Below are 72089 nucleotides of genomic sequence, written 5' to 3'. Positions count from 1 at the left end.
CAATAAGGTAACGTGTTGTAAGAACAGCCAAAGCCTGAGGAACAGCCAAATACATCGAATGGTCAAAATGGGAATCAGCTCCTTTTACTCCTATAAGGACAGTTTTCTAATACATGTGTACAATTCAGTGAATTTTTTATGAAAAATTGACCACTCAAGATTCTGGTTCTTAACCCCATTTTCATATGTTAAAATGGATAGATTTTCATTTTTTAAAGGTTTTAGACCTTAATTCTTTCTGGTCTTGGGTTTAATTGAGGGGTTATGAGCAGACTGCTTCATTTTTTTTTAAAGTGCCCTTCAGAATAAGATCTTCATAGAGTCAAATGTAAGATATTTCAAAATGATTTGGCATTTAAATCGAGTCAGGTGGTTTAGACTAATAGAATTCAAACAAAAGAATTTATCCTATAACTTTTTTTCTTAAGAAACTATAGTAAGACTCGTGAAATATCAAAATAACCTAATTTTCAACAATTTTCAACACAAATAAAAAGAACTCAGCTACAATTTAAATTCCAATAACCCTATCAAGATAAAAAATTGAGCTCCTGGGGTTTCGGAGATAACTTTTTCAAACAAACTCAAAAAGTGCATCTTACTTGCATAAAACTAAAAGTTACAATATACTGAGTGAAAATCTCAAAGGTTTTTTGACATCAGAAAGCTTATTAGGCCATTTTCCATTAAAGAAACCTTTTTGGACCTACCCCGGTGGAGGTCCTATAAATTAACCTCTGTTCGTCCGTTCGTTCGTTCGTTACCAACTTTTCTCGAAATTTTGGGGTAAATTTGGGCCAAAAAACGGGTTTTTTGGACTTTGTGAATAATTGGATCATTAATTTTTTCTGATTTTTTGCATGAAAGTAGGGTACCATCATATGTAAAAGATGGCTCAAGAAGATTTTCGCAAAAAAATTTTGTTGGCTCAAAAAACGCATGTTTATCTATAAGAATCACTATTAATAAGCATACGTTCGGAAACTCGGAAACGTTCGAAAATGTTATAAAAAGAGAGAAAGACTGAATGACAAAATAATGGGATAAAAAGTAAAATACATTTCTGCTAATTGGTGAACGATAAACCATATATTCAACGTGAAAAATCGGATATCGAAATTATTCAGTCAAGCTTGATGATATTCGACTTTCGAATATCTGCTTAATATTTCAAGAGCATGAAATTTTGGTTAATGGTCACGTCACGTAGATATCAATTATATATGTTTTAAATGCACAACCAGGTAGGTCCATAAAAGTATCACTTGTTTTTGTTTTTTTTAACTCCTCTCATAATTTAAATTGGCTGACTTAATAATGTAGTAAGGCTTTTAATAATAAACAGAATAAATCTTGAAAAAATATGCTTTCTTTCTAACTATGAAACAGAGTCTGCTAAATGACGTGCCCTACGTGCCCACGTGCCCTCATTTTTTGACGTGCCTTCGTGCCCTACGTGCCTTACGTGCCTTCGTGCTCGCGTGCCTTACGTGCCCAACGTGCCTACGTGCTCGCGTGCCCTCCGAAATTTTACGTGCCCGACGTGCCTACGTGCTTACGTGCTTGCGTGCCCAAAGTTTTGACGTGCCCTCAAGTTTTGACGTGCCCTCAAATTTTGACGTGCCCTCAAATTTTGACGTGCCCTCAATTTTTGACGTGCCCTCGACGACGTCTCAAATTTTGAACGTGCCCTCAAATGTTGACGCCCCTCGAATTTTGACGTTCCCTCGACGGGGCCCTAAAATTTCGGTGTGCCCTCAAATTTCGACGTGCCCTCAAATTTCGACGTGCCCTCAAATTTTAACGTATTGTCAAAATTAACAACAGTATTTTCACTATGATAAATTATACACTACACCCTTTAAAGTTGGAAGAAAAAAATATGAAGAAGATGTTTTGATGTCTACTTATAAAAGAATTAGCAAGAAACACTGAAGGAGATGGTTAAGCATTACTTCGAATCAACCAAAACTAAATAAAGAACTTTTCTGATTGGTTGAAAAAAAGAGAAAATATGTGAGACGCATGCTATTTACTTTTTATCAGCTGGCTCTCGTTTTATTTCAAGTTAGGGGATATAGTGTTAATTATAAGAACTTTCTGAAATAGGAAGGAATTTTTTAAGATTTTATAGAGGTATGGCCGGGTATGGCATTAGAAATCCCTTTAAATCTTAAGCATCACATTGAAATACAACTTGAAATTTTGCACAAAGACAGTCTCATAGTTTTTTGTTTCCCTATATAAAAACTTTTTTAATTCGATGCCAAATTTTTTGGAAATTTGTATTAAAAAAATGGTGTATGTTGTCTCCACTTTAAGGAGAACATTTTAAGTAAAACATCATAAAGTCAGTGACGCTGAAAATCTTAAATCCGCTGACCAAAAAGAAAAGTTTGTGTTTCTTTAAACACCACATTTTCTTATACAAATTGTCTGTGTCTGCACTTTTAATTAAAAAGAAAATAGTAAATCAACGATATTCGTATGTGTAAATAAGCGACATTCGAAAACGATGGCTTTCGCGAATATATTCAAGGACAATGAATCTTATTAAAAGCTGTGAAGCGTGTGGTGTACTCAATATGATGATGAGTAAATACGGTGATTTTTGATTTTTACTCTTTTGTGTCGACTTTTTGCGATTTTTGTGTGCAAAACGAGGAACAGTTTAACTTCACAGAAGAATTCATAGGAGAGGGACGAAATGTCTTCTGATAATGAATCATCAAGGTAGGGCACGTCAAAATTCGAGGGCACGTCGGAATTCGAGGGCACGTCAAAATTCGAGGGCACGTCAAAAATTGAGGGCACGTCAAAATTTGAGGGCACGTCAAAATTTGAGGGCACGTTAAAACTTGAAGGCACGTCAAAATTCGAGGGCACGTCAAAACTTGAGGGCACGTCAAAATTCGAGGGCACGTCAAAACTTTGGGCACGCAAGCACGTAAGCACGTAGGCACGTCGGGCACGTAAAATTTTGGAGGGCACGCGAGCACGTAGGCACGTTGAGCACGTAAGGCACGCGAGCACGAAGGCACGTAAGGCACGTAGGGCACGAAGGCACGTCAAAAAAATGAGGGCACGTGGGCACGTAGGGCACGTCATTTAGCAGACTCTATGAAACAATAAGAAGTTGACCCTATGTCACTGAGATCTTAATGTTTTCCAAAAGCAATGGCTAGGAATGAAAGGTGTGGAAGTTCGGATCTAAATAGTTATCTCCGAAACATAAAGAAATTTAGAGAGATATACTACTAAATTGAAAATATGCCTAACACCTATACTATGCAAATAAATAACAAGTAAAAACGACTAAAATAGATAATCTAATTTAACTTTTTTTTCTTTTTTCAGATTGTTTAGGGTTAACCAGTCTCGGAGATAACTACAAAGTTCAAACAATTGAGGAACATTCACTCCAAATGGCATTGCCAGGCATCTGACACGACATTGGCCATTGACCTTCTCCATTACTTTTCCAACAAAAATTTCTTCTTCGTAAATAACTTTAACCCAGTCACTGATCTTGACATCGTCAATTGATATTTCTCTTAGGCCCTGAGTTGTTTTCTTGATAGTTGAGTCTGAAAAAGAAAGACACTTAAAATTGTAGAAGGAGTGGCTAATTAAATGTTTAAATTAGTATCAATTAAGTAGGAAATAATAGATTGTTTGAGTTAAGTTTGAAGAATGTTTCGAGTTCAACTCTCGGTCAGGCAGTACTTAATTTTAAGTTATTCTTCTGAAAGTGGAGACAACTTAATTTCCTTTATTAATCCAATATAATACATTTTATTACAACAATAATTGGCAATTAATCTAGCCTGATGTCAGCAACTCTTCATCTCAAACAAAAAGCTTCAACAAATGTTGTGTCTAACAACATGAATAAAATTTGCTGATACTTACCATCTTTCACTTCTTCTATAACTTTCAGTTTCTTTTTTTCTGAGACACCAGGTTTTGTAAGGTTTGGTCGTTTCTAAAAGGTGAAAGAAACTATTTATAGAATTTTTTACATTTGTAAAATTATTTTAAACTGATTATATATTATATACTATTTAACTAAAGATACTGAAAGATTGAAAAAAACACAATTATTTTGGTTATTTACGCTGCTTTGTTTCTCAGATTTATCATTAACATTTGGACAAGATTTACCAGTCTTCTTTGAAACATTATGCATCGGTGATTTCAGCAGAGCTGTTTTATTTTATAAATTGAGAACATTAAGGAAAAAGCCGAAACAACTTAACATATAATTCAAAGGAACATTGATTTCTTGCATAAAATATATCTTTTTATTGAGACAAATTGAGAAAGGATACTTTTTGGCTTTACGACAAAAGGGCGATTTTCCCAATTACCAGTCTCTAATAGGTTAGGACACAATTCCACTTTTCCTGATCTGCAGAACTTGCAGTAACACGATAACTTCCGAACAGCTATCATTTCGGATGTTGGCGAGCATGTGAAGGAGTGTAGCTTGTTGCGAGATCCTTTCACAGGGTAATAATCATTTTCCCGATGCGGACGTTCGATATCATTGAGAACGTGGAAAGTTCTCATCGCTTGGACAACTCCTAACTTTTTAAATTCTGATTTCTTGATTATTGATAATTGCTTGTCCCCAAATTTCTTTAAATCGAATGCATTTTCAATGACACCATGGGAGCCAAGAACATATGAATCAGCAGAAGATTTAATAACACCAGTCTCACCATCACTTTCCCCTTTCCTATGCTCCGATCCAAAGGTATCTTTCGTGATGATGAGGTTCAATTCTTTGGCATCTTCTATTTGCTGGATAAGAGCATACACCGACTTATATTGAGAACTAGCACCATCCGACCACTCTATAAGATGACTGAATGTGATATTTCTGTTCTTTCTCAAGTGATTGACCAAGTGCTTTCTGTAAGTTGACACGGCAAAGTGATCATGAGTTAAATCATCACTGGAAATAACAATGGTTTCTCGTGTCAAATTGCCAGCACTATCCCAGTAATAAGCAGGAATCGGGTGGAGGGTAATTTGATTCTTGCCAAACTCAGAACTTTTGATTGCGTCTTGATACAAGGTTGTATAGTTCTGAGCAAAATCATAAATTGCAACAACTTGAGATTTGTCGATGTTTTGCTTGCATTGGCTGAATTGCTGATCTTGCCAAAATGCAGAATACAGATGTTGGCGCATTGTGATTCCTACACAAGGTTTATCAAATACATTTACAAGATGATTAATGCCGTCTTCATATGAGCCAGTTTTATTGATTAGCATCCTTCTTCGCCTCTCTTCTTTCACAAATTTCTTTTGCTTCCTTACATTTACTACTATGGTTGTTTGTTCCCATACTTGCCACTTCATAAGACCATAACCTCCCTTTGCATCAATAAATTTCAAAAAATCTTTAAGTATTATTTCTTTGGAGTCTCTACAAAGTTTGCAGTGAGATTCGACACATTCCTTTTTATGGAATTTCATCCCAAAAGGCTTTTGACATAAAATGATATCAGCAAGATCATATACATTTCTTATTCGCATATCAGCTTTCATGCTCGGTGAAATATCCGGTATTGTGGACAGTTGGCGATTTATGGACTCCAAAATTATATTGATATTTGTGCAATAAACACACAAGCAAGTGAAGTGATACTTTTTGAAGGGAATAATGTGCTTTGGTCTCAAAGATAAAAAGCTTTTGACGCTTATTATATTGCCATGATCAACTCTGAACTTTTTGAATGCCTGCAAACTTGGCAATATCACCAGCCTTTTCCCCTGAAATCGTTTTTCTGGTCTTTCCTTTGAAACTTTGCTGCTGTGGTAGAATTGGAGAACAATTGATTTTGTTGATTGTTTTATGCAAGGTCTTCCTCGACTCTTTACTACATACTTTGAAAAAGAACGTCGGTCTTTATTAAGAAGCTTTGCAGCTTTAGATCCAAGGCGTTTTTTACGGATCTTTCTGGCAATTGTTTTGTCTATTTTCTTCCTTATGGTCACGCTCAACATTGAGCTATCACTGGTTTCGCTGTACAAGTCACTGACACCTTTACAGTGCGCTCTTTACGTTTATTCAAGTTCCTTTTTGCAAGTTCCAAATCCTTTGATGGTGTAGCAGCCTCAATCAAGTTATCAATGTTTTTGGCATATGAGCATGGACTCAAAATGTTGCAATTGCTTCTCCTCCTTAGTGTTCTGGTATTTCCTTTGTTTGTAGATTTTTTTCTTTCGCTCTCTGTCCTTTTCCTTCATAACTTGCATTTTTTGTTGACTTCTGCTTTGCCGATACATTTTGTGATAAGCTGCTCTGGATTTTTTGTTTGAACTGTTTGAACTGGTTTCAGGGGTTGACGAAGTTACAGGTGCTGGCTCATTTCCAGGGTTTATTCCTTCCAAGGTTGGTCTTGTGGTACTTTCATGATTTTGTCCTAGATCAACTGCGGTCATGTCTTTGGCTTTCTGTTTTTTTATTTCTCAATATCTCTTTTGAGCTAAAGCTTGGCGTTGATTTTTCTCTTTTAATACTAGTTTAGCATGGCGACTTTCTCCTCCTGTGGCTTGATGACACAAATTAGCATATTCCAGTCTTTTCCGCTCTGCGTCTTTCTTTTTCAAATTCTCACACCGATCCGGGTCAGATTCCATTACAGACTTTCGCCAAGTTGTACTGCGGCTGCGTTTTCTTCATTTTCTTTGGTTGCTACCTTGACCTTAAGCCAACCTTTTTTTGGTTTCCCCATGTTTTTCTTATTAGTTTTAGTTCTGAAAACAAAGTAAAGCAAAGTTTGGTACAAGTATTTGCTGCAGGCTCAAATTGATGTTAGATCCCTGTTAGATTAAAATAATTCCTAGTTATCTTCAAAACATATTATCAAGTATAATTAAACATAGTGAAGCACTAAAAAAGTACATAAAAAAAAAAATTTAAAAGCGAATTGACATATAATAGGGTCCCTTGAAATTTTTATAGAAAATTAGCACAAAATGGTCATTACATTCAGAAATTCATATATGAATAGCAGTACAACTTAGAAATAGTAGTAGGATAAAATAGAAATATTTGAGAAATTTTGCTACCAATAAGCCTAAAACAACACTTTCATGCATTTAGAACTACAAGAAAAGATTGTTATTATGGCTATTACACTTCTGAAAAGCGTTTAAGCAAGTTAAAAGTTAAAAGGCTTTAAATAAGTGCTTTTTTACTCTGAAAAGAAAAAAAGAAAGAAAAATGGTTATCTCCGAAACAGAAAATTGACAATTATTTCATCTCAAAACAACTGAAGATACTTAAACAAAGTATTAATAGTGCATGTTTGTGTATATTGATTACGTCAATCTAAAAAATGAAAAATATACCCCTTAAGAACCTCTTATCAGCCTATAATTGTGATTGACTGCAAATTTTGGTTGTGGAGATAACTATTGTTTCGGAATAACTCAATATTTTTAAAATTCTTAACAGCAGTTTTCTAAAGCAAAATCACTTCAGACTGAATAACTTCTATTGCTTATAGACCACCATATAAAGTTCTTCCAAACTATATACTTGAGGGCATCTAAGAAACATCATGCTCCTACAAAATGGAAAAAGAAAAAGTTTCGGAGATAACTTTTTTTGTTGCGGAAAGTATACCTTCTGTGAAGTGATTTTAAAAATATCTCAGAAAAGGTTTGATAACCCAGTTTTCTGTTTGTTTTCTGAAAGGCATATAACAGGACTACATTAAAAATGTAAAGTTAGTCAGTTTCATCTTGCTTGTTATAACTCAGAGCTGTTCCAATTTTACAAGAAATTGTTGCGGAAAAGTTATTGGATAAAAATCATTCAATGACCAACATTTAATTATTTTATGTTCATTTCTATTGAATGTTTTGATCTAAACGAGACAAATAGAAATATTAACAAAAGATGAAATACTAATCAATAGTCAATATCCTCCATCCCCCGCCAGTTTAATTCGTTTTAACGGAGTTAAATTTACTCCCACAGTCCTGATTCTGGCACATAGCGACGTGGTGCCTTACTGATACGACGTGGTCTGGGGGGAGAGGAGGCGCCTGCTGGACTCTTCGGGGGATCAGATTGTTGAGTAGCTGTAGAAGTCGGAGGCTGGGCAATGTTGGTTGGCGACTGGTTACTGGAGGGATGAGGGTGAGATGAACGTGTGTCGGTAGCTGCTTCTTGACGAATGGTAACATCAGCTCGCGGATCGTTCGGGGCGTTGGGTAATGGTGACGGAAACAATGCCGGACCCCCAGTCACTGTCGTTGTTGGTGTATTGCGTTGTTGCACGATTGGCTTCGTAGAAAGACAAGGAAGGGTATGACCAGTGAACACATCGCGGGTGATGTCGACAGAAGCAGGCTCGAACCGTCTGAGGAAGCGTCTGTTACGTCTTGTAAGGCGACCAGTACCATCGACTCTCAGAGTGTAGCTGTCGTGACCATGGATTTCGACAACCGTACCTGAACGATCCCATCGCTTTGGGTTGTTTCCGTACTGGTTTTGAATGTAGCATCGGTCATGAAGATGAAGACTTGGTAGGGAGCGAGAGTGGAGGTTTCGTTCTTCTGCTGCATGGTGGAACCTTTGACGCAGTGCTTCTTCCTTCTGCTGCCATGCCTCGCGCCAAATTGGACGAATGTGTTTGTTGCTAAACTTTTCGAGCCGATTAACGAATGCGAAGGCGTTTCGGATAGGCCGACCAAACACAATCTCTGCAGGTGATAGTTGGCAGTCAGGATCTGGTGTATTGCGTAGCTGCATCATTGCCCTCAAAAAGCGATCAGTGTCGAGGGTTCCTGCTGGTCCAGTGTTGGCGCGGAGTAGTCGCTTTGCTGATTTGACAGCAACCTCGGCACGACCATTTGACTGTGGATAGTGGGCAGACGAGATTCTGTGCTTCACTCCCCATCGGTTGAGGAAATCTTGAGTTGCGTTTGAGGTAAATTCGGGGCCACCATCGCTGGATATCTCCTCAGGAACACCGAAGTGGGCGAAGTAGTTTCGAAGGCAGGTGATTAAGCCATCGGATCCAGCCTGTGGCGAGCCTTTGGGTGCCTGGAACACATCGGACCAGCCAGATAGACGATCACCAACTACTAAATAATGTTGTCCGACGCAATCAAAGAAGTCAGCATACGTCAGCTCGAACGGTGTTGTAGGTGGTGGGCTAGGTTGTGTAGGCAATGACGGTTGGGATGGAGCGTTGCGGATGCATTCCTGGCATGATTGTCGCCGTTGTTCGATATCGAAGGTCATGCCAGGCCAGAAGACGGTTGATCGTACACGGAGACCCATTGTTGACACTCCTTGGTGAGCTGCATGTAAGGCGTCTAGAACAGCGGGACGTAGGGACGCGGGGATGACAACACGGTCGTTATAGATCAATACCCCATCGGTTACGTGCAGGTTGTCACGATATTGCCAAAATGGTGAAGTGGCAGGATTCGTTTTGAAGGTGTTCGGGAACCCAGCCAGGACAGCTTCACAGACAGTTGACAGGTCGGAGTCACGCACTGTCTCGGAGGATAGACGATCCCAGGTGATTGACGTAAGTTTCTCAGTTTGATTGTGGAAGGCAGCTACCACGACGAATTCGGGCATCAGGGGATCTTGAACATCATCGTCATCGTTGTGTGATGGGTGGCGGGATGTGGCATCTGGAGCAAGATTCATTTTTCCGGGCACGTGGATGACGCCAAAGTACCAAGGGAGGCTTCTCTGTTTCAAACGAAAGAGTCTCGTATTGTGGATCTCATCTAACGTTCGATCACCGTAAACTTTGACGAGGGGCTTGTGATCTGTTGCAACTGTTAATTTATCACAGCCTAATGTAAAGTACTTTGTCTGTTCGAGCCCCCATGTAATTGCAAGGGCTTCTCCTTCAATTGGTGCATAGTGTTCTTCGGATGGTTTAAGGAAACGGGACCCCGCTAACGTAATTCGCCAACCATCTTGGCAACAGGTTGGTGCTAGATTAGAGCAGTCACAATGTTTCTGTTGGAGAAAATAACCAATCCCATGCTTCGACCAGTCAGTTCTAAGGCATGTGGTACGGTTGAGGTCGAAAATCTCTACTCCAGACTTGATTGCTTCAACGATTGCGTTTTTGGATGCTCGGAAGGCATGGTCAAGCTCTGGTGTCCATTTGAATGGATGTTTTGGTGACAAGAAGGGGCGGAAGGGCTCCATGTGTTCGCGAAGCTGTGCATAGTTCCCAACTTGATTGATAAGGCCGAACCAGCTTCTAATGTCTGTTGTACTCGAAGGTGTTGGGAAGTTCTGTATGGCGTTGTAGTACTTGGGAAGGGGTTCAATTCTGTCGTCTGTTATGCGGAAGCCTGCAAAGTCAACTGATCTATTGTTCGCCACCAATGCTCTTCAAGGTCGTTGTCGTAGATAAGGGTGTCGTCGGTAATTCTTTCTTTACGTTGGATATCAGCTAAGACGGCTTCGAATCGGCGATTGTATCCGTCTCCAGAAGACAGAAATCCTTGGGGTGCTCTCTTGTATCGCCAGCGTCCAAAGGGCGTGATAAAGGTTGTTAGGCGTCGATCTGATTCACGGAGTGGCACGCTGTGAAAACCATTCCACGCGTCGGTAACGGTTTTCCAGGTGTTGCGGGGAATTCTTCTGGCGAGGTGGAAGGGTGATTCTGAATTGTGGGTCTCTCTTTTGCACCATTTGTTGAGTGGGGACAAGTCAACGGTTCGTCTTGGTGTGCCATCAGGTTTCCGGGTAATGACCATATGATGACACCATTCCACAGGCTCTCCGATCGGGACTCTCTCTATTACGCCGAGGGACTCATCTCGCAGTAGGTCTTTGTGTACCTGCTCTTGCCAGTGTAGCGGAACTGGGATTGCCTTGTGACGTGCAACAGGGATGGCATCATCTCTCATGTGTATTTCGACTGGTGGTCCATCCATGGAAGGCAATGTTTGATGGGGACACGTGTTGAAAGAGGTGCTACCATAAGTCTCGAGCAGCCATTTACGCATTTTGTCGTTGTTGTCTGGCGTACACGGAAACGGAAGGACTTTCGGACGTGTAGGGACTGCTGTGCGTTTTGGGCATTGACATAGACTTCCATCAACGTTTGACACTCCACATATACTTGCGTCTTGGATTGTTGAAAGTGGTACCTGCTCAGCTTTCGAGTTAGCAGAGTACTGTCCAATTCGAGGGAAGTCGCGGTTAACGATTCCGAGATCAACCATCGTATCATATGATAGGTATAGCGTTGTGACATCACGGCTCACATACACAACTGAATGAGATAGTACTTTTCTCCCGTTAAGGGATTGTCCTGTAAAAGTGGCACGGAATGCGCCTTCTATATGAATAGGAGACTTGTTTGCTGCGTTAAGGGAAAGCGAAACGGGTGATAGGTCAGATAACTTGTAGCCTGCTTTAAGAAAGTTATTCAAAGCCCACAGGTTGGATTGGGCGCCTGTATCTGCAACAGCAGTGACCTCCGTTGATTTTGATGGAGATGTCCTCATAGCAATGGTAAGGTACACATTTGGGATGGTCGGATGTCTTTGCCTTTTTCCAGCCACTTTTCGTGAATGGTTGGTGGCTCATGGTTGTGGGTTTCTTGTTGGTGGCAACGGTCACATCAGTTGGGTGCTCGATACTTGAGATTTGGCCGAGAGTGTCATCAGGATTGAACGATATGGCATTGGATGTGCTTGTCTGCTTCGGCGGAGTGGATGATCGATCTTTCTTCCAGCATCCCTCACATTTGGCATAGGGGCGCTTGTTCCAACCACGGGCTTTCTTAGTATAGAGGTGGAAGGATGTACCACAATCCGGACAGTTGGCCATCAGCGACTGTTCAAATGTACTTGGTGATTGTCCAGCATTTTTAGGAGGTCGTCTGGGATCACGTCGGGATTTGCGATATTCCGAAAGGACTGATATGGAAGGTGCAGGATTAGCGTTCCTAGCAGTCTCCCTCGTCTCAACGAATGCAATTACGTCTGTGACTGGTTTTGTTTGAATATTCTCGGTACTCAGGGCTCCACGTCGGATATCCATATCGGAAATCCCATTCAAAAGCACATCTCGGATGACGTCATCAGTGTAATAGACATCTCCGTTAATTGCAGTATTACAGTTTGAACAGTTTGTATGGTAGGCAGTTTTGAATTCGCACGTTTCTGCCTTACCTTGTACTCTAGCGGCATAGGTACGAAACGATTCGTCTGGATCCTGCCTCATAGCAGCCAGCTCGGATCGGAGGACACCAAGTGCGACCGGGATCACAGCGATTGATTTCAATGTGGCAAGTGCGTCGACCAAAGTTTTGGTGGTAAAGTTGGGATGTGCGCGGAGTACGATGTTGCCGAGCTTTTCGTCAGCACATTCAAGAAGCTGGCTAGGGGTAGCCTGATCGGTGATAGCGGTACCAATTCGAAACGTATCCCAACGCCTTATGAAAGCGTTCCAATCTTCGCATGTTGAGTTGTGCTGTATTTTGGGTCGTACCAACTTTGGGGCAGTTGACCTCTGGATTGCAGGTGCTGGGTTGACATTGGTGTGAGTATGCGAATGCACATTAAGGATTGCTGCCGCACCAATTACGTCTACATCTGCAGTTTGGAATCCACAACCAGGTATCGGGCAGTCGAGGATTGTCATCTTGGCTGAATCAGCGATGAAAATACTCCAAGTCAGAAGTGATGATGATCAAAACATGGATAAAAATCATTCAATGACCAACATTTAATTATTTTATGTTCATTTCTATTGAATGTTTTGATCTAAACGAGACAAATAGAAATATTAACAAAAGATGAAATACTAATCAATAGTCAATATCCTCCAGTTATCTCCGAGACAGTACAAACTTTCAAACCACATAACTGCTGAAATATTTGACCGTCGGTCCTAAAATTTTGTAGAGAGAAACTTCATCATGTTATTAATCACGAGACAAAACAATAAAACAAGAGAAAAAAAGGTTCTTTCAAAATCTGATGTTACAAAATGACATTTTTTACAAAATTTCACTTACCATCACCATTTTCATAAAAAATAGCTTTAAAATTAGTTTTTTTTACTCACTGGCTGACTTTCCACATACCGTAGAATTTGTCCAATTATAAATAACTGATGACTTGCTGGACATGATTGCTCAACAAACAAATATATATACACGACAGTTCTTGGATGGAAACGCTGACAAACTAACGGCCAAGTTGTGGTAACCTGAGATCAGATTGTGGTTGTTTTCTGCCCACCACGCTGAAGCTCTAAAGGGACGGGTGAAAACCTACAATCTGACGAATATGTTATCTCAAAATCGTAAGGACCGCGTTTGTCTAAAAGGACTGGGGATGACAACAAAGTTGCGTGATTGTGTTTACAAATAGGGCGCCGTATCAGTTTTTGACTTTCTGGCGCACAACAAGATTCTTGTTGTAAAATTTTCCGCGGGAGGACTATTTTCCTCAGATGTATAATTTTCAAGTGCCTTCAGAGGTTTACCGTGCATGTAACAAAATTATGAACAGCTGTTATCAGGTTAAGTTGTGGAAGCCAGTAACACGTGACAAACTTTTAACTCATTTAGTCATAAACGACATACATGGGAATCGATAATCGTCCAACTCTCAAAGATTCTGGGAGCAGTGACCCGTTGTTTCACAATCCATTTATAAACGCAGCCATGAGTAGAACAAGGTATGAACCAAATTTCTTCATATTAATGACAATAGTAGATGGAATCCAAGAAATAAAAATCGTGATAAACTGAAATCAAACAAACTTTTAAATTTTGACAAAAATAACTATAAACACTTTAACCAAAATTTCCACACTAAAACAGGACTTTAAATGAATGGAATGTGTGAAAAGGAACATAAAAATAGAGTGAATTTGATAGAAAATTCATTTTGTGCATTTGGCAGGAAAAACTTTGCCTCTTCCTTAATAAATTTACACCTCATATTTCCTTTTCGCAAAATGTACGTATCCACTAAGAAAGCCACCTTTTTTACACAGCCTTTAGCACAAATTTTGTATATGAATGTCAAAATCACCTCCTGATTCTAATAATTGCGACCAATTTAAGAAAAGTGAGGAGACAATTTGAGTACTTGGACCAAAGATTCTGTTATATTTATAAAGTTTTTTATAAATGCAACAATAAAGTATTATCTACATAAATAGTAATAATACAATTAATAAAAAGAACTAATCTAACTAAACCAAAGATGAGCACAAGGCCCATTTCAACATAGTGAAAAAAAGATTTAGTGTTTCGCCTCCAGTTTTCCATTTTAATTTCACTGCAAAAGGACAAGTAGTCTTGCTAATTCAAAATGATCTACTTTGACATTCAAAATGGACTTCTGCTTAGATTTTCTTTCTGTCACATGTGTTTTGGAAGAATTGTATTAGAGGAGTCCCTTATTAAAATCAACATCTTCTACAAAACATAAATAAATATGAAGTTTACTTATTTGATTGAAAAACATAAACTTTGAATATTGCTTTAATGAGTTTTAAAAAAGATATACCCTTAGCCGCCCTAACTCAACAGTTTGACTGAACATTGGAATAGAAAAATATAAGCTATCCAGTCTTCACAAACACTATAGTAAAAGTGTTTAAAAGGGACTAGCTACTAAGAAAATGTATGACTTACTACATTTAAAGGACTTTCCAAATTAAGGCAGATGATTGCATCAGAAGAATACAGTTTTTAATATACAAATCATACTTTACTTTACTTAAAATAATCCAATATTTGAACAAATTAAAAAATGAGTCACAAAATCTCAACAAACTCTAGTAACAGTTTTTTAGCTGAAATTAGACATTTTCAGGATTAGATACTTCAAGTTCTTTTAGTTCTGATCTAAGCGAATGTTTTTTAGTATTTTTATTTGCTAATTTTTACTTTTCCAGCACATCTTTAGCATAAGAAAATGTTCTTATTCGTAAGTACAGGCCAAGGAGATCCTTACAAATATCAGAATCAAAATCAGAATCATACAATAAATTTCCCAAATAGATCTTGATTGTGCGGTCTTTCATCAACAACTGCACCATTGCTTTATAGTCAATTTTCCGTGTGTTTTTTTCGGGTTACCTTTGAAAAAGTGAACTCTGCTTGTTTAAATACGTTTACAACATCATCACAACCAAACCAAAGTCCCCTCTGTCCATGGCCATCATAAATGTGTCTCAGTGGCATTGATTTTGAGATTTCGTAAAAAGTTTATGCATTGTTGCAACTTTTTCTCAATTGAATGAAGGTTTTGTGCACAACGTTGCCTGGAAGGTATTGTAGTGCTGCAAGTTCTTTTTCTGTTAAAACTGGTTTAAATTCATTAAGATTGTCCCCATGTTTACTTGGATCTCCTCTATGAACAAGGTGATTATTACATTTCAAAGCAAGTGCGTGAATTAAAAGGTTTTGAGCCTGTTTGTTTGGAATCAGCTGAGGAGATGTTTTTGAGGTAGACAAGCGTATAAAATCTTTCAAAAATTGTTTCTGCTACTTTTAAAATATATTTTCTAAAATCAGCAAAGCTCTATTTTTTAAGTGTTTCTTTGAATTAATTTTCTCGTTTTGCTGAATTTCTGCTTGTACCACTTCTGGATGTTTACACATGATATGACTTCTTAGTCCTCCTTTTGTTTTTGTCTTTTTTGTGCAGCCATCTGCATAACAATGCCATTGTTGATTTGTTGTTGTAGGACTTTCTGAGAGCTGAAAATGAAAAAAATTCCATTAACATAACAGAATCATTTGCAATTAATATCAAACTACTGAAAAATTAGCTTTGTTGTGATTTTAGGTGCTAAGGGTCGATCGTAATGGAGGCTAATTAACACAGGGAGTTTTGATAACAAATCATTGGTCAAAGTAGTCGGTTGTTTTGAGAAAATGTAACCCTTAATCCAAAGAAAAAATCAACCCACTTTCTAAACTTTTCACTTCAGCCTCTATTCTTTTATCGTTATCAAAGAATCCATTTTCTAAAAGTTCCAAAACAGCTTCCATAACAAGATTTTGAGATTTCTCCTGCTTTTGGCCGCCATTTTGGTTTGTTTATGCACAGTGAGAGGATTGGCTCATCGAATCCGGCTTCGAAACTATTGTTTTTTACTTGTGACTATGTTTACGTGTACGTTTTTTAAGAGGTAGGTGGGAGTGTAGTCGTTTTTGAGTGGAGCAATAGGGCTATCGTTATCCCATTAACGGTAAAAAGAAATGGAAACAACGCCTGTAGATTATCCAAGGAAAATGAAGCTATGATAGCTAGGATTATTTTATGATAATTTCAGATCATTGTCTTTCTGGGGGGGGGGGCGTACGGGGTTTGTGATTTCCAAAATACCGAATAATTTTGCCAAAATTTCCGAAATTCCGTAAAAAAATACTTGCGATTCCGTAAAAAAATACTTGCAATTCCGATACCGATTTGTTTGGGTACTTTTCTTCGTTTTGACTAATTTTTCATCAATTTTGATTTTTCATGTATGAATTCCGAAAAAAGGGGATAAAAACTTTATAATACCGAAATTTCGAAGCAAAAACTCATGGATTGCCGTTACCGAAACAATTTCAGAATTCCGAAGGAATACCGAATACCGGAGGAATTTTGCCTGAATTCCGAAATTCCGAAGAAAAAATGGTCGAATTCTGCAATTCTGAAAAACTGTACGCCCCTCCTTTCTAGCGCTTTGGATTGAAAGTATTCGCAATCACTTTTGGTGGTCACTCAAAACGGCTTTCAAACGAAGACCTTGCTGAACGTTTCCTTTCTATTCTTCACCATGTCGTTGACAGGTACAGATGGATTGGAACTACCTTCAAAAAGTAAGTCCATGAAAAAATCGAAAAACGTACAAAATGGTTGAAGGAAGGTAGATAGCCAAGGGGGGGACGTACGGGCTTTGCTATTTCCGAAATACCGAATAATTTTGCTAAAATTTCCGAAATTCCGTAAAAAGATACTTGCAATTCTGATACCGATTCTTTGGGTATTTTGCCTCGTTACGACTAATGTTTCATCAAATTTGATTTTTCATGTATGAATTCCGCGAAAGGGGGATAAAAACTTCACAATACTGAAATTCCGAAGCAAGAATTCATGGGTTTCCGATACCAAAACAATTTTAGCATTCCGAAATACCAAAGAGATTTTGCCTGATTTTCGCAATTCCGAAATACTGTACGACCCCCCCCCCACAGCCAAGCCTACATTGAGCTACAAAAAATATTGACAAAGCCATCTGTGAAGAAGGATTTGCTTCAAATTGGTCGTGCCGTCCACACCCGGGGGGGGGGCAGCTGGGCAAAAGGACCGACGGGTATGTGCGTGGCACTCACTAAGGGTGTCTTTTTCAAGGCACCTCAAATGCACTGTACGGGTCGGAAAAACTAGAGATGCACTGTAAGGGTAGAAATTTCAGAAAATTCTTGAAAAATCTAGATATTTTGATTTTGACCAAAATGCTAGAATTTTGACCATTTTTTGCACGAAAGGATTGAAAATTTGGGGGAAAATGCACTCTAAGGGTATGATTTTCACTGATTTTTGCTGCACTGTAAGGGTGCAATTTTAAAAGCCAATTTTTGGCCCGCACATACCGTCAGTCCGCAAACCCAGTGCCCCCCCCGGGCGTCCACACAATTAGACTAAATGTACCATACCCTTGTTAAGTCAATAACTAAGGCGGCTTAGGCAATGGCCAAAATATATCACATTTCCGTGTATTTATATATCATCTTTGCAAAAAATAAATAAAAGTTTCTATTTAAAATCCTATCTTTTTTTAAAGGTTCGCCACTATGTCATCGCTAAATATACGCCAAAGCTGTATCACTTTGAGTACGACCAGATGGAAACGAGAAACGTGTTGGCATGTCTTGAAAATAATGCCAATCCTAACCAAGCGCACGCACAAAGTAACAGTGATGAAGGCTGCGGATGGTAAACTGAAGGTGAAAAGTCATTTCCGTGTCCCCTACCGCAAACCAAAGAAAGCTTTAAAAGCAAGAAAGTATTACAATCCCAAAAAGTATGACTTAAAGCAGAATATGTTTGGGCAGTGCCGAGAAAAAGGCTTAGTTGGTGACAAAAACAAAGAGAAGAGACGAATGGCACCATCAGAGCGTGATAGGGCTGATCATATAAAAAAGTCTGTAAAACTGAGTAGAATGGATGTCTAGGATCTATGTTTCTTTATATATCTATGGTTAGATATTACTATTATTACGATTAGCTCACACCAAAACATAACAAAAAGAAATAATACATCATAGAATAACTGAGAAATTTCAAGCTACTAGATGATAAAACCACTGAATGCTTACCGGGACCACAGCCAAAAGACATCAAAATTTTACACCACACCCAAAATACACAAACCAGATAACCCAGGCAGACCTGTCATCAGCGCCATCAATTGTCACACAGCACGCATCTCCCAATATGTCCATTATCCCTTACAAGACCAGAAATCACTACCTTCATATATCAAGACACAACAGACTTTATCAACAAAACCAAAGATTTACATATGCCAATACACGCGTAACCATGGATGTGTCGGCATTGTATACCAACGTCCCGAATGTCAAAGGCGTAGCCTCCATTCGTAAATCATTAACTAACGTAAAATCGTCCTTTAAACACATGACAGTAATTTTAACATTCTTACGCCGCCCATCCTCACCCTTAACAACTACATATTCAAAAATACATTATCTCCAAATCAAATGATGTGCAATGGGTACTAAATGTGCCCCATCGTATGCGAACATTTTTATGGGGAGAGTTCGAAGAACGAGAAATCTTCCACGCATAACTAACAACATCATAAAATATTTTCTAATCGTTGAACCGAAAATAACTTTATTTATTTACTACACCTTCAGATAAACACAGGGAAAGACAGAAAATTTTTGAGAAATTTTGATATTTTTTGAGACAGGTTTTGACCACTTTTATTTAGCTTAGTAATTCATCGTTTCAAGCGTGTAGACTAAAAGCATGCGAGAAGCCTAAATGGAAACTACGTTTAAAGTAAGCAAAATTAAAAGCCACCGAAAAAAAAAATGCATTCTATAAACCTAAGTTCCTCGAAGTATATAATAAATTCTCTAAATCTTCCGATATGTATCTGTTTTTGACCCCGACTGATTTCCATCTGCCGTGTTTCATTATCAACCGATCCGGAACACCAAGATTTGCAGCTGCAGACGCTCCGCCCGAGCGCAAACTATGAACCCCATATTGCTTTTGGTCCAAACCTATGTCTTTTATCACCTTCTTGATATCGTCACGTACCGAACTGTAAGAAATTGGCTGATCTTTTATTCCATAGACGATTGTTTCGTTTGGATTTAGTTACTCTCTCTAAAAATAAAATTCTCAGAATAATTTTTTATGTTTGCCAATTCGAGGAGGTACCTTTCCAAACCTTTTACCGGACACAGGTTTTGAATTAAGTCTCGCAATGTAAACCCAGTGGCCCTGTCTGTATATGTCAGTTTTACTGCTTTGGATAAAAATTGTAGCATGATCATGAAGGAATTTTATATCTGATCTTCTAAGCTTTTGGCATTCATCGAACCGTAGAAAGGCTGAAAAGGATAGCAAGCATATCGCTAAAGTCCTTGAATTTTTGAGGCTAGAACCAACGTCTAATTTTTCAAAAAATTTTTCTCAAATCTTCGACGACTAAATTTTCTTCTTCTCTTGGTGTATACGCCAATAAACCGTTTAAAGGCTTCCAATAGGTGCTTTACAATTGTAGAATTCCCGATCAAATACCCCGAAATAGCATGAAAATGTTTTATGGCGCAATAAGACGCTTCCAAGACTGGATAAGATTTCCCCGATTGAAATTGGGACATCAGAAATAAGATTAAATGTTGCTCTTGAGTAGGTAAAGGGTTCACTTCCTGGAAACTACGACTCCATTCTTCCCATTTTAGGAAATAAAACTGATACTTAGCCACGGTGTTATTGCTTCTGGAATTCAAAAGGATTCCTGGTAATTGCTCAGAGAGACTCTTTAGTGCTGGATCCTGGACATCAAAAGAGTTTCCTAATACGGTTTCTGAATCTGAGCTAAAAAGTAAAATTTTTAGTTAATTTTCTGCATTGAGAAAAAAAAAATTTTTTTATTTTAACCGAACACACGTTGATTGTCACACTTGTAGTTTTAAAGCTAGAATTGGGATTTCTAATTTTTCATTTCCCATCAGAGAACCTTGGAATCGTCCTTTTCTGATTAATGCGACTTGATTTGCAAAATATCTACAATCCTTGACAAAAGGCTTAAAAGAGCTATTATCCCTGATCAGAAAGGTCCAAAATGCTGCCGATGGCCAGAACGGTATTATTAAAGTCCCTGTTGTTCCAGGTTTGGCTGCTAGGAGATGTTTAATACACTTTGTTATTAAATAAATGGGTGGCACCATTAGAGCATTTTCCCCAGACCAATCAAAACTGAACGCGTCTACTTTGAATGAAAATGGACAAAAGTATTTTGAGCAAAAACGTGCACATTTAGTGTTAGAATTATCAGCAAAAAGATCTACAGAAAAAGGTCCCCAGAGTCTATTTAAAAAGGAAAAGAATTCTTCTGAAATTTCCCAGTCATCATAGTCAATACTCTTACTTACTGTGTCCGCATCTCCATTTAATTTTCTAGCGATCCACGTAATTTTTAGAAAAATTCCTTTTGCCTTACACAAGTTATAAATTGTATTTGCTAAAAATTGTAGTTTTTCCTTATTACTTCCAACTTTAACAATTCTTGCAGCGGCAATGTTGTCTGTGTGCCAGAGAACATTGTTCCCTTGTAGTTTTGAATTGAAAGCATGCATCGTAAAAGCTATTGCTAATAATTCCCTGAATGTTGAACTCTCGCCTTGTTCATGAGGCCATAAATTTCTGAAACTATATTCATTATCCGAGATTGCTCCTATTCCTTTGTCACTTGCGTCAGAAAAAACTTTCATAAACGGAATTTCATTTTTATAAATCTCCCTCGAGTTTAACTCTTTGATGTTTTGCTGCCAAAACTTAATTTCTTCAATAGCATCTGGAAATTGTTCTAGTTTGAAATAAAAATCCCAAGAGATTCTACTTTCTATTAGTTTGTAAAGATTTCGAGTTTTTAAACGAACTATATTTCCTAACACAAACTTTGTTGACATGATCTTTCCTGTAAGCCGAGCAAGAGAACGTGCAGTTACATGACGAAATGAAAAAATCTTTTTGATGCATTCTAAAATGGATTCGATTCTAGGTGAGGAAATTTTAAATTGTTTTTGATGTGTGTCAATTACTATACCTAACCATTGTATAATAGACTTAGGGTGCCATTCCGATTTTTCTTTGTTGCAGATAAAACCAGACTGATAAATTGTGTTCTTGACTGATTCCGAGTCTTTGCAAGCTTGATAATAGTCATAGTTAATAGCGAGGCCATCATCAATAAAACAGGCAATTTTTAAGGCACTAGACCGCCAGTGTTTTATCAAAACCCTTACAACTTTTGTAAGGTATTTCTGAGATTCATCGTGAATTTCTATATGGTGATAACCACTTTTGAAATCGAACTTGAAAAAATAAGCTTGTTCATTGCTTTCAATAAATTGCTCGAAAATTTTCCAATCATCAAATTTTATGTTTTCTTTCCACACAAATTTATTAAGAAAACTCAAGTCTAGCACCAACCGCCTTTTCCCTATTGAACCTCTTGCTACTGATAGCGGGCTTGTGATGTAAGGAGGCTCTTTTACTTCTAAAATAAAATTCTGTTGCAAAAGCTTTTTGATAGACTCTTCCACAAATTGGGATTCTTTTAAGGCAGACACATTGTTTTTTGAACTCTGTTGGGCCTGGAATATATCTCAAAGGAATTTTATATCCAAATTTTATAACATTCAAAATAAATTCGTTCGCCCCCAACTCTTTTTCCCAGAATTTTACATGCCTTCTTAAATTTCCCTTAATCTCATTCGTGGACGCTTTTTCGAGGGTTTGAGAACTAACCGTTGATTCAGATTTAAGAAAATTAAATTTTTCATACCAATTCGTTTTTGCAGGACAAGTGTTTTTCCAATGGTCCAGCCCACCACAAATATAACATCCCGGATGACGAATTTGAGTGCCCATGATACTTGGTCGAACGAACGTTGGAGATGAAGCCACTGGAAGCTGATTGATAGCCATTGGCAACGCTGCTCTTTGTAACGTCTGCGGCATAACGGGTAGCGTTTGAACCCTTGGTGGTTGAAAGGAGATACCGTGATTTGCAAAGTTTAAGAAATTGTGATTCAACCCACTTGCTTGGAGAGGGAAGTTTCTTTGTGCTCCAAATCTGGTATTGGGGAACTGATGCTGTTTCTTCGACTCCTTCGTTTGCTTGCTGATCGCTCTACCTTCAGCCAATCTCATCTTTTTGCCATCATCTGAGTCGCTGGCCCATTCATCGGTGAGGTACTCCGAAACTGTATCCCATCCTGCTGGCGAACGATCTGCTAGAATGGTCACTTTTCTTCGTTTTTCCAGCAAGTTGGACATGTCATCTAAGACGGATGCAAGCCTTTTCTTGGACCCTATTTCAACCAAGTCCTTGGCTTCTTCACTGAGGCTTTGTATATCGTTTAACATATCATGTTGTATTTTATTAGCTTTTGATTTAAAATTATAATGTTTCTTATTGTTTTGTCGATTATTTCTGGTTTTGGATACCGTGCTTAACTTAACCTCTATTGCTTGCTTGTCCTGTTTCCTCTTCTCTTCAAGGGAGTCCAGCTTTTGGCCCAGTTGTAGGAGTAAGTTATTTGTAATGTCCTGATTTGACTGACTGTGACTCATTGTGTTTACAAACGCAGGGTTTACAAAAGTTGGGTTTACGACATTTGGGTTTGCCTGCTGACTTTCACTGATAGAAAAAACTGTACTTTCCTTGTTCTGCTGGGTAGAAGCTATTCTTGGAACTGCAATGATTGGCATATTCTGACTTATGTCCAATTCGATCTCATCTGAGGTCTTCTTCTTGTTGCTCTTCCTTGGTCTGAGTCTTGGTGTTTCAGTTGTGATCGTTGATGCACTAGATTGCTTGAGCTTTTTCTCTCCAAATAATAAGCTTGAAAATGTTTCCATTTTTCCCACATACAATATACAAGAGAGTTAGAACGACGTGTGATTAGTTTGAAAATGTCTACCATTTTTATTGCACGCGAGAACAAGAATTTCAAATTGTTAATTTACAGAACGATAGCAAAGGCTATTATCTTTCGGATGCCGTAAATAAATTCACGAATTTATTAGCCTGGATATCCAGACCGTCTATTTTTTAAAGATTATTTTTCTGGTTTACGGTCTGGTCCAACTAACATGCCTACAGGGATATTTCTCCCTGCATTAGTTAGGGACCATTTAAAAAGTACGTACGCTCGAAAATGGCAAATTTTCGACTCCCCCTCCCCCTTTTACGCTTTCGTACGCTTTATGTGTACCCCCCTTCAGCGTACGTACGCTTTTTAGTACACCCCCTAACCAAAGTCGAAATTTGAAACTCTTGTAACAGTAGAATATGTAGGTATCCAATCGTATTTATAACATAGTCTCAAGAAATTAAAAGAATCTATAAGATGAACAAAAATACCAAATGAGAAATGAAAAATAACAATCGCAAAAACAATTTTTTGATGTGAAAATATTGCGTTTTTCTCTCAAAAAAGACAGTTCAGGAAAAATTACGAGCGTACGTACTCCTCAAGGACCCCCCTCCCCCCTCGTACGCTATCTTACGCTTTTGGGAGTACCCCCTCCCCCCTCTCGAGCGTACGTATACTTTTTGAATGGTCCCTTATGTGAGTGCACCTAGCTAATTGGTTAAAAAGCACCCACTCACTAAGCAAAATATTCGTGGGATTTTCTTATATTTTTCTATGGACGCGCATAATTTATGGGAAAAGCTGACATTGTGAAAAAAGATAATCAATGAAAATGGAAACACAGGTTCATTTCTAAACAAAATGGCTGCTGGAAAGGAGACTTTATAAAATTTATAAAATATTTTATTGGCCAAAGACTGACGTTACAGGCAAAACTGTGACTGAAAAATTGTGTAAAAAATTGACAATTTTTGAAACTCGTATTCAACCGGCGCATGTAGGCCCGGTTTGTAGGAGACCATTTAATAAAATTTCAAGCATCTAAGCAATGAGAAGTACTGCGGTGATTTTGAAAAAAATTTCCTGTCTTCACTTTGATCCATGTCAACGGGGTCATACATTTGCTGTTTTGCACGCTCGTTTTGAACACGTTACTTTTCGCTTTTGCTGGGCCTTCAAGGGGCTTCTTGTTCTTTTTAGTATGGGAAGAAGACCTTAAGATAGTGTATATACGGTAGCACATGGCCAGTCACTAATGTGATACTTTATTTCCCATTTCAGATGACATTAGAGACTTACGATCTGCTCAAAATGGACATCCTGTTCAATTAAAGTTTTCAAATCGTACAGATTCATACGCTACCCTTGAACTTGTCGATCAAAGCGGCGACATGAAGCACTTGAAAGATATCGCTCCAAAGAAAGCCTGGTCATTCAACACATTCGAAGGACAGTACTTTGTTGCTTACGAGAGGGGAGAAAAAGACAACAAGTTTACTTTGAATTATGGACAATTCTGGAAAGCCACCAAACCTCACATTCCCAATTTCGTGGAAAAAGTCGTTATCACTGATAGTAAGTCAATGTCCCTCTTGTGAAATCTGCTTCTAAAACTGAATTCTCATAAGGTGTTTGTCTCAGCATAGTTGCCAGCTTATGAGAATGGAAATGCGGGACGACAAGCGAGCGGAGCGAGTGAAAAAAATTGAGCTGGGGGTTTGGTTACCTGCTCCAGATGTGGATTTCGCTATCTACACGATTTGCTCTAAAGATACAATGCGAAATATAACATCTGTGGACATTGGTCACACAAATGTTAACAACAAGGTGCTCGTTGTAAAAACGGCGCCCCATTTGAGCCATTTCTCACCCGCCAAATCTATCAAAAAAAATCTACCCCATAATCCTTTGCAGCAAAATCTAAACAAACCTTGAAGCGGCGTTTAGTTTGCAGGATATTGTTTTGAACTCGGTCTTGCATGAATCCGTCCAACAAAGACGTCAGACTGTTTGTTTTCACCCATCCCTTTAGAGCTTCAGCGTGGTGGGCAGAAAACAATTGCAATCTGTTCTCAGGTTAGGGGTTTAGGGGTTTCAGTCGCCATTTTAGAAATAAGCGATTGAAGAAAAAAACACTGTTATGGAGCAATACCGTCTTTAGCTGCAAATCATGCGCATTAGCCTCAATAAATAGCGAATGGAAAAAACGAGGAAGTGAGTTTGTGCTTGTGGAAACATATTTTTAGTAGCATTTCTCTATTTTTTCCAAGAGTTCTACGAATTTCCGAGTTTTCTCGAAAATGGGGAACATCTAAGGTATGCGGGTGGAACTCGGGACAAAGAGCTTAAACGCGGGACTGTCCCGCTCAATGCGAGACCGTTGGCAACTATGTCTCAGTGGTCAGATAATAATTTGAATAAATTTGTTTATTCTTAATTACATGTTCCTTTTCAATAAAGCAGCTATTCAGAGACATTTATTCTATCATTCTCTTTTCTTTATAGATGTGAATGACAACTCTTCTTCAAGCAGCTCCGACTAATTATCAGGGCATCTAACTGTCTTTGTATTTGTCACTCACATTTTGTGTTTAAACATGCACCCTTCATTTTTCTATCTAGAGATGTTTTGAAGAATACTTCGTAATAATATGTTAAACTATTTTTTAATTTTTTGGTTTGAGGAGATTCAGACTAAATGTTTAGTAAAAATCGTATGAAAATTAAAACTGGATCTCTCATTCTTTCTGGGGTTATTTTCGGTTTTTGATAGGTTTATAAATGGTTTTCAAATTCATTCTTACCAAATGTCATTTAAGTCTCTTTTGTATATAAAGATTTAATTTGAGATTTTTGTATTGATGAAATTAATTAACTGTCTTTTGTAAATTAGGAATGGTATCAATATTTGTAGACATTAAATATACGGAAAATTATTAACTGGAATTGAAACGAGATCATTGGTTTTCCTAGGCTCCTTTTCCCAACACATGTCTGAAAAACTTCTTATTTTTCCCAAGTAGCAAATCAAGCAAATGCATTTATCATACTTAACAATATAAAATATTTTACTGATTAGAAGTATGTAATAACTTGTTGTCTATTTTCTCGTATATTTTAGAAAGAAAATGAAAGGAATTCTTAGAAATTGAAATTTAAAAACGTCTAACAGAAAACAAAATGAAAAATAAAGGAAAAACAGAAGAAATGAAGGCACTAAAATCACGACACGGTACAGCCTCGATGATTCTTAAATGGACCTTGACTATCTTATTTTCAACTGTTGTAAGGTGGCTGTTGATTTATTTTGATTTTGGTGAAGTCTTCAAACGAAGGGTGGAGATATCAAGCCCCATAACATCTTGGTTCAGAGGTAATCAACTTTTCATTTCAAATTTCTAAGGGCCGAAATCTTTGAAGTCTTTGAAATCTTTGAAATCTTTGAAACTGCAACCCTAATGAACTACAATAACAAGTTTGAGTTAGGAGAAGAGTTCATTAAAATAATTTCTCGATTTTTTTTAAAAACCCCCCGGGGGGTACTAGGGTTGGCGAATGAGGGGTATGTGCGGACGAGACCTCCGAAAACCGACCCTTAGAGAGACTGATTTTTAATGAAAAGGTGACCCTTAGAGAAAATTTTTGAATTTTTTTTTTCGATTTTTGAAAAAAGTCATACCCTTAGAGAGACTTTATTACAATTTTTTTCTGGAAATCAAAAAATTTCCTAAAAATCCTGAATTTTCTTACCCTGAGAGAGACTAATTTAAAACTTTCTGATTTTTCCGACCCTTAGAGAGACTTTGAAAGGTGAAAAAACCGACCCTTACCGTCCGCACATACCCATCATCCATTTTTGCCTAAGTGCCCCTCCCCCCGGGTAAAAACCCATTTAAATTGCCTTGGAAATTAAACATTTTTTAAAAATTCCTACAGTACTCAATGAAAAATGGAAGCTTTTTAATATGATCTGCCAAAACTTCTTACGCAATTGAACAAATAAATTAAATTGTTTTGTAATTATGCTAAATTCCATAGAGAAGTTTTGAGTATTTTAATTTATATTCCACATTATGTAAGTTTTGGCACAGTAATAATAATTTGGCAGACGTCGAACATGACTATGCCCTTCTCTGCATCGGACCTTCATTGTATGATTCTGACGTCATCCGAGATGCACTGCAAAGATCTACACAAATGCCAAAATTTATATTCTAACCGATGTGAAGGTTTAGTTAAAATCACTTTAGCGGCGATTTTTGTCGATTATGTAATGGTCTGGAAGGGTGCGGGTGTTTGAAGCCAATTTTTCGTTGTATATACCCTTGGTCAGCAAACCTAGAACTGAGAGAAACAATGCAACGATTTTTCAAGCTATAACCTTCAGATTTTACACATGGGCAAATTTAATATGAAAATATTTTAATGGCGATGGGGATGAAATTCTATAGAAGTGGTATTTTTTTTCGTTTTAGTTGAAGAATGTATCACGTTGTCACAGTTGGGACTTTCACCGTACTCTGGAGATGTGTGTCATCAGGTTTGTTGCCAACTTTTTCCAGTGCACTTCACTTCGTTCGAAGTACTATCAGTTTAATTTAATGTAAATCTAGTCATTCAATAATATGTTTTTTCATTTATAGCCACCACTGATCGTAGAGATGTTCAAGTTACTTCCATCAAAGTGGACTGTCCCCTTCTTTGTGGTGAGAACATTTAAAAAATAAATTTTTGTGTTTTGAAAAGCACTCTTCATTTTCAAAGAAAAAGTCAATAAGAAAGTTCACGATAAAGATTGAAGGACGTCTTTTGAGAAGGTGACAGATGAATCGACCAATGCGTGGATGTGTCTTCCCTTTTTGTTCGAAAATCTCATAACCGATATTATTTGTATCAAATGCCTTCATAGATGGCTGATTTAGCAACTGGAATCATGTTGTCCAAGTTGTGTCAATGTTATACTGCTTCTCAGGTACGCTCTTATTTATTATTTATTCGCCCGTATTATTATGCAATACCATCCTTCCTGGAATTCTTTCCTATTTAAATCGATTAAATTTCCTGGTACACAAAATGGCTATTCATTAATAAGTTTTAATTTAATTCATGGCCTTTTTCAGCTTTCAGCACAAGATTCCGAGAAGAAGGAGTATGCCGCAGACACAAAGAGTATTTGGATCAAAGAGAATTCTATTGTTCACTTTATTGTTTTAAATTTGTAAGTCTCCGTCTGTCATTGGTCAAGTTTCAGCTGATTTAAATATTTCAATTATACTTGTAATGAAGAAAGGTGTTGTTGAACTACGTTATATTTGGGTTGAATTATAACTAACTTAGGCATGGTGCGGCGGCGGCGATATCGGACGAAAATTTAGAAAACGAAAGTACTTGATACGGTGGACGAACTCATAAAAATCAATTTACAAATTACACGCTCGTATAACCACGGAAGATCTTCGCAGGTTTTCTTTGGATTACGTCATTATATCTTTGTGTCTTTAGCTTCACAGTTTTGATTTTTCTTTATTTTCTTATAAGCATATACTTTATAAGAATCAAATCAATAACTCTTGATAGACGGTGATATACCTTTCGGTAATTAGTTCTTACAAAGTAAACAAGGGATGGGGCACAATATGAGCATATATATTTTCTTATAAGCATATACTTTATAAGAATCAAATCAATAACTCTTGATAGACGGTGATATACCTTTCGGTAATTAGTTCTTACGAAGTGAACAAGGGATGGGGCACAATATGAGCATATTCGTTTTTCTTATAAGCATATACTTTATAAGAATCAAATCACTAAGTCTTGATAGACGGTGATATACCTTCCGGTAATAAGTTCTTACAAAGTAAACAAGGGACGGCGCACAATATGAGCATATTTATTTTTTACAAGCATTTACTCTATGAGAGTTTTTAAAAATTAAACAACAATTGTTCTTAAATTGGTATTATTTTTTTAGCGATTTTAAGCCTCGTTGTTCTTGTTGTAAAATTGTTTCATTAAGGCTCGATGTAAAGTAGATTTCAGATTAGCTTCATCTACTTCTTGTTTTTCCCATGTAGTTCAAATTCTAGGTGAAATTTTCGACTTCAAGTCGTCTTGTTTATTTTGCAGACTTGTAAGGTCGTTAGCTGAAAGATTTGTTAATAATATTGCTTCCACCTTTCCTTTCCAGATATCTGCTAAATCCATTCACCATTTTGACTTGCGTGGCCCAATCTACAAATGTTATTAACAATTTTGTCATTTCACTCTTATTGTTTTCCATGTCTAAAGGTATTCATTCATCCTCCAATTTTGTAGAAAATAATCTCTTTTACTGAATCTATGTATATCCTGTCTGTGAGCCTCACACATTGAATTTCTGGACCTACCTAGAGGTCCTCCTATAAATTAACCGCTGTCCGTTCGTCCGTCCGTCCGTTCGTCTGTTACCAGCTTTTCTCGAGATTGGCTCATTAGTTTTTCTGATTTTTGGCACAAAGATGCAAAATGGCAATGCCCAAAATGTGACGGAGTCCGATTTTCGGGCCGAAAATGTCCGAAAAACTGTTTTTTGGCATTTTCTCGAGATTTTATCATTAATTCTTTCTGATTGTTTGCTCAAAGATGCGTATTAGCAATGCCGAAAACATTGCCGAGTCCGATTTTTGAGAAAATTTTTTTTTCCGGCCGAAAATGCTGGAAATCGCCGTTTTTCTGGATTTTCATTGGACTTTTTCCTTATAATTGGTTGTTTTTTCATTCAAAAACATTATTAATAGCAATGTCCACCATCAAGTATGCTTCAATTTTCAATTATATTGATTTTTGAAGCCGGAACTATTTAAAAATCGCCGGAACGACCTATTTTCGCCGGAAAGACAGTATTTCTTGAATTTCTTCAGCTGTACTTCATATTTTTTTATGAAATTTTGCACGCTGAAGCAAAATAACAATACCTAAAATGTGACGGAGCCCGATTTTTTTTCCGGCCGAAAATGCCGGAAATATGCCGGAAAAACCGGTTTTTTGACATTTTCTCGAATTTTCATCCAACATCTAGCTTGCTACATTTAGTGTACAATCAAAACTTTTTCATTCGATTTAATAGGTTGCAAAACATCAAATGCTATACTTCCGTAATACTACGCCTTTTCAAAGAATAAAAATTCGGCTGATGGTGAACATTATTCCCATCATTTCTTTATTATTTCAAAACTTTATTTTGCTTTAAGTCACCGAAACAAGTCGTGCGTATCACAAAGTTATTGCTTCAAAAATAATGAATATCGATATCTAAAAACAGAATTTTCACTTTTCAGGATATTGGTCAATGGCGAGCATTTGTGTTGCTTTTGTTTCATACATCTCACTTTATCCAATCATGCTCATTGTTCCTGTCATTCTCTCCGTGAAAAAGGTGAGAGGGAAAAAAGGATTTTTTATTCTGGTGAACAGTTAAAGCATGATGATAAACTTTTGAGACTTTGTTTTCATTCAGTCAAATTCAGTCATCAAAGCACACCAACAGATAACATCTTATTTCTTATCAACCTTTCTCGGTTAATGATTGATAGTCAACCTTTGAAAAAAAACATTGTCTCAGATGGCTTTTTCTCAAGTGAAATATTTGATGCTCCTCTATTATGTCAAAATAAAAGTCCATTACTCTAGCTTGATATTATACCTTATTCGACGTAAGTCACGATCAATTTCTTTTTTGTTTCAGGGAGCTAATGGTAATATGTTGAAGATATTTGCGTGTCTGACTTGGTTTTTCCTGACATTGTTTGCTTTATTGTATGGTTCGTATGTAGTAAATCATTCATGGGACTATATCGATGCTGTATATGGCTTTATGTGAGTTTTTCAATGTTCTAATGCTGCGTTCTAAAGGTGCAGCAGTTATCATAACTGACTGTATTGTACTAGCCTTGCTCGATCTATTTCAACCTGTATAAACCATCACGTAGATGGTTCAACTCTTAGACTGCTCTCAGCCATCATCAATAAAGAGAAGCCGGTCATTATCAGAGTTCTAAAGCTAGAAGGTATCATTTCCTAGCCATATTCTAATTTAAGATATCTTGAATTATGAAGTACAACATTTTTTTTTTGTTTGGACAGATTGCAAGCACCTGATTTGACGCCAAACATGGGCTTGTTTTGGTACTTCTTCTTAGAAATGTTCGATCACTTTCGATTGTTCTTTCTTGTGGTGTATCAAATCAATGTCTTCATCTATGCCATCCCTCTTGCTATCGTATTCAGGTGGGTCTTCTTTTCCTTTTCCTGCCTTTCAATTATGAAAGTGTCATATAGTGTCCCTTTTTTCGAATTTTTTTTTTGACCCTTGTAGAAACTATTTTGACTTTTTGTTGTTTTTGTAGTAACACTTGGAGTGACATTTATTTAGGGACATACCATGCCTCCCTGGGTATTTTTACAGCTAGCAATGATGAGTAACAGTCTTCATTTTTTCATTCCAGAAATCGACCCATGATTTTATCATACGCTTTGCTGTCTTTGATGGTTCTATTTCAATCCTATTCAAACATGGGAAATTTATCGCTGCCCTTCGCGTTGATCCCTCTGTGGAGTCATCTTTATCCATGTAAGCTTTCTTATCAACCTTTCAGTTTTTTTAACAATACCTCAATTGCTTTTCGTGGAGTATACACACAATAGATTTGCGGCACTCGATCCTTATGCTAATAATGATCAGATATTTTTTCACCAGACTAGTTCCCAATCAACTAGAATGGATGTTGATAATGATTTTTCAACTTTGTAAAGAATTCCTTCTGAAAATTTTAATGACAGTCAAAGTATAATATACATGCTCGCTCTCTCCTTTTCAGACATGCGTAACTTTCTGTTGATAGCCGGTATGTTTTTCTTCACTTCACTGTTGGCCCCTTCCATGTGGTATTTGTGGATTTATGCTGGCATGGGAAACGCTAACTTCTTTTATGCAGTGACACTCGCCTACAACACTGCTCAGGTATTAAATGATAATACCTGATAAGTTTTTCCGGTTTGCTATGTTAGGGTAGAAGAGGCGCCTGGATATGCTTTAAAATGAATTCTGATTTTACCGTTAAGTTCTTAAAGAAAGTAACTGGATCCGAGAGAGCCAATTCTGTTGAGCTAAGACAGAGATCAACGATCGAGCGTTTTTTTAAAGATATAGTGCGTACAGCACTATTTTGGTGAAATATTACATACTCTGGAATAATGGAAGGCCGGCACCACCAAGCTTATAATTTTGGATTCGTTTCCAGGTGTTTCTACTGTCGGATGTGCTGTATGCATTTCTACGTCATCGATTTCACTTGAAGAACGGCCTCTCACCGAAGACCAAAGATGGAAAAGAAGGGATTGTCATCATGAAGTGAACGAAATTTTTAGGTAGTAAGATATTTAACAATTTGTTTTTTCAAAGAACAATTCATTTTAAATGTACTCGTCATTGCTTTTATATTTCTCATTGTTAAACCTATTTTGTCAATGCACTGCCCACTTTTCTCTTGTTCGGGAAAATTCCTTCTTTAAGCTTTACTTCAATTCGGTCAAAAAATCATTTTCTCGAAACTTAACTTTTCAAGATTGTGAAAAAAGCCAAGAAAGAACGGGATATCGCTTAAAGAAGAACTTTTTTTCATTTTTCGACACAACCTTAAATTATTAAAAAAAAAACTTTACAAAACGGTCAACGTTAGTCAAAGTTATCTCGTACTTATAATAAAAAGTTTAAAATGATAATGAAATTAATATAAAAAGTCACCAAAAGAATTTTTAATCGTTAGAAGCATAAACATTGTTAAAATGCTCCTCAGTTTTCATCGTCGACTTCTTTTCGTCATTTAAATCCTCACATCGTCAAAATGTCTTTGTTTCGTCATTCTATTGTTCAAATGCATCTCTGTGGTTCATTATTCCGTCGTTGTATCAAGAAAACTCAATTCTTCTTTTTCTCCCCATGAAGTGTTGGATGTAGATGAGGGTATAGTGTTGTATGAGTGATCCATGAAGATGTTTCAGACATCTTGGTGTACACCCCAAACTTGTCGGGTTGTCCACATCCGTCACTGTGTCCCCAACTCGTCACTCCAACTAGTGACCTGTGATGATTAAAAATGGATCATTTGTTATTGATTATTTGTTATTGGGGGCCGTCCATATAGTACGTACGCAAAAATTTTCCAAATATTTGACACCCCCTCCCCGTTTTACGCAGAGAACAATAGAAATGACGTCATTTAAACAATAGACGTACGCTTTTGCTAAACCTCCTCTCCCCCCTTCACTGCGTACGTACTATATGGATGGCCCCTTGAATGCACCGTCATCTACCTATTCTTTAATACAGAAGCGTTTCTCTAGATTTAATAGGGAATAGTAAAACTGAACCTTTCTGGTACAGGTAGTTCAATTGCTACTTACCAACTTTTGTCATTATTTTTGCACATTAAAGGGCCACCAGAATCGCCACGGCACGTATCGGCGAAATTGTCATTGTATGGACCTGCACATAGCATGTTCTTGGTCAGCAAACTATCGTGGTACACCTTCTTGCACTGGTTCATAGATTTGAGTTCGACGCGTGCTTCTTTCAACTGATGGGCGTAATTGAAGGTCTCACTATCTTTGCTTTGAGCCCAAAACTCTCCCCATCCTTAAAAAAATTGAACACAGAAATGTACACACATAGATAGAAAGTCAAAGGGAAAATAATAATTCTTTCCATCGATCAGTCTTTATCAAGATTTCAAGATGTCAAAGCTTCACCAACCTGTAACCACGCATTCTGCGCCAGGATTGATTTGATTATCAGTCAAACAAATGGGTTGGATATAATCGGTCGTGATCACTGGTTTATCCAACTTCAAAAGTGCGATGTCATTATCATGCCATGCTTTCTTCTTGTAGTCGGTGTGAATATAGATGGCACTGACGTCGAAGTCTTGTTGGTTTGCGTTTGATGCCTTGCGGAGGTGTGCGCCTAACCGTACGCGAATGTGACTGTTACGTTTGGTTTCCACAAGACAGTGTGCGGCCGTGATGACGTATTGTCCACCGTACAATGCTCCGCCACACATATGCTTGTACGTGCCATCCTTTTGTTGACGCAAGACCATAGCCATCCAAGGCCATTTTCCAGCGTACACGTTTTGGCCATTGAAAATTCTTCCAACAGGTACTTGACGGCGACCGCATTTCGATGGTCCATTCCCTGTGAACAATAAAGTAGTTTCTCCTTTAAAAAATAGTTCTAGCTACTTCTATTATAAGCTTAGTCTGTAATTGCCTTATTGTCGCCTCCTTATTAGTTATCATGCATTAAGGGCTCTGACCATACTCCAAAAATGGATTTTGGTATTTGAACATAAAAGTTATATTTCAGGTTCCTTTAACACTTTTAACAAAGAATTGCCTTTATAAATTGCTTTTTAATCGAATCCCTTAAGAGAAATTAAGAATTTAATTGCAAAAATGAGGTTATGAACTTTAAAAAGATGTCAATAATATGTTGCATCACCCTCTTTTACAAAAAATGCTTAGTTTTAATGGGTAATTAACTTTTGTGTTTCAAAATTTCTTTATTCTGTCCGCAAAGCATTGAACTATTTTAAATTTTGCGGAAAATTTTTCTTAAAAGATGTGTCAAAAGTTATGACTGTTTTTTTAAGCAAAATCCAGATGAAAAATTGATGAAAAACCACTATTTTGAAGATTTCGAGACAAAGAAGCATTTACAAAAATTTTCCGCAAAAATTTTTATTGTTCGGTAAAAGATACACCATCAACTGCGAAAAATTTTTCAAAATGTTTTTTCTTCGCCGAAACTAAGCTCTTCAAAGTTGAAATACTCTTCCTCGCGAAAGTCTTCATTTTCTTCTTCATCAAATTTTTTCAATGCAATTTTTAAATTTTCAGATTCAGGAATAGTTTGTCTAATAGAAAATGTATAACATGCCATAGTTTTGTTGGTTACATCAGTCAGAAAACACATTTTAAACACGGCAATTATGAAAAATTCACTATGGTCAGAGCCCTTAAGTTAGCTGTTGTAATGATATTACGTAATAGTAAGAGATCAACAACCTACCAACTGGAGGAATTCCATTTGGACCAATAGTTACCAAAGGAAGGGTGGGAATGGCATTGTTGTTCGTTGTGGCAGCATTGGTTGGCCAGAAGTCACATGAGCTTTTACTTGAAACCAATTTCAAGTCAATATCATCTAAACCAATGTCTCCAAAATAGCTAAACGAGGTCGTCCCTTTGAATACAATCTACAAAAGAAATTGTGAAATAACGCGTTATCAAAACTGATCATATTTCCTCTGCGAAACATGTGGCTTTAACATGTTCTTGCATGCACATTACCACATTGCAAGGGAGATAGACCAATTTTCCTGCTTTCGAACAGCAGTTGATTGTTTACGTTGTGCTAGCCTTTTTATCTCACGTATACCACCAGTACTACACAGATTCTCTGTAAGTTACGGGGAGTTCTGTGATGAAGTACAACGTAGTAAAGGAGTTTTGTCACAGAAACTAATGTAAACAAAACAAGTTTTTAACTGGTTGAGACCAACCTTTAGACCTTTACTGCTTACCTTGAATGGCTTTTGTGGTGTGTCAAAGGCGAACCTTCCGAATTGCCAGTCACGCTGTTTCTGATTTCCCTTCAACTCGAAATGTTTGGTCATTCCATTTCCTTCAGGTACATCAACGTGTATGTTGAAGTCTCCCATAGTGTGACCGTACATGTGATAGTAAAAACTCAAACATAGTTTCTTTCCCTGTGTGACTTGGTGGTCCAGAAGCACTGTCTGTATCGTCGCTACTTTCCCACTTAATTGGTTGGAAGTTTCCAAGTACATGTACCATCCTGCAAAAAGTATATTACTATTATAGTATTTCAGGTCGTGTATAGTACACTTTGACCAGATATGTTGCGAGATGGATTTTTTATTTTTGCTTATGCTCGTGAGAACTATTTCGATGTTTTTGATTTTAAGAATATTTTGAAGGGTTAAAACGCCCACCACCCACTCAATGACCTTTCTTACGCTGGAATGTGAAGCATTTTTGCGAAACTTCCTTGAGTAGCTGTCAAGTATTCGCATTAGCAGCCATACAGAAAATCTTTTAATGAGGACCTTAAAACCTAAATTTGTGGAATAGCATATGAAAAAAACTTTTTTTCTTGAGAAAATCACCATATTGTATAAGGGATCCTGAGCAATACAGTACCAGGTAGATTATGTTTTACGGCCGATAGAAAGAGTAATTTCTTTTTTCAACAGCTTCTTTTAAGGTTGATTTTTCCACAGCACTGCCTGTTCTTTGTAACGGAAAGATTAGACGAATGGTCACGGTATTTTGATGTTTATTTTGTCTGCATCATGTTGTTCTATTTGTTGTTTAATCGCATTCAAAAGTTGAGTAAAAGCCACTTGTCAATAAAGTGTTGTGACGTTGTGTATTCGACTCGAATAGGGATGACGAAGTCAACTTCCCCTTCCTTCGAGTCGAGGTTGACATCTTCATTATAGTATCCCAATATTTCGTCAAAGCTCATTGAAAATTTTTAGGATAGCCTTGACCACTGCGGGCAACGCTTCTAAATTTTAGCAAATTTTTACCTTGCGAAATCTTACCTAGATATTCTACTATATTTGCTGAAGAATTTTACTTTAACTAAACAAAATTTCAAAACTTATGATTTGAGGGTCATTTATACATACCATTTTGACCTTTGCCCAGTGTGTTATCGAATGATGGGCCAGTGTCTTGGGAACTTGTGGCTCCTTGTTGGATCAACCATTTGGCAGGAGATACTGAATCCCTTTCATAACCAGCACAAATGGCTCCCATCTCGAAATTACAAGGTACCGTGTGCAGAGGATTGTCATAATTCACAGTGGTCAAGCTTTTTGGTAAGGCTGTAATGAAAAAGAATGACAGTGAATGTTAAAATCAGCATGTCCTGTCCTCACCTTGGCAGATTACGTCGTTATAGGGATGTACAGAGGATGAAATACCAGACGTCTGGATTTTCGATTGCACAGCAACTTGAAAACCTTGCTTTTATTTAGTAAATTTTGACCCCCTTGACCCTTCGTTTTCATGAGGCAATGATCTGTCCTGAGAAGAGTAACATAGGAACAAAATATATTTATACAAGAAAAATCTTCTATGTGATTTTATCATCAGTGCAATTATCCTCCTTGCAGATTACCATCAGGTTCAAATATCTGGCTCAAAACCGAATTACACACAATGGCAAAAAGCAATGGTCCCAAAGAATTTATGAAGTAAAAAGAATCAGTTGGCTATTTGGACGGAAAGGTTGGCAGTCTGCAATCTTTGGAAACATTTTCGAAGGAAGTTCTATAAAGTAGCAACTTCACTTTGACTGACATGTGACTTTGATTGACTAGTCCTTTGATCAACGATTAATCTGCCATTTTTGTAGACTCATTTTTGAAAACGCTGCGTTTCCAAAGATTGACGGAAATTTACTTTGAATTAAAAAAATGCGAAGAATAATTTAATGAGCAACGTACCTTTTCCGTGGGCTTGCAATAAATAACAATAAATAATGCACCAAAACAATTGTACAACAACCATTTTAGCGATCCAAAAAGATGTAAGAAACGAATGAAAAATGAGATAAATAAAAAAAAAGACTTTTGGTTTTTTTGAGAATGAAGTTTTCGGTTTTTGTGCCTGTGCGTTAAGCTGTTCCAGCCAGCCTTACTTACACGTTATGACTTGATAATGTGAAACGGACACTGTTCTCCATTCCCTTTTATACTCACTTTCTTTGTTCCGTTGTGTTTTGCTTTCTATTGTCTTCTACTTGCAAACTTATAAGAGGGACGAGACGTCAGATGGAAAATGCAGAGAATGTTACATCAATGAGTGTCTCCTTACTGCTCATCATTCATAGATGTTTGCTTTCAAAATAAAGAAAAATGTGAGCATTGAGCAGCCACCCCCTAAGGATTCATGCGGACAGTTTTATATACACACAAAAACGGGTTAAGTCCCTTTTCCTGCTGATTACGAAACTTTTAGTTTGTCAGCATGCTTCGCGAGTTCAAAGTCGAAGGTTTTGTTTTTTAAATAGTCCCTCAATTTGTTCGCGGTCTGCAAAAGGGGATGTTTTTGTTTCAAAAAGTGATTAAAATGTGTTTGAAAAATGTTTGAACCAGAATTGCTTGTTTTGTTTTGAACACTATTGTTGATTTTGTTTATTTTACGTCGAAGCAACACCCTAGTGATAAAGTGACTATAAAAGTACTGAAGTTTAAAAGTTCGTTAATTTGCACTTAAACTCGATAACACAATTGACGTCAGAAAATCACATCATTAAGTTTTATGTGTTTAGACCTTGTACCTTTTAAAACTTTTTTAAGACTGACCCTGTCTGACCTTTATGGTGAAATTGATTCTTGGAACTCTGTGAACATTACTCAACCTTGTGGACAATTTAGAAACATCAACAACTTTTGCAGCTCTCTTTTGCTAATGTTATTTCAACACGCTTCATCCTACTCAATGAAACCATAAACTCTTTGTTGCGCTTTCGTGTACTTTTCTAGGAAAATATCAAGGAAAAGAAACTACTGCAAGATTGTTCTCATTTCAGCAGGGCTTTTACAGCTAAAAGGAGAGCTACCAAATCTTTTGTACTTTCGACCAAAAGGGACTTTTCCAAAATTTTGTTCACGCTTAGATTTTTTGCAAACATTTCCTACCTCAGCTCAATATGGAAATGTCTGACAAACATGTCCGAAAAGTACACTTTTTTTTGAAACACCACGATTTTCGAAAGTCGTGAGGATAATCAAAGTGGAAAAGTTAAAGAATAAAGAACAGCTCAGCTCTAGTTTAGAATAAGAACTCTCAACTGTTGACCTTTTTGAGGGTAGAAATTGCACTCACGGAACAAAGTCTTCATTTACAGAAACTTTTAACTTTTGCACATGGAATATGCTTTTTTATAAATTGTAACCAACTCTTTACTGCCAACATAATGATTTGAATTCCTTCATGTTGAATCTTTTAAACCAATTTCGAAAGATTTGAAAAATTACAGTAAGTGAAACCCAATCTTTTGGACTTCACCTTTTAAAAGGGAATAGGTTATTTGTTGACGTCATCAAATTGTCATATTTTATGATATGTTACAGGGTTTATTCGGTACAATAAAGTTATGAAACAGTTATATAAGTTTTTATAGTGAATACGTAATATAGAATTTATTTTTTTAAATTCAAAATGTCAAGTTAGTATCGATACCAAAATGAAGGGGTGGGTCCCTAGTTGAATAGTTAAATACCTTATCAGCCCTTTTAACACCAGCCCTACTTTAACGCTGGCCCCTTTTACGCCGGCTGTTATTACGCCACAGCCTAATTTTAGGCTTACGCCAATTAGGGCGCCAATTATAGGTTAAAATTGCTAAATCTTGGCCCTTTTAACGCCGGCCCTTTTAACTTGGTACTCTTAGGTTCCAAATAAAGGCCCCCCATCTGCTTGTTAATTTTTCGAAAATGTTCCAACCCCCCCGGAACTTATTAGACCCCCCTGTTTATTAATCTTTAAGAATATTTTCAGTTGTCAAAGAGAAGGCCCCTTACTTTGCTCTAAATAGCCTGATTTTACTTAAATAGTCTATATTTACCTTATTTCTGGGTTTTCAGAAGTACAACCCCCCCGGCAATTAGGCCCCCCCCCGTTTATCAAAATTTCGAAAATTTTCCAAACCCCCTGTTTATTTGGCACCTAAGAGTAACTTACTTATGTATAATTTTCCAAGATAAAAGGATACTACCCAACTTTCAAAAAATATTATATCATTTATAATGACTGAGAAATAAATCTGAGAAGAATTTCCAGGAGGTCTAAAGAAGTGTTTGTCATTTTTCCAAGGGGTAAATGGGTTCGTCCAACCCCCTGTTTAGAAATTTTTGTAACAGTCCAATTGACCGAGCACTGATTCATTTCAGACAGTTGGAAGTTGGCTTCGCATCTGTGCAGATATGAGGAGTATGGTATTTCATAAAACTATTTTCTTGGTGATTTGCTTTGCATTGCCATGCAAGTTTGATTGATCACCAGCAAGATTATTATGGAAGCTATTACAAAAAGGAAGACATTTGTGAAATTCCACAGTTGGGAAGTACCGATCCATATGTCAACTTGGGTGGTGAAAAAACGAGACACGATTATTTCATGACAGATTTGGTGAAATCCACTGGATATAAAACCACTGTCTTCAAAGTTCAAATGGAAAGAGAAAAAAGGGTAGTGTTGGCAGATCCAATAGCTGTTAGAGCACTTTATGATGTCAGCAAAATCATCAAAAGTGTGGAATATGCATCTGTGGAATTCAACCTTTTGAGCACTGGTGGATACGTTCCTTCGTTTAAAATTCTTAACAGGGTAATTCGCGAAAGTTTATGCTCGCGAAATTTTCTTTAAAGCATTGAAAATCTATAAAACTTCCGAATCGTAATAAATATAAAATTTTAAGCATATTTCTAGCCTTTGACCCCTTTTTAGTCAAACAACAACCGCTTTTATCACATTCACATACTCCGAGTATGCATACTCCATATGCAGATTCAAGGAACATATGTCACTTTTTAGGGCTTACTTTAATGGGATAAATTTTCGCGGGGATTAATTTTCGCGGATTTCGCGGATTTGGGTGTCATCCGCGAAAATAAGTCCCGTTGGAAATTTGAAAAAGGCCCATCCGCGAAATATTTCTAAGTAAAACTCAAAATATGTCAAATAAATACTATTTGAATGGTTACTTGCATCAAAGAGGCGCAAATAATGTGTATTTCAACAACCAATATGCATGATTTGACAGTAAAAGTCACAAAATCGAGAAAATAATGCCCCCCAATAGTGCCATCCGCGAAAATTAATCCCCGCGAAATCTTAAAATTTCGCGGATGAGTTCAACCGCGAAATTTAATCCCCGCGAAAATTTATCCCATTAAAGTATTGTAATTTACGGAATCAGATTCCGCCTTTCTACGGAATTTCAAATGTTCAAATTAGGCACAGAACAGCGTCTTATGGATGTCGAGATGTGTGCAAAGTTTGGTTTGAAATAACCAATTACTTCGAGAGTTATTAGCAGATTCCGTAGATTTGTAATTTTGCGGAATCTCATTCCGCAGATTACTAATCTACGGAATCTTGAAATAACTCACGACAGCGTTATGGTATAAGCTTCAAATTTTGCATGCGAGTTCGTATTACACGCTTTTTTTTCATAGGAATGGTGTTTTTCCATTTCATCATGGATATTCTTAACTTTTTGGCGAAAATCATCTAAAAATATTCTTACGGTATTCTTAGGTTAAGATCGAAATTGGCAATCTACAGGTTAAAATGCATTAAAAATGGCATTCTTAGGTTCATTTGCTAAATTCCATGATGGTGATATTCTTACCATATTCTTAATTTGTTGGCCAATTTCATCATGGAGATTCTTATAAAGTGTATTCTTATTAAAAAAAAAGCGTGTAATGAGGGGCTGTTTTGTGCCAAGTTTGGGGTTCTGAAACTCATTGGTTCGTGAGTTACGAGTACTTCGAGTTTTGCCTTAACCAGCCTAGGCTGGAGTGTATTACGTAGTCTTACGTTTTTCCACCGTAAGTCTCCCTCACGTCATGTGTCAGACTTGATTTTTGGCACGCATTTTCATATTTGTGGAGGGCTTCTTTGTGCAAAATTTGGGCTTGTAAAACATATCGGTTCGGGAGATACAACGATTTTGAGTTTTTTCAACAAGGGCTTGTAGAGTCCCTTACGTGATTTTACGTTATTCCGTAATAGCTGCCGTTAACGACCTTTTCAAATGTTCAAATTAGGCACAGAACAGCGTCTTATGGATGTCGAGATGTGTGCAAAGTTTGGTTTGAAACAACCAATTCCTTCGAGAGATGTTAGCAGATTCCGTAGATTTGTAATTTGCGGAATCAGTTCGGAGCTAAAAGTTTTTCTGTCGTAACATCCGTTTACGTAGGTTATAAGAGTTGATTTTATTTGTGAAGGTGCATCTGTTAGTTGGTAATATGCATGCTAAATTTGGTTGAAAAATATTAATTGGTTGGAAAGATATTGCCAAATTCCGTAGATTAGTAATTTACGGAATGAGATTCCGCAAATTAAAAGGCGGAATCTGATTCCGTAAATTACAATAAGCCACTTTTTAGCCAATGATTCGCGAAAGTTTATGCTCGCGAAAAATATTTTTTCCTGAAATTCGCGAAAGTAAATGTCATGAATTTCGCGACTTTTCGACCTCGAAAAAGTTTTATTGTGGAAAGTTTGGAGGATAGAAGTGGGAGTAGGAGTGGAGGAGAAGAGGAGAGGAGAGTGAGTACGCTTACGCCTAAAGTAGTCTGAATTGCGACTTCTACAAAGCTGCAGTGTTATTACGAGGGACGAATCCGTTTGATTTGTTAGTGGGGAGTTATGTTAATGGATACCAGCAGTCTATGTCTCACGCTACTTTAGGCGTAGAGGTAGAAACTTTCGCGAGCAGAAACTTTTGCGATTTTCGCGAATTTTGGCCTTTTTCGCGAAAGTAAATGTCTTTAAAAATTCTAGGAAGGGCCATTCGCGAAAGTTTATGCTGGTCAAAAATTCTTGACAAAATAGAAAATCTGTAAAACTTCAAACTTTGAATAAAATGTAATTTTTATGGCACTTTTTAGCCTGCTAAAAGACTAATAAGTCAAAGGACAAATGTTTCAAGCCAACCCAAGAAGTATTTGTGTCTCTAAGCCATTTTTTCATGTGAAAATTCTCAATTTTACGTCTTGATTCGCGAAAGTTTATGCTCGCGAAAAATATTTTTCCGTTAAATTCGCGAAAGTAAATGTCGTGAATTTCGCGATTTTTCGTCCTCGCGAAAGTTTCTGCTCGCGAAAGTTTGTACGCCTAAAGCAGAGATTTGGGAAAAGAGGATAAGAAATGCCGCTGCCGCTCGCTGTTTTCCTATTCTTTCCTTTTGAATTCGGCACCCTTTGAAGAAGCAAGGCTGTAGAATAGTTGAGCAAGAAGGAAGGCCGAAACAAAATGGCGTTACGTACAGGTTAACCAATGTTCAAGAAAAAAGTCCTTGAATAAAGCTTTCCAGTGAGTTCTTTGTGAAAAAGAGACTGGGGTGTGAATCTTTGATCTTCTGTGGGTTTCCCCTGAGAAAATCGAGGAAAATCATTCTATATTCTGGGAGTAAAGATGGCGGACATAGGTATGCTTGAAATTTTGAAAAATTGGGACCAATTTCTTTCTGGCTTGTATTGCTCTGAATGAATTTTTTGTGTTGCAGACATAATTTTTATGGGTAGTAGGAAGGTTGATTGTGACCACCTATGCCTTAGTTTTCCATGGCACTCTCTAGAACTTCTTGGCATTTTGATTTAAGATGGGCAATATCGATTGATAATGTTGTTGTTTTCTTTTAGATGAAAAAAATAGTGTAATCTTAGAAAAACTTCCTCTATGGTAATGGAATTGAGATTCTCAGTAAGTATACTTGATTTCCTCTGTGGTACTTTTAGCTTTATCTAGGGAAAGCATTGACTTTATAGTTGGAAATTTCAAGTTTCGACAACAAAAACATTGCAAAGTTCAAATAACTTCAACATGTGATATTTATAAAGTCTGACTATTGATGGGCCATGATTTTGACCGGTCAGTGGATTGACTCACAAGGCTTTGACAATTTTTCAGCCAAAACATAATTTCATCGGTGGACTTTACCAGTTTACAGTCTGTGTTAGGGTAATTCATACAGATTGCTTACAAAAAAGCCCTAGTTTTACAGTAGATTTTCATTTTATATATTTTCAGGCTAGTTATCGTCATTTTCTCTATGAAATAATGTTTATAACAACACTTCCCAGAAAAACCAGCCCACGGAAAGTTAAGTATTGGCCATCCAAGCACTGATGCAATGAAGCAAAGATTGACTCAGAATGACTCAACATTTTTGCATTTTGACCTTCACGTTAAGGCATACGGGAAAAGTATGCTAAAAGAGGAAATCAAACCTGCAGAAACTATATTACGTGCATTATTTAGCTTGACCAAAACAGAATAGCATGGAGTAATAAATATATGCAGTGGATGTTGATATTTTGTAAATGTTTTCTGGACAACCGTGGATATGAACAGTTAAACCTGGTTGAGCACCGCCTACATATCCTTTGAAATTGGATATATACTTGGAAAATGTTCTCTGGAAAAAGTGGATTTCCATACACGTATTATGTAAATTTGATCAGTCTGGAGAATATTTTTCGAACCTGCATATATTTGAATGTTTGTTTTGTATCCATGTTGTCCCTGGAAATATGGTCCAAACAAGTCATCAGAGCCAGGAAACACATGGGCCAAAATTACCAAATGTAAACAAACTAGCAGACTAGAAGACCCCAAAAGTGCTTCTATTTAAATTCTACAATTCTACTTGGACACATATTTTCACTTGTTATATCACAAGTTTTTTTGAGCACAATGATTATTTTGCCAATATTTTTTCCATATGTATGGTGGCCCATGGGAGCCAAGTTAAATTGTTTTGACATTTCTATAAAAAAAATTCAAAATAATTTACTTTTCACATTCATTTTTGCAATAGCTTTTAATTTAAGTTTTGAACTAAATTTTGATTTCAAAATTGATTTACTTTCTATTTTCGTTTCAAATTAAAAACGGGTTTGTTTTCAAAAACGATTTCCAACTCAGCCCATCGAGGCCATGTCATTTTAAAATCAATTTTAAATTATTTTAAAAGAATTATTCTGACAGCCCATTGAGGCCACTCATAGAAATGAGTAAATTTCAACAGATAAAGTTTCTTTTGATAATAGAGCGAACCAGTTGTTTGTTTTAGGGGGGGGGTCACATTGGGGTTTCCTCGGAGCCAAAAATATTAAAGCATATAGCGGCAACATGAAAGGGGTTGGAAGTAAATAAAACTTCCCTCTTATTACACTCTTTTTTTATAAGAACCAGTAAATTTTTGCTGAGGCTCGGCTGTTCTTAATTTTTTGGCACTTTGAGCCGTGAATTGTTCTTATTTTGTTCTTATTTTTTCCAAGGTAAAAAACAAGTTTTGGCTATTTACTTTACTATTTAGAGGATTTTAGAAACCAGGGCAACCAGGGATTCTTTTTCCTATAACTCTCTAACTTCAGCCTCTCCACTGTTCTTAAATTGTTCTTATATAAAAAAAAGTGTATTTCCTCTCTTCTCAACATTTTTCCTTTTATGCTCGCATGCTGCATATTAAGAAAAAATTCGACTCTTTATTTACACCCATCAAAACAAAGGCTCTTCATGTTCCCCATTGTTTGATGAATAATTTTGTCTGCAAAAAGAAGTAAATTTTTCAAGACAATACAACCCACCAGCCAAACAATGAACAATAGAAAGGAAAAGCACTGTGACGGACATAAAATCTCTCATTTATGGTACCATAGAACACTGGAGTAAAGGTTATCATTTTATACTCTCCTACACATTTGTAAAAATATTTGGGGTTTAAGCACTAAGTTGTTTTGGCCTTGATGGGCCGTGAACTGTAAACAAACCAATAAGTAACCATAGTAACTTCAATCTTTTAAGCCTGTAGGGGTCTGGAGACAAAGCTGTCCTTGGCACTGATGGGCTACGTGAGAAAAGTGATTTTAAAAATAAAAAAACAAAATGCTTTTTAAAATGATATCGAAAAGTAAATGAGAATTAAAACAAAATTTAAATCATTTGTGTGGCCTTGCTGGGTCGTATTTTAAGTTGTTTTTAAAGTCATTTTGAAAACGAAATTACTTTTAAATTGATTTTGAAATGAAAGTTAATTTAAATTGTAAAATGAAAGTTATTTTCATTTATAAAAAAAATATTTTTCTGAGTTTTTCAATAAAAAATTACTTGGCACTTATGGGCCACCATACATATGTAAATGTATTTAATTTTTAAACAATGAGTTACACATGTATAGGATTTAGTCCTCTATGGAGCATTTATATAATTTTCTAGTCCAGCTTTCAAGTTATACAATCTGAATCAGTACTAATTAAAAATCAATTGTCAGGTTTTGGTCTTTTTTTATAGTCTTCTCAATTTTATTTCAAGTTAAGTCATGAATGATACTGATTTTTTTCATGCAATACGTCTTTATAATTTCCCAGGTGTTATATATGAAGGTGAATCATAAAAAAACCCTTTTGGGTTTAATTGTTTTATTTGCTAGATAGATATATCATTATATCAGGGGAAATCCCTAGATGGAGCTGTTTTGTATAACTATTGTATTTTTTTCAATAATGTTTTTAGATTATTTTATGCTTTATTCTTTCGAGTTCATAAAACTCTTAAAAGAAAGATTTCATGATATTTGTGATCTAGCATTGATATCATGAATTATCATCGCTTCTTTTTTCTTTTGAGCTCTATTTTTTCCTTTCCTCCAATTTGTTCTATTACCCAACATCGCTACCCGGCTGAAGAGGCCTTCATGATATTGTTTATTAGAAACTCTAGTCCAAGAAATAACGAAAAATTATCTTGGTTTTACAAGCTTATCATTTTTGGTTTTATAATGTAAATTTCAATTCTTTTAGCTACAGTATGTATAAATTGATTCGATCATTTTATAAGGAAAATATTTTGGTCGAAGCTGCGTAATTCTCCCCTTCAAGCACAACGACGAAGGCTTGAGAAACACTACGTTCAAAGTGAAAAGTGCTTATAAAAAATATCAAAATCCCTGATTTAAAAAAAAATTATTTCACTTTCGATATCAATCACGGCTGCCATTTTTTGTTTGTACTTCTAGTCTTGTGCGCATAACGAATCAAGCGCTCTGATTGGTTCAGAATGAAAATAATCGATCGGCCGCAGACATTTCAATAGAAACAAAAGATTCTACAGCCTCGCTTCAAATAGATGAATAGCGCATTTCTTATCCTCTTTTTCCAAATCTCTGCCTAAAGTAATCAATTACTCTGAAATTTTAGCACATTCGCGAAATGACGAAAATTTCTAGACGCAAAGATTTTTGTCACTATGTAAAGTATTCACAGCTATGCAACGCGTAAAACTCATAAATAGAAAAATCTCTTTTAAAGTCTGTCTCGAAATAATTTGCAGCTGGAGACAAAAATGGCTGTAACTTTTGATAGAGTTCGAATCAAGTTGCGATTAAGTGCTTGTTAAAATGATATTCGTGAGTGGAATATTATCAAGTAAAAAAATTGAGAAAAAAAAGGAAAATGAAAATGAAAAATGAAGAAGAAAAAAATCAACTTTTTGTAGAAATGTGGTATAATTGCCATTTTCACAGGAGTGATTCTTCAATCTTAGATCATTATCACTGTCAAAAAATTTTTCAAAAATATTCATTCAATCAAAAGATATCAAACAAAGTTTATTGCTGGTTGATCGACAAAAGGCTGTTTTTTTGTCGTTTTTTACCAGTTTTTACTATTTTATAGAGTCAACCAGCAATAAACTTTGTTTGATATCTTTTGATTGAATGAATATTTTTGAAAAATTTTTCCACATTGATGATGATCTAAGATTGAAGAGTCACTCCTGTGAAAATGGTAATTATACCACATTTCTACAAAAAGTTGATTTTTTTCTTCTTCATTTTTCATTTTCATTTTCCTTTTTTTTTTCTCAATTTTTTTACTTGATAATATTCCACTCACGAATATCTTTTTAACGAGCACAAAATCGCAACTTGATTCGAATTCTGTCTAAAGTTACAGCCATTTTTTTCTCCAGCTGCAAATTATTTCGAGACAGACTTTAACTTAAATGTTCATCCAATGTGATCGTTTTTCTCCCTGTTTTGTAGAAGCCAGTTTTCAGTTTTTCAAGAGGAAGTGAAAAAATGCCTTTTTAGCTATTTACACCTTAAAAGCTACATATAGATGATGGAAATACTGTGTATAATTTTTTCAACAATTATCGCCACAAAATGGGTTTTCTCGAAAAAAGTATAGGTTTTATTACCTTAAATTTAAATGTGTAATCTCTAGGTTCGAAAAAATTGATTTTTTGAAGGGATTTTTGATAAAATTATGAATAATTTTGCGACACTTTTTGATAATTGAAATTGTCGAAATTTTATGAAAGTACATTTTTAAGAGGTTGTCAAAAAGTAAATTATACAATATTAAACCAAGTTTGGTGCCAAAAGTGCAATTTTGTAAGTTTTAAGGGGTGTGTGGTTTTAAGAGGTATCCAGTGGTAAATGATTTTACTATTGTCTGTTTCATTCAGGGATCAGTCATGACAAGAAGAAATGCCGACAATATCGTTTTTTGAAAAAGCGACTCCGAACCTATGGCCTTTTGAAAACATTCCGACACATGCAGAGACAAATCCAAGCTGTCTATGTCGACTCCGACAAGCCTGTTGATATTTCAAATGAAATCGGTCAGATTAATCAAGACACGATGATTAAATTGCTGTTGGGAAAACCCTTGAATAATCAGCCGCTCTTTTCGCAATGGTTCTCAACCACCCAAAAACTCATCAGGAAACTAGATCCAAACTATGGATCGAAGGATGAAATTTATAAACAACTTCATGAAAAAGTGATAGAGTTCGTCCGCACAACTCCTGTTGCTCAACAATTGAGAAACACACCACACAAAGCCACCCTTGAGAAGGAGTTAATGTTCTTCACTTTCGGGTTTGCAGCCGGTGGAGTTGAGCTGGCCATGAAAGCAGTTTTCCATTATTGGAAAGATCTCCCATCAATCCAACAGAAACAAATCACAAACGAAGCAAAAAGATTCCTGTCGAAAAGATTAACTCGAGGAAATTTCGGCAACTTGATGAGGCATCGCATTCCCTTCATCACAAAATTTGTGATGGAAGTTCTACGATCAGACACCCCTGTCTCAAATGTCTTTGGAATCGCACGAAAGGATTTTGTTGTCAGCTCAATGAATGGACGCTACTTAATCAAGAAAGGAACCCATCTTCAAGGTAACGTATTGAGCGTTCAACGAAATCCAATCATCTTCACTCAAGACAACGAAGGATTCAGCATGGTGCGAAATCAGACGGTTGTCAAAAGGAATTTCTTCGCTTTCGGAGGTCCTTATTCCCAACGAGTGACCGTTATCAATAATAAATGTTTCGGTCAAGAATTGGGCATCAATTTCTTGCAAATGTTGGTCCTCCAAATTTCACAATGTGATGTTAAAATTGAATCAACTCCTCAGTTGCTCCCAAAAACAGGCCTCTACAGCATCGATGTCTCTAAATTCAAATGCTATTAAACAATCAAAACATTGATCTAGCTCAATCAAATCATCAACTTAGATTAAAATAATTTTGCTGGATATTTTTGTGATTTGGAGTTTTTTTTATTTGAAGAACAAAATGTCTTGTAATATTTTACACGTTTTGAAAATAGAATGGGCTTTTCCAGAAAAAAATCGTGCACCCCCTGTTGAGGAGGTCTATTTCCGTTCCAAGGGGGTAAGGTTTGAAATGCAGTGGAATTCCATAAGGGTAGACGAAAATCCGTCAAAAATAAGCCGAATTCCAGAGGGGTATGATCCTAAAATTGCCTGGAATTCCAAGGGGGTAGGTCACAAAAGGTTGGACCTCCTCAACAGGGGGTGCACGGTTTTTTTCTATAAAAACCCAATCATATGACATCAATTACAAGTTTCCTCGATTTCTGCTAATAATTTGGACCACCCTTATGATAAAACCATGCTTTAAACACATGAAAAATCTATTGTCTTTTAGATAATGACGTCCTACTTTAACAACCTACGTAGAACTGTCTAATGTGTGCTCCTCAAAAAGAGACGGCCTCCTTTTTGCGATTTGAAGCAAACGCGTTCGTTCATGCAGAGCAAAATTTTGCAATTTCAAATTTAACTTCAAGAGTCCTTCAGTCTTACATCGTTCTACTCTCGGGTACTTAATAGCCGTCCCCCCCGCTAATTAATTTTTCGAAAATTTTCCACCCAGGACATTCTTATTCCGAAACCCCTGCTTATTAATTTTTGGGAAAATGTTTTTGAAAGTTCCCTTTTTTGTCCTAATTCAGCTGTATTAGCCTCCTTTTCAAAAATTTTCCACCCAGGACATTTTTATTCCAGCCCCCCCGCTTATTAAGTTTTGAGATTTTCTCCAACCCCCCGCTTATTCCAACCCCCCCGGCTATTAGGTACCCGAGAGTAGGTGGGCACAAATTGCTCCTTGTTCATTTTCAGAGTAATTGTTGAAGATAAATGGCGATAATTGTTGAAAAAATTTATACACAGTATTTCCATCATCTATATCACGACGTCATCAGAAATTTATTCTTCCCAAGCCTCCACTCAAAATATACACTCAAAAATGACTAGGATCTAATAATCTAGGAGTCTTTTGGGCGTTCTTTAAAGTACACATTGTTGTAGTGTCAAGAAAAGGTGTACATTTTGACAAAGCTCGAATTGTATGGTTTGTATTTTTGTGCCCATTGAAAAATATTATAAATAGTGTTATATATTTTTTAACAAATAGAAGAATGGGGAAATGCTTAGTACAGTGTATATACCCGTAAAAACGCGGAACAGAACTTAAATCTTGAGATTGGAAGAGCAATTTAGAATGATTACAACAATGAGATGGAGATTTTTTGTTTGATCAATAGATATTCACTTCCCAAGGCAACTAAACAAGTTTAAAAAAAATAAGGCAAGTAATGTAGTCAGGTTGCTGGACCTCAAAAATTTCAAGTCTAGTTAAGGGGGTAGTCATATGAGATTTTGAAAATTGGTGAAAAATTTATCAATTTCGGGATTTAGGGCTTTTTAGGATCCTTTATCCTTCCTGAAAATACCCTGAAAATTTCAAGGCCGTAGCATAAATATCTGCCGATATATTGGGTTTCTTATGAGCCCTGGTATACAATTTTCTCCTTAGCAACGGGAAATCGCATCCGTTGCTAGGGCCCCATTTCCGTATGGCTGCTCTAAACATAGCATCATGACATACCAAATGAAAGCTCTTTTTACGCCCTTTTTGGGCGTCTAAGTCAATACCGCCCTTTTTCCCCGGGATTTCTTAATATGACGTAATTAAAGATGGTAACCGAAGAAGTGGTATTTTCAAAAACATTCACATTTTGGAGGCAGTCAGCTGTGTTTTTGACATGGAAACTGAGCTTATGTATTGTTTTGGATTGAATTATGATATTATTGAACGTTTCATTTCATTTCTCACATCTGGGAAAGCTTTGAAAGCCTATAATTTGAGTGAAAGCAAAGAAAGCAACAACTTGATTCTGCGAACTGATGTTTTCGAACAGTAAAACTTTTCAAAGTGATGGACTATAGACTTTGAATAAAGTTTGAAGCAAGGAACCAAACACATTTAATGATGTATCCATTATGAGTCTTAAATCCAGTGGAAATCTAGTCTTTGATGAATCATGGCACTCATGGCGCCAGAGGCGATCCTGGAAAATTGAGTAAAACTATGCATGATTGACGTTCAACCTGAAGACACGTTTCCCTAAGATCAACACTGAAATTCAACTGTAAATGATATAAACAGATTTGAGAGAGCACAAGGATGATATATTTTGTTGGCAATAGTTTTTTTGATGAGAAAATGCACTTTTATTGACTTAAAGCCATGTTTACGCGTTGTACGCAGAGTTGACGCAAAATACTTGGAGATTCCCGGAGCACGTGGAAGGCCATTTTTTTCAAAAAACTTGGACTTTTTTAGTATTTCCAATACCTTTTCAACATTAAAAATTACCGTAGGTCGGGGAAACTTCGGAATGAAGGAAACTTCGGACTAAAATCTTTAACGAGTGATTACTTCGCGAGGATTTAACATTTTATCGTACTTTTTTCTTTCACAGTTCAGAAATGAAGTACACTCGACGATACATATCAAGCGACGGAACGCCGAAAGGAAAACGAAGAAGAAATTGAGGAAAACCACGATATTTTACCATCTTCAATTGTAAAGAGATTTGTTGGATATCTAAAGCGGCGACCTCATAATTTTATTTACGTGATGAAAAGAGGAGACATTGAATGTCACGTTAAAAGTTATTTGGGCTAAAAATATGCATTCCTCAATCTTCAATAGCTCTTCAAAGTTGCTCCATAAATTCGCCGAGAAAGTCACTGCGAGAATAGCTTTACCGTCAGCCGAGAAAGATCTTCTCTAAACGAATCCCAAGAGAAACATAATGTGATTTCGAAGCAATTATAAGAACTTTGCTCTGACGTCACCAGACATTGATGATAAACGTGCAGATAATTTGGTGCTTTATTAGTATAAAGTAAGGTAAAGGGAAAACCCTTTTTTATTAGAAGTCGATGATGGTGGATTTTCTTCATTAGAACATTAGAATATGTCAAACAATTCTTGGAAAATGCTTGCTTGTAGGTCACCATCTGATCCACATAATATGTTGGATGCAAATTCTAATGATTTAAATCTAAGATTATGGTAACTAATTAAAGAGCCTCCGGTACACTTGAAGACGCATTTGTCATGCTCTTTCCATGTTGGTGTGACAGAAGTGTATGTATTTTAGGCGCACAAACTTTCGCGAGCAGAAACTTTCGCGAATCGTTGGATATAAATGAGAACTTTTGAATGAAAATTGCCTTAAAATGGAAAAATATACCTTAAATCCGATAAAGCCTGTTGCTCTTCGACTATAACAGGTATTAAACTATAAAATGATGTCGAAAATTTGATATTTATTACGATTTTGAGGTTCTATAGATTTCCAATTCTTTTGAGAAATTTTCACGAGCATAAACTTGGCCTGTTCAGAATTTTCAAAGACATTTACTTTCGCCAAAAAGGCCAAAATTTGCAAAAGTCGCGAAAAATTCTGCTGGCGAAAGTTTATGCAGAAAAGAAATTTCTCTTTCAGGCCATTCGCGAAAGTTTATGCAGATGAAAAGTTTTTGACGAAATAGAAAATCGGTAAAAAGCTGTAATAAATATAAGATTCGCACGGATTCATCGCACTTTTAGCCTGATAAAGCCTCATTCACAAGTCAAAAGACAAAGGTTGCAATCCAATTCATTCAAGAAGTGTTTTTTCCTATTAATAAGCCATTATTTGTTTAACAATTTTAAAATTAACGATTCGTGAAAGTTTGTCGTAAACTTTGCGCTATTTCGGCCTCGCGAAACTTTGTGCTCGTTTGTACGCTTAAAGTGATCAGTGATTTCGCCAGATCCAGGTGCCGAATTTCTCCAAAATAAATATAATCAATTTATTGTGGCTTTGATGTGAAAACTACCCCTAAGTTATTATCATTCAGCCCATTAACAATAGCTGAAATAGGTTAAACATTTTTATCATCTCGGTAGTCAAGACAGGAGTGTTTCCACTTAAACATTTTGTATTGAATGGTTGTGATAGAACCTGTTTACCTGTTCCTTTTTTGCCTAATGTTAATGAATGTGTCCCCGGTGAAAAAAATAATACTGCAAATTGACAATCGAAATATCATTAGCAAAAAGGCCGCTTTGGTGATATGACAGCCGATGGTTCTTACAGCTGGCTTACAAATCATTTTGACTCAAGAAACCTCTGTATCACTATGTTACTGGAGGGTTATATGCGGTTTTAGACCATGTCGAACTTATCAGAGGAAGATATTTGTAATTGTAAATTCATTGTCTTTTAACGAGCGTTGCACTCCTTCGTATGCTTACGACATACTTGCTCTATCGTCTTAAATCCGTATGTGGGTGTATATAGTCGATACATTTTCGGCTGTATTAACAAACTAAATTTCGTTATCGTAACATTTAACCTTTAACTCAAATCAAAAGACGATAAGTTCAAAAATTTCAAACCCGTCAAATGATATGTGCTTATTACACCCCTGTGTCACAGATCATCCAGCCCCACTGGAAAATTTGGCAAAAATATCAATGGGAATTTGTATCCCCTCTGTTGGAAAAAATTCCACCGGGGCCACTGTGAGATAGGGGTGTCTTATTTAAAGTAAGGTAAGACATATACAGCGGCAATGAAGCAGAATTAGATACAGTATTATGTTTCTAGTCTACCATTGAAGTTCTTGCCTACTCGGTAGGTATTTTGTATTTATTTCTTTTCATCTCTTTTTAATCTAATCTATAAAACCTGCATCGACGAACTTGTGAACCGCCCGTAGCCCCACTGGTAACAAAACATTTAATTAGTATTTAATTCGTGATTTACAGTACGGCGTTTCGTTCCGATTTCTTTCACTACCAAAACATAGGCAAGCCTTGTGTAGTATATTGGGTTACTTTTAACCACGATCTTGATCGCGCTAACTTCCTCGCACGTCCACCTGGTCCATCGTCGAACAATTATCTAAATCAAAATTGTAGTCTACTGTTGAATAGAAAGTCAAAAATTTTCTATCTCTTGATAAATTGGAAACCTCATCAAAGACCGGGTTTTATTTATTCCGCTGGCTGTGTAGAAAAAAGCTGTGGCCTCCTAGTATAGTCAAGTTGAATATGAAAGTCAACAGTAACTTAAGTTATTTAAAGCGCTATTTAATAGCAAACATTAAATTTCACTTGACTTGTATAAAACACCCATTTGTCCACAGCCGATGACTTTTTGCTGATTTGATCCCGATTTCACTGAAACTACTAAAGTGCATGTATACGTAATACGGGAATGTATAATGTGATACGGGAATCAAAACTAAATTCTCATATTGCGAAAAATAAAACTTGAAATAGTTTTTTCACAATGAACATTTAGCTCTCTTGCTTATATTTCTATAACACCCATGTTTCACAAAGCCCCGGTGGAACTTCACTCAAAACAACCCATAAAAAATAGGGGTGAAATTTTTATCAAAATATCTGTTGGGGTCGTTTTGAAGTGCTTCAATTTCCTAATGAGGTTGAAATATCCCACCGGATACGAAATCTCGGCCCAATTTTTCAAGTCGAGCGGGAGTCGACACAGGGGTGTTTTAAAAAGACCGTTGTTGTTACTTTATTTGAAAGTCGGAAAAGTTTATGGGCTTCCGAAAAAAATAATACTTAGAACTTAGCATCCGAAAGTCCTGCAAAAAATAAGAAAAATATCTAATGAAATATAACGATATGATAGTAACCATAAGGAAACGAGACAGTCTACGAGTCTAATCGAAAAAGTTCTTATAAAACGTGTTTGTTTCACCAATTCACTCTGAGGAAGACCCTCTAATCATGTGTTTAGCGTCCATAAAAAGTTACGTGCAAAAGAAAAACTAATGATTGGTTGATGAGTTTTATTATTCACACTTCCATCGCACGCCCAGAAAATTAATAACCAATTAAGCGCAATCCGTATCTTTATGTCGTTAATTTCTCGGCTCACACAAATTTGTCTCTTGGTATTTTTTAACAAATAGCACTTCAAATTCAATGTTTTTGTTTTGAAATGGCGCAGCATCCAGTCATGATGGTAGATCGTTGGAGTGACGGCAAATCATTCCGAAGTTTAACATTTTACGAAGTTGACCTTTCTGAACTTGAGATGGTGTTTCTTTCATAATGACCTGGCTGATTTACTTGCAACGTTTGTTTTCTGAAAGACAATAACACAAATGTTATGTACAGTAGGTTTGGTTGATCTTTTTTTCATATTCCAGGAGAAATAAAGAAAAAACTTGAAAATCTGTCCGAAGTTTCCCCGACCTACGGTATGTGTCAATCCATTTTGGTCAACCACAGCAAAAATTTTGTAAAACGGTCTATGTATCGCAGAAAAATTTAGAAAAACCTCTATTTTCAACTTTCTGCGCCGTTTTCTCAAAACACGTTTTAGGGGGTTTTCGCGCACCTTGTCAGCCTTTTCTCAGGATTGAGAAAAGCTATTGACTTGAAATTTTCAGGGTAGTTTTCCATTGTGGTAAGCTTCAGGATGAATGAAGCAGTTTTTCAAAAAAATCATTTTTTGACTTTTAAACTGAAAAAGTACAAATTTTAGGTTCCAGACCCCCTGGCTTGAAATTTGGAAAAAATTTTCCACTCATTCTGGAGACTTTCATAATACTAACCTTCACCAGAAAAAATTTTTTGAATAGCTTTCTTAGCTTTTCTTAAAAGGTTGACACAATATTTTTATAGCTTTTACCCCCTGGACGATATTACCCCCGTCTTTGCTATTTTTAGAATTTTTTTTTAATTTTTCATATTCTTTATAGTTGTGCTACAATTGTGGAAAGTTTCATTGAAAAATGTTTACTACTTCAAAAGATATAACAAAAAGTTTAAAAAATGACATTTCAAATTTCTCATATGACTACCCCCTTTTAACCTCACTGCGAAGAATCTAATTTGATGCACATTCTATTCTTCATACTTTACTTAAATCATTTCCCTTTACTGGACATTCTAATTCTACCTTTATCCAAAGTTACGGATAAAAGTTTTACACCAAATACTCTAAAGTGTTGTCAGTGAACTTTCTGACGCCATGTTGTCTTCCCTCTTTGCTTTTGTAATAGAAATAGAACACTGCATGAAATATATGTCTTTCCAGTTTATTGTCCTTGAAAACTTAATGTTTTCGAACGTACGATTGCGGAAATATCGATTTTTCCTTACAGTTTTAAGAAAAGATTCTTTTTCTTTAAGTTATTGAAAAAAGATAATCTTCAAATATTTCTAGCTTCGAAAAGGTGGATAATTTCTTTTGTCGTTTTTCATTAAAAAGGAAATATTTCATGTTTCCAGATTGACTATATTTTCTTCGTTTGTATTTCAAGAAAATATAAAGTCTTCGTCTTGAAATTTAAACGAAAATATTTTTCATGAAAATATCAAATTTTCATGCCGAATTTATCGAAAATACAATCATCAAATACAATAAAAAAAGGTAATAATTTCGTTTTTAAAGAACATTATAATCTCTACGTCGCGATAAAAGTAAGGAGCAGATTTTCTTGCAGCTGATTTGGCAAAAGTAAAATAAATATTTCAATTTTATGGGAGCAAGATGAGAATGTATTCTTTAGGATTGATCTCTTGATTGACAAGATTATTTTTTAATTAAAAAATATTATATTGTCCAATGACCCCTGTGCCTGTTATAGTGTGATGACAGGAAAAAGAAATGGTGTCCTCTGTTGACCAAACTAGGTGCCGCTTTTCTTTTTCGCACCTTAGAATTAGAAGTTTTAAGGCGAAAGGAGAAAGAAATGTCCTACATCTTTTACTTTGTTTCGTCACCGCTTAGAAATTGCACTGAATAAACTTTCATCGCCATAGTGGGAGAAGCTCCACCGGGGCTGTAACATGTGACAGGGGTGTTATTAGCTCTCTTTGTACTCTATGTTATCCAGATTTTTCAAATTCTAGATTTTTCTTTTAAATCTTTAATTTTGACAAAAAAGTCAGATCAACAACTGTTGAAAGTGCAAACCACACTTTGCGCAACCACGCTTCGCGCAACCTCAGCATTATTTGCATCATTTGTAGGCCAATTTTGTAAAGTTTGTATCAATACTTTTAAAGAAACTCAATACATCCCTGTCTCACAGCCCCTGTGGAACTTTTTCCCACATGGAACCACAACCCACTGGAAAATTTAGCAAAAACTTCTTCCTCTGATGAAAAATACCCTATCATTTCAGCCCAACTGGGAAATTGACTTTGAATTCATCCCCATATAAAAATTATATTTAAGAAATTGCGTTCAAAACCATCCCACTATATTTTTGAACTGAAAAAGTATATAAATTCTATCCCCATTGGGATTTTGAAAGAATTGTTTATCCAACTGCGGCGGGTCTTGACACAGGGGTGTCTCAATGGAGTCGAGTAAATAGTTGTGTATGAAGATTCCCTCTTTAATTACTTATTGATTTTAATGCATTGTATGCAAAATTGTTTTTTTGATTTTATACGCACTAACATAAAATTATTAACTCATTAATTCATTATTAACATAAAAGTTTTAGGTGAGGCTATAGCTTAAATTCGCCTAAATTTATTCTTGGAAATTTTTAATCTTTACAAAAATACCGGTGAAATCTATTCATCAATACGTTTACTGGTGTTAGTTTAAAAGTTTAAAACATTTTCTATACATTTTGTCAATCTACTAAAAAAGCTTTACAAATCCTCCCCTTCTTGGCTTTGAAGCATTGTGCTTTAGCCTCTTCACAAGATTTTCTACAACTAGACTAATTAGAGATGTTTAGAAACGAATTTTGTTTTAAGGGCTGGAAACTGGATATGCTCAAATTAATCTTCTTCAAATTCATTATACATGACTTAAAGCATTCATTTCATCCCATTTTGAGATTATTTTTAAAATTTTGTGTTTTTGTAAAACTTGCAAAACTTTTCAAAGATCTTTTATTTAAGTCTTAATCTCGATTTACTTCATTATAGTTGACAAATGTAATGCGAGGCAATTTTTACTCCTTATATATTTGAATCAAATGCAAGGGTGTTTTGTAGAAGGAAAGAAGAACAATTTATTTGAGGCATTCTTTCATAAAATAAAAATAGTATAAGTTTTCGACAGCTACCTTTGTTTCGTTTGAATGTATAGCGATTCACTGTTTTGGGCCTCGCAGCGTTTGTGACGCTTTGCTTACGGCTAGTAGGTTGCATTTAAGCCTGTATTCTACATTATAGATAGCATAAAATTTTTGGATGTATTAGATATTTTGCAAATCAGCCAAAAATAATTTTTATGGTCAGTGAGTTTGACGAGTTTAACATACAGAACGAATCAGGAATGTATATAAAAAGAAACCACTTTGATTTTGATATTTCATGAATACACGTTTTTTTATAAGAACATCCAAAATTTTTGCCTTCGGAAATAAGCCTAAAAAGTGTGCTTAACATGTTCTTATTCCCCCCCCCCATTTTATGAGTATTTATGGCCATTTTCCTAAGAAATCGGGTGTTTTTGATTTCCCAAAGCCTTGAAATATTCTTAACTTGTTCTTAACATTTTGGCCTTTTAAGCCTTATGTTCTTATATAGTTTGTTCTTATAAAAAAACGTGTAGTATTAACTTGTTGCGTTAACTAATTCTCGTAAACTTGGGGCAGTGGTGTGTACGAAGAGCTCCTAAAAACAGTTCAATTAATTAAACTTGTTAAAATTAAACTCGAATTCTTTAACTTATTGATGGAAGAAAATAACGATTCGTAATTTCTCTTTTTTGGCGATATTTCAAAGGCTGAAAAATTTGTTCGGCGGTTTCATCAAACAATTACAATTAACTGTTTGAACTGAACAACACCATTCCCTTTGGGACCCTATGTTAACACATTTATAATTGTGGAGAAATTACGATATTTTCAATTGCAGTCCAATTAAGTCTCTTATAGAAAAATGTTGATAAAGAGATTTTAATTGGCAGAAATTAAAAGAGGGAAAGAAATTTGATTTGACACGAAATCTTGTAATATGCTTTCACACGAACTTTACAGTGAAACAAGTAAAGACTTGGCGATGAATATGCGTCAATAATGCTAAAGAGGCCACACAATGATCATGTAAGTACTCATTCGTTCAAGTTATTTTTGAAATAACCTGTCTAAAACGCGTAATTTCTTTCTTGCTATTATGTTTTTTTGTAATCTTCAAGTCATTTTGGATTTTTACTAGTTATTTTCAATTTAAAGTTCAATTCAATTTTCAATAAAAATAAATGGACAATTAAAGTCTGTCCAGATATAATTGGCAGTGGAAACAAGAATGCCTGTAACTTTTGATAGTCAAATATAATTATGGAAATTTTTTTTGCTTGTTTTAGAAAATGAAAAGCGCTATATTTGAATGTATTTTTGGTTGAAAAATTCGCGATTTTTAGCGGTTAAATTTGCGATTGTAAAAATTGAGCTTTTTTTCTACTTATGCTATAACGTTCATTTTTACACCAGTGGTAGTTCAACCTTAGGTTAAGAAGTTTATTAAATTTCAAGGCGAACAGAAAAGTCCTTCGGAAGATATGAGACCCGAAATACCCCTTGGTAGCACTTTTCTGTGAAATATCAAATCTCCAACTTATTACTAAAAACGGGGGTAGTGATATGATAAAACAGTTTTTCGATCATCACATTTTACGATCTCTTTAATGACCTCATAGCCAAACTGTGTTTAGTGTTTTGGGAATTAGCAAAGTTCTTTTAATGACTTAAAAATAACAAAGGCAATATTATAAGTTCATGCTTATCTTTTCAATAAAAACAATTATACTGTGATTTCACTTCGTTTCGAAATAATCAATGATACCAATAATACCAATGCACCAACACTTAAAACACTTTCCAACTTTTAATTGCACTGTTCAAAGAAGATAACATAACCCCCGTTTTTAGTAATAAGTTGGAGATTTGATATTTCACAGAAAAGTGCTACCAAGGGGTATTTCGGGTCCCATATCTTCCGAAGGACTTTTCTGTTCGCCTTGAAATTTAACAAACTTCTTAACCTAAGGTTGAACTACCGCTGGTGTAAAAATGAACGTTATAGCATAAGTAGAAAAAAAGCTCAATTTTTACAATCGCAAATTTAACCGCTAAAAATCGCGAATTTTTCATCCAAAAGTACATTCAAATATAGCGCTTTTGATTCTCTAAAACAAACAAAAAAAATTTCCATAATTATATTTGACTATCAAAAGTTACAAGCATTTTTGTTTCCACTGCCAATTATATCTGGACAGACTTTTTTTTTTTAATCTGTTTGATAATCCTGTTTAAAAAGTAAAGTATAATTTTTATCATTTTCTCTCTACAGAAAGTCGAAAAACGTATCGCGAGCTCGGCGGTGGGAGCCGAAACATCAATTCTGTGCAATGTCAAAGACGTGTGGAGAAAACTTATCACAAAATGAACATCGTCTCATCAGAAGACCAAGAAATAAATGGTATTAAGAAAAAGAAGTAAAGATGATTGTTCGACAACACAACCAAAGAAACATCTTCAATGCTTCAATGAACGAAGAATCGGAGAACCCTCGGGAAAAGAGGCACGATATACAACTGAAGGAGTAATTGTTGTACTTCTTTTATTAATTAGTTCATCATTTTGTATACGAATACAATTTCTCGAACCGTAACCTAAATCTTATTTCTTAAATTCGAAAAATGCTTTACAATGTCAAATTTTGTCAGAAATCTCCCCCCCCCCCAACGCTATAAGCTCCTTCTATACCACATCAATTATTGCCATTGTTTTAAAAATTATATATCATGATTTATTATCTTACATTATCTTTTTAATTTACGTCATTTTATGTAAATAAGGCATACTTTAGATTTTTAGCACAAGAATTATGAGAACATAGATATTAATATGATTTTTTTAATATTGACTTTAATTTTAAAGAAGAAAATCATCCAAGAATATTTAACAATATCTTATCGAATTTAATCTCGCTTCTAATTGTCGCTACAGTAACCAGAAATTTAATGTTTCCATATTAGAAGTTTTTCACCTTTTCAATGTTATGAAATGAGGCGGATCAAGTATTTTTTTAAGCCAGAATATATATTCCCAATAACGAAACGTTGGTTATTTCTGGTCTAGACATCTGCATCTTTTCGAAAATGCGTAAATAATAAATTGTTAATCTTTCCTTTCATTAAAAGAATTTCGTTATTTTTTTTACAAAAAAGGTTCGTCTTTTCTCAATTTTGAATTTAACATTTCCATGGACAAGAAAACAAGTGGAGAAAGTCTAATATTTTTACTTCAGAGAAAAGTAGTACTTTTCGTTGCTAAAAATGTAATCATTTTGTACATCGAAAAGTTAATTATGTCGATATTTAGAAAATTTAAGCTTTTCGAGAAATAGTGAAGATTCACTGTTACTTGTTTTCGCACAGAAGAAAATTCAATGATTTCAAAACAAGAAAATTGAGAGAAAAGTTAACTTTTCGTCATATATCTTGCGTTAGAGAAGACAACTTTTCATGCAGTGGAATGTAAACATTAAAACGTTCGAATTCTTAGACAGGGGGTAAGAAATCACACAAACACACCTTTGATAATGAGGCTATAGAATAATTTTAGAGTTTGAAAATTTTACTTTATTAGATTTAGTTCCATATGTTTTTTTAGACGCACTTAATTTTTTTCATCAGTGATATTCCACTTTGTTTCCTTGTTTAGATGCATTCTAGGCACATTGACTTACTAATTGAGTGTTGCTGAAGAGTGTATTTTGCTTTGTTTCGACGTCAACAACCACAACAACAATCGAGATCGACTGTCACTTTTTGTTTGTAAATTGCTTTCAACAAAAATACAGAGAGCTTTTTTTTTTACATCCAAAGAAGTCCCTTTAATTAAGTCTTGCCAAAATTAAATCATTTCCTGTCTTGCCAAAAGAACCTCCAGCCATAAGATTCTTTTTTGTGTATCAACCCCTAATCTTTGTAAAAACAACTTGTTTTAGGGGTAAAAGTAGCCTGGAGATCCATGCTATGATTTCTTATTCTATATACTCGTATACTGATGGCGAAATATAGTATTCATCAGATTAAAAAAAATACGCAGACGGGTTCCTGTCTAGGGTAAAAGAAGCTACTTATTCACCCTGCCATACGCCAAAATAGAAAAAATACGTTCCCTCCCAATTTGAATATTTTTTCAGATTTTGCTTCTCACCAAAATTAGTTCCCTGAAGGTATTAGTTCTATTTATACTGAGACAATTAATTTTTCTGAGACGAGCAATTAAGAAAATGAGCATTATGGAGGAGTGTACTTTCCATTCATGTTTCAATAAATAGGATCTCCTCCACAGATCACATTTTACAAACTACTCGTCTCAGACGATTTTTCCGGGGGGTTTGTGTATTGAATAAGGTGAAATCGGGGTGAAATCAAACCCTCTACTTGCACTTGTAAGAACGCCCCTGTGTCAAAGACCCGCTGGGACCTCACCCCACTAGAAAATTTGGCAAAAATTTCGTTCCCGGTGGGAAAATACCCCAGAATTTCAGCCCCACTGGGAAAGTGACTTTGATTTCATCCCTATTCGAAATTCAATGTTTAAAAATTGTATACCATACATAACCGTTATAAGTGGATTTTTTAACCTTGGAACAATAGAATTTCCATCCCCATTGGGATTTAATTAGGAATTTCTATCCCCACTAAGGAAAAAAATTCCACCGGGGCTGTGCGACAGGGGTGTACAAGAAATATTAATCTAAAACTTCAAGTCTTGATACACCCTCGAACGCCTCGATCAGGGCGAACATCATCGACATTTCTATTTTGATGTTATTTGACGACGACGTTTGATTGATATACTCTTCGCTTTTTATAAACTTTAATTTTGCACTTTCCCATTAATGATAGGATTCTTACCATGAAGGCTGAAAATAAATGCTGAAAATATAATAAAACTTGTTGAATTTTCCTCGGAATTTTCTTAATACTTTATGGAATGGCTAATTTAAACTATGAATGCTCTTCCATTTTCCAAATTTGTTTTCACGTTTTCATAGATTGGATTGGTTTTATCAAATGGAACGGAATGAATGTCACCGTTATCATCCATCAATTCAATTTCTCCTTTTTTCATAACAACGAATTGCATATCTTCTTTTTTTTACTAACGGAACATCGACGTTTTCAGTTGGAAAGGAGACATCCTCATACTTCTGTCCAGTTAAGACATCAATACTAACAATGAAGATCTTCTCACCGCCATGCTTTCCGCCCTTTAACAGGCGCTTTTCAACAATTTCAAACGGATGATCTCTAACGATTACAAACCTCTTTATAAGAAGACTTGATGCTTGTGCTGAATATGTTTTGTCTTCACATGGACCTAACAAGAAGATAACTAGCCATAACTTTCATTAAAGTGCCACCGCAGCAAAACGAACACCATAGCGTTGGATTTGCTTTCAAAAGGGATGGTATTAGCCCTACAGTAATTTTTGTTAAGAGTGACTTCTCATGTGAGACTAAATTATTCAGTCTTCAAATGCTAACAAGGGAGTGATTTACAGTTATAGTTTCAAAAGTAAAGTCTATTTAGTTTACATCCGTCCCTTGCCTTACACGCTTTTTTATTGAAATTTGGCCAAAACTTATAAGAACAAATTAAGAACAATCCGAGCTTCAGATTTCAGAAGTTACTGAGAAGTACAGATTTCCATTTTAATTACTTTAATCGTAGAAATTTTAGCAAAACTAATTTTAGGGTATATTAGCGAGTCAGGAAATTTTTTTTTGGATTTATTTTAAATTTCGCGCGGATAAATTTTAGCGATCTGTCGATTCGGCGTATTTTAGCGAAAATAGGGAAAACTTGCTAAAAACGCTAAAATTAGTCTCGCTAAAATTTCTACGATTAAAGTAATATGGCAAGAACATTTAAGTCTGAAAAACTCATAAAATTCAGATCAGCCTAGCCAGAGCCATAACTTCTACTGGTTTTTCTATAAAAAGTGATGACCTTGAATGACTTTGCTTGAAGGCACGAAACTTTCCTCGGTCTGGTAGCTAGAACTGCGAAAAATGCCGTTTTAAAATGGTGCCCTAGAAGTGAACAACGCCAAAACACGGACCTAGAATCTGAAGTTGGTCAAATTAGTCGCGTGGGTACACATCTAAACAATAGTTGTTTGTTTTGCTGTTAAATGGAAAGAAATTTAGTTCGAACGGTGACAGAAAGGGTCATTCCTTGACTTTTAACAGCAAGTAGTATCAAGTATCAAATAAGGTCAATCAATGAGAGGTTTTTGCAAGTTGCGCGGGCGGGAGGAGTGATTTTTTAGTGAACGAAACTTACCTTGCAAAGCGGCAATCTATATCAACCTGGCCTCGACCTCGACCCTGACCCTGACCCTTTAAAAAGGCCGACCCTCGACCCTTGGAAAAAAATTCTTTAGCGACTTTTATGCGAATTTTTTGGATGAATATTTCAAAAACTAATCATCAGAACACTTAAAGAATACTTTAAGAATAGTCGTGGGGGGGGGGGAGGAGGATGAGATCATTCTTCACAAGCCCTTCCCCGGGGGCATCATCATATTTATATTGACCAACATGTATAATCAGCCTTGTATCCATTTATATCCCAGGCTTGTTAACTTACGTTTTACGTTGACGCACGAGAGATTATATTATCTTCCACTCACAGAAAAACATCAAAAAGCAAATATTTCGACCGGCCGGGGGGGGGACGACGAGGTTGACATATTCATTATTCGGCTGATCGCCCGTGTAAGAAGCACAACTGACGTCACGTACAGTAAGCCACGTGATCATGGATCTCGCATCTCGGATCTAGGATCGGATCTCGCGGATCTCGGATATCGCGGATCTCAGATCTCGGATCTCGCGGATCTCGTATCTTGGATCTCGGATCTCGGATCTTGGATCTCGGATCTCGCGGATCTTGCGGATCTCGGATCTTGGATCTCGGATCTCGCGGATCTTGTGGATCTCGGATCTCGGATCTCGGATCTTGGATCTCGGATCTCGGATCTCGGATCTTGGATCTCGGATCTTGGATCTCGGATCGGATCATTGGATCTAAGATCGTTAGATCATTGGGGATCGTTGGATCATTGGATCATTGGATCGTTGGATCATTGGATCGTTGGATCAATGGATCGTTGGATCAATGGATCAATGGATCGTTGGATCGTTGGATCAATTGATCGTCGGATCATTGGATCTCATTGGATCGTTGGATCAAATTGGATTGTTGGATCATATTGGATTGTTGGATCATATTGGATTGTTGGATCATATTGGATCATTGGATCATTGGATCATTAGATCGTTGGATCATTGGATTATTGGATCGTTGGATCGTTGGATCATTGGATCATTGGATCATTGGATCATTAGATCGTTGGATCATTAGATCGTTGGATCATATTGGATTGTTGGATTATTGGATCATTGGATCGTTGGATCATTGGATCTGTGGATCGTTGGATCGTTGGATCATTGAATCGCTAGATCGTTGGATCGCTGGATCTCGAATCGTTGGGAAATTATTGGATTATATACGTTTGAGTCTGATCAATATTTTTGCGTGGGTCATTTTTTTAAGTGGGTGCGTATTTCAAAGATTTTGCGTGGGTCAAATTTTTTGCGTGGGTCAAATTTTTTGCGTGGGTCAAATTTTTTGCGTGGGTCATTATGCATGCTCGGATCCAAAAGGTAAAGAACCAACCAAAGAGACAGAAGACAAACTGTCAACATCAAATTCGAATCGCCATTGTCGTTGTGGAAAAGGCGCTAAAAGAAAACAAGGTGAAGTGTCGTCTTGTTTTGAATACAAGTCAAAGTGTCCTTGTTTTCGTTTAGTCGCCGGTTTTAGTAACAGCTGTGCCTGTATTGGTTGCAAAAACCCGTATGGTAGTCGCAAGTCGTGTGCTATCAAAGCAATTTCACCAGGAAGTCGTGGGCGACCGCATAATTCTTCAAAATCTCTTTCGTGAGCCACATTTTTGCAAAACAACAATTGTGATAGATTACCTTCAATTTGGAACAGAATTGAAGAGTTCGTTCTTCATGAATTGATCAATGCTATAGCAGATAAAGCACATTTTGAAGTGGTGTTTCTACCTGAATTTTACAATAAAATTACTTTGTCATCGTCTGGGCAAAAGTATGGGTTACGCACAAAAAATCAATTAGACATTACCAAAAAACTTGATTCTATGGTTAAAAATGGAAACTTGTGTAGAAAACTGATTTTGGAACAGGCAAAAGTTAACTTGAAAGCAGTTTGACTGCGTTTCCTAGAGTATACATGTATTTTGTATTTTGAGCTGCCTTGCTGACATCTATGGTAAAAAAATTATATAATTGATTCTTTTGTACTACCTTAATAACGTGTTTAATTTTCTCGGGAATTTAATTTCTTTGACAATTAACCCTTTTCAGATCAGGCTTTTTTAAGTTTTGTAGGCTCAGGGGGGTTAACACCACCCTCGATAATTTTTTATCTAGAAAGGTATGATCATGAAACTTTGCACGAATGTTCCCAATTACTATTAGAACTATTTTACAAGTAACAATAAACCTAGATTTATTTTCTTTGACATAACAATAAACCTAGATTTATTTTCTTTGACAATTAAGAATCTAATTTCTGTCATTTAATTTTGGGATTTAAGTTCGCGAAATTACAATGTCTTTGTTAGTAAGTTTTTTTTTCTTTGAGAACAATAATGAACAAAAAGCTGACTTGACGTCATGATTTGATGTCAAATCGTTCTTAATGACTTTGAGTGTACGCAACTTGTCCTAATACATTTCTTTGCTCAGAATTTCAAGTTCTCACATACGGTATCAATCGCTTATTTTTTGGGTTTTGACTATGTAAAATCAACATATTTTCTAGCGTTCTTGGCCTTTAGAGTTTTTTCTTACCCATTATACACCTTTTTCATCAGTATCACTGTCATCTATTTTGAGCCTAAAAATGCTTACAGAGTATGCTTATACTGATACAAGACCCATTCATTTTTTTTCAAGCATTTTGAAAGTTTTTATTTATCATGGTTTAGATGTTGTACTACCTTATATTCTTATGTTTCTTATATTTACTTTGAATGAAAGGGAAAAAACGCCGCTCATTTTGATTCATTCGTTTTACATCCAAGTTTCTAAGGCTGAAAGTATGCTTGCATATGCTTAATCTTTTAGTTTTTTTCATCTTCATTTTTAAAATTTCATTTTTGAAAATTATAGTACTTGGAAATATCTTTTTAGCGATACCAAATTTATTGAAATTGAAGCTTTGGTCGAAAAATGATAAAGGAATGATAAGAATTAAAGTCTGTTCGCGATAAGTGTGCACTCTTTTTTCTTTTACCTATAACTTTTGAAGGAATTCTTCAATCTTTATAAATTTGGTATCATTGGAGAGATATTTGTGAGTGGAACAATTTGAAATAAAAAAGTCTTTAAAAATATTCTAAAAACGAAGATGAAAAAAATGGAGATCTTGTAGAAAAGTGCTATAACTTTCATTTTCACTGGAGAGATTCTTTGATCTTAGGAGGTCATCGCTGTGAAGAAATTTCACTGAAATATTTATTCAATATAAAGTTATGATACAAAGTTAATAAGTGATTGACCCCAAAAAACAGCAGAAAACAGGGTTTTTAGACGTCAATCAGCTTATAACTTTGTTTGATATCTTTTGGTCTGAATGATTATTTTTTTTAAACTTTTTCACAGTGATGACGCTCGATGATCAAGGATTCACTTCAGTGAAAATGATAGTTATAGCACTTTTCTATAAGATCTTCATTTTTTTCTTCTTCATTTTCATCTTCATTTTTAGAATTTTTTAAAAGACTTTTTGATTCAAAATTGTTCCACTCACAAATATTTCTCCAACGATACCAAATTTATGAAGATTGAAGAATTCCTACAAAAGTTGTAGGTAAAAGAAAAAAGAGTGCACACTTATCGTGAATAGACTTTAGTGCACACTTAAAGCGAATAGACTTTTAGTTGCAAAATTAAATCCAAAATATTTTCCTTTTTTCGTTTACTCGTGTAGTACTACAGCAGTACTTATGATTTCAGACCAGTAGTTTATGATACTTTATTGGAACTAATTTTGGCGGGAAGAAAATTTGACGGACTTGGCGGTTTAATCCAAAATCCGCCATATTAAGTTCCCGTCAAGGTTAAGTTTTTTCCCACCAAATTAAATTTCTTGGACACATTGATAAAATTCTTTGCAATATGAGCCCTAAAAGGTGCTTTTTTGCTGTTTTTAGACCATTTCAAATTTCAAAATTTCAGCAACCGCAGTGTTTTTTCTTTTTTGGCCATCCGACAAATTAAATTCCCGCCAAAATCAGTTCCAATAAGGTATTTCAAAACCTAATTTAAAAATCTTAGATCGGCTATTTTAACGTAATTGATTTTTAGAAGGGTTTGGGGTAACCACAAAAATAATAAATTAATCCTAAAATTTATGTAAACTAGCTTATATTTAGTCTCGATTTCCAGACCATTATAAATATCAAATACGCCATTAGAAGATCAGAGGATACCAAACATGACGACTGAAAGTTGAAAATTTCACCTAATATTCCAATTAATTCATAATAAAATTAAAATTAAAAGTAATTCGAAAAGTAGTTCGAAGTAGTAACAAAAAACAGGTATCCGAGGGTGTGAAATCCCGAAGTCCCGTTAAGATTTTGGCAAAATACCGAGTAAAACCTACGAAATACCAGTACCGTTATGTTTTTAATGACCTGAATTTGACGTCATTCTCATAGCGGGTGGAGAGGGGTACTGGATGTGCGAGGTGAACGAAATTATAGAAAACAATTACTTTAATGGGATACACTTTTGCGCGGATTAAATTTCGTGGTTGGGCCTATACGCGAAATTCAAAAATTTCGCGGGGAATTAATTTTGCGGATGGCACTATTGGGTGGCAATATTTTCACGATTTTGTGACTTTTACTGTCAAATCGTGCATGTTGGTTGTTGAAATACACATTATTAGCGCCTCTTTGATGCAAATAACAATTCAAATAGTATTTATTTGACATATTTTGAGTTTTGTTTGGAAATATTTCGCGGATGAGGCCCTTCCAAATTTCCATTGGGACTTAATTTCGCGGATTTTCGCAGATGACACCCAAATTCGCGAAATCCTCGAAATTTAATCCCTGCAAAAGTTTATCATATTAAAATACATACAGAACAAGTATTTTGAAATGTCTTTATGGACAAATTTAATCGTTTAATCGCGATCCAACGATTCAATGATCCAGTGATCAAACGATCCAATGATCAAACGATCCAATGATCCAACGATCCATAATTCAACAATCCAACGATCCAATGATCCAAAGATCTAATGATCCAATAATCCAATATGATCCAACGATCCATTGATCCAACGATCCATTGATCCAACGATCCATTGATCCAACGATCCAATGATCCAACGATCCAACGATCCAATGATCCAATGATCCAATGTGATCCAATGATCCAACGATCCAATGATCCAATGATCCAATGATCCAATGATCCAACGATCCATTGATCCAATGATCTAATGATCCAACGATCCATTGATCCAACGATCCAATGATCCAACGATCCCCAATGATCTAACGATCTTAGATCCAATGATCCGATATCAAAGACCCGAAATCCGAGATCCGAGATCCAAGATCCGAGATCCGAGATCTGAGATCCATGAGATCCGAGATCCGCGAGATCCGATCCTAGATCCGAGATGCGAGATCCATGATCACGTGGCTTACTGTACGTGACGTCAGTTGTGCTTCTTACACGGGCGATCACTCGGGTGAGTTAGGGCGTGTCTAGATTTAAAAAAATCACAAATCCCGAATCCGCTACCAATAGCACCCATTCTCAGGGATTCACTTATGGATTTTTAGATGACCTATACCTTAAAGTTTCAGGACCCGGTGTTACGTAATTAAATATTAACCTGAAAATTAATTATTAAAGAAAGTGTGAATTGTGACGTCATCAAATTATGACGTCATAAATCGTAAATTAGCTCTAACTCTATAAGTACATGTCAAATCTTTGTCAAATTTGGACCAAAGACGCATCTTAATGGTGCCGAACTTTTCAATGAAAAATTTTTTGAAGATTTTGATGACGTCAGCAAAAAATGCAAAAAATCGAAAAATGCAATTTTTTGCTGACGTCATCAGATTTTTCCAAAAATATTTTTACAAAAAGTTACATTTCAGTTAGATGTATCTTTGGTTCAAATTTGGGAAAGATTTGACATGTATTTTTTATATTATAGCGATTATACGATTCATGACGTCACCAAATTCGATCAAATTATGACGTCATGATTACAATTTCTTTAATAATTAATTTTTAGGTTAATATTTAATTACGTAACAACCGGGCCCTGAAACCTTAAGGTATAGAGGTACTTTAGAGCCCTAAGTGGATCTCTGAATCTGGCTGCTATTGGTAGCGAAAACTTAGGGTAAACTGTTAGGTTTTTGAGACTTGCCCTAAGTCACTCGAGCAGCCCATTATTCTTATAAAAAGCGTGTGTATCCCACCCCCTGCTTGTCTGCTCATTTCTTAATATTAGGATATGTCAATCTCATTTTAAAACACTGCCACAAAAACGAGGGTCGGCCTATTTCCTGGGTCAGGGTCAGGGTCGAGGTCAGGTTAATAGAGATTGCCTTGCAAAACCAAGTGGGGGATATTCTATGATAAAGAATTACAGAGGTAATCAAATTACCTTCTCAAAATATTTGTGTTTGTTTTTAAAAAACCTGCTTACTTTTGTGATCGAATGTTGTCAAAAATAATCGAATGTTTTGGAAATTCGAACACTACTCGGCGCGTGAAATTATGTTAGGAGAAAATGGTTTTGATCAAAAATATTACTTCTAAAAATGAAGTGAAGAATCTTAATTTCTCCTGAATGGTTCAACAGTTTTGTTGTTTATGTATTTGTAAACTGCATCTTGTTTGTGGCGGGACGGCGGCCGGAAAAGAGGGTGTATTATCAGAAATTTTTGGCGAGAGCGGGGTATTACAAATCAAAGCGGGGTATTACAAAATAATACCCCACCGTAGGATAAGAGCGCGCAACCTAAATAAAATCAGTCATATAATCAGTACATTTAGGTTTTTGTTTTATTTTTATGTTTTGATGATTTCGACAGACAATTCGAATAAAAATGTTCGATCGTTCGACGAATATCGTTCGATTTTATTAAGGCTCCATATACACTAGAATAACTAGAAGGAAAGAAAAGAGCAATGCAAGCGGCGGCGGGTGTTGTGCCGCCGTGGATTATTTGGTGTGTTTGGGGCATTATGGC

The 72089-nt window shown here is 36.1% G+C and overlaps 3 protein-coding genes and 1 long non-coding RNA gene across 4 annotated transcripts; 3 read left to right on the top strand and 1 right to left on the bottom strand.

The window, feature by feature from the left end:
• Positions 1-26311: 26311 nt before the first annotated feature.
• Positions 26312-32648, top strand: LOC136819998 (phosphatidylinositol glycan anchor biosynthesis class U protein-like). The gene is made up of 12 exons (XM_067076233.1): positions 26312-26559; positions 27662-27726; positions 27830-27904; positions 28096-28158; positions 28307-28404; positions 29377-29477; positions 30506-30603; positions 30913-31043; positions 31311-31454; positions 31673-31797; positions 32045-32187; positions 32468-32648. The coding sequence occupies exons 1-12, from the start codon at positions 26367-26369 to the stop codon at positions 32579-32581; spliced, it is 1350 nt and encodes a 449-aa protein (XP_066932334.1). The 5' UTR covers positions 26312-26366; the 3' UTR covers positions 32582-32648.
• Positions 32649-32822: 174 nt separating this feature from the next.
• On the bottom strand, positions 32823-38195 carry LOC136819994 (prostasin-like). The gene is made up of 7 exons (XM_067076228.1): positions 37766-38195; positions 36944-37141; positions 35810-36084; positions 35296-35482; positions 33979-34419; positions 33630-33861; positions 32823-33307 (listed from the first exon to the last, which is right to left on the bottom strand). The coding sequence occupies exons 1-7, from the start codon at positions 37827-37829 to the stop codon at positions 33145-33147; spliced, it is 1560 nt and encodes a 519-aa protein (XP_066932329.1). The 5' UTR covers positions 37830-38195; the 3' UTR covers positions 32823-33144.
• Positions 38196-43323: 5128 nt separating this feature from the next.
• On the top strand, positions 43324-44773 carry LOC136819992 (uncharacterized). The gene is made up of 3 exons (XR_010848512.1): positions 43324-43373; positions 43703-43763; positions 44091-44773. It is a non-coding gene; the product is annotated as an uncharacterized lncRNA (long non-coding RNA).
• Positions 44774-48622: 3849 nt separating this feature from the next.
• Positions 48623-49543, top strand: LOC136819997 (uncharacterized). The gene has a single exon (XM_067076232.1). It carries the CDS (start codon positions 48623-48625, stop codon positions 49541-49543), a length of 921 nt encoding a protein of 306 aa, XP_066932333.1.
• The last annotated feature ends 22546 nt before the right edge of the window (positions 49544-72089 follow it).

The sequence above is a fragment of the Clytia hemisphaerica genome, unplaced genomic scaffold (genome assembly GCF_902728285.1).
Source record: "Clytia hemisphaerica strain Z4C2 unplaced genomic scaffold, Clytia hemisphaerica genome assembly, whole genome shotgun sequence".
Lineage (NCBI taxonomy): Eukaryota > Metazoa > Cnidaria > Hydrozoa > Leptothecata > Clytiidae > Clytia > Clytia hemisphaerica.
The sequence above is the reverse complement of the archived record's forward strand: the minus strand, read 5'-3'. Positions and strand labels throughout refer to the sequence as shown.

What these genes read in the sequence shown, in the direction of transcription:
- LOC136819994 (XM_067076228.1), bottom strand. Translation starts at nt 37,829, where the DNA reads ATGGTTGTTGTACAATTGTTTTGGTGCATTATTTATTGTTATTTATTG. An exon ending in CACCACAAAAGCCATTCAAG is followed by an intron (nt 35,483 to 35,809) that starts GTAAGCAGTAAA and finishes TTTCTTTTGTAG; the next exon opens with ATTGTATTCAAAGGGACGAC. An exon ending in CGCAGAATGCGTGGTTACAG is followed by an intron (nt 33,862 to 33,978) that starts GTTGGTGAAGCT and finishes AATTTTTTTAAG; the next exon opens with GATGGGGAGAGTTTTGGGCT.
- LOC136819997 (XM_067076232.1), top strand. Translation starts at nt 48,623, where the DNA reads ATGCAGAGACAAATCCAAGCTGTCTATGTCGACTCCGACAAGCCTGTT.
- LOC136819998 (XM_067076233.1), top strand. Translation starts at nt 26,367, where the DNA reads ATGAAAAATAAAGGAAAAACAGAAGAAATGAAGGCACTAAAATCACGA. An exon ending in CTGGAGATGTGTGTCATCAG is followed by an intron (nt 27,727 to 27,829) that starts GTTTGTTGCCAA and finishes TTTCATTTATAG; the next exon opens with CCACCACTGATCGTAGAGAT. An exon ending in CACTTTATTGTTTTAAATTT is followed by an intron (nt 28,405 to 29,376) that starts GTAAGTCTCCGT and finishes TTTCCTTTCCAG; the next exon opens with ATATCTGCTAAATCCATTCA.